Consider the following 71900-nt stretch of genomic DNA (forward strand, 5'->3'; position numbering starts at 1 on the left):
GGTTCAGTTCTACACTCACTGGTTCCCCTCCCCTGAAGGTACTGACTCTGGCTGGGTTCAGTTCTACACTCACTGGTTCCCCTCCCCTGAAGGTACTGACTCTGGCTGGGTTCAGTTCTACACTCTCTGGTTCCCCTTCCCTGAAGGTGCTGACTCTGGCTGGGTTCAGTTCTACACTCTCTGGTTCCCCTCCCCTGAAGGTACTGACTCCGGCTGGATTCAGTTCTGCACTCACTGGTTCCCCTCCCCTGAAGGTACTGACTCTGGCTGGGTTCAGTTCTACACTCACTGGATCCCCTCCCCTGAAGGTACTGACTCTGGCTGGGTTCAGTTCTACACTCACTGGTTCCCCTCCCCTGAAGGTACTGACTCTGTCTGGGTTCAGTTCTACACTCACTGGTTCCCCTCCCCTGAAGGTGCTGACTCTGGCTGGGTTCAGTTCTACACTCACTGGTTCCCCTCCCCTGAAGGTACTGACTCTGGCTGGGTTCAGTTCTACACTCTCTGGTTCCCCTCCCCTGAAGGTACTGACTCTGGCTGGGTTCAGTTCTGCACTCACTGGTTCCCCTCCCCTGAAGGTACTGACTCTGGCTGGGTTCAGTTCTACACTCACTGGTTCTCCTCCCCTGAAGGTACTGACTCTGGCTGGGTGCAGTTCTACACTCACTGGTTCCCCTCCCCTGAAGGTGCTGACTCTGGCTGGGTTCAGTTCTACACTCACTGGTTCCCCTCCCCTGAAGGTCCTGACTCTGGCTGGGTTCAGTTCTACACTCACTGGTTCCCCTCCCCTGAATGTGCTGACTCTGGCTGGGTTCAGTTCTACACTCACTGGTTCCCCTCCCCTGAAGGTACTGACTCTGGCTGGGTTCAGTTCTACACTCACTGGTTCTCCTCCCCTGAAGGTACTGACTCTGGCTGGGTTCAGTTCTACACTCACTGGTTCCCCTCCCCTGAAGGTGCTGACTCTGGCTGGGTTCAGTTCTACACTCACTGGTTCCCCTCCCCTGAAGGTACTGACTCTGGCTGGGTTCAGTTCTACACTCACTGGTTCCCCTCCCCTGAAGGTGCTGACTCTGGCTGGGTTCAGTTCTGCACTCACTGGTTCCCCTCCCCTGAAGGTGCTGACTCTGGCTGGGTTCAGTTCGACACTCACTGGTTCCCCTCCCCTGAAGGTACTGACTCTGGCTGGGTTCAGTTCTACACTCACTGTTTCCCCTCCCCTGAAGGTACTGACTCTGGCTGGGTTCAGTTCTACACTCACAGATTCCCCTCCCCTGAAGGTACTGACACTGGCTTGGTTCAGTTCTACACTCACTGGTTCCCCTCCCCTGAGGTATTGACTCTGGCTGGGTTCAGTTCTACACTCACTGGTTCCCATCCCCTGAAGGTACTGACTCTGGCTGGGTTCAGTTCTATACTCACTGGTTCCCCTCCCCTGAAGGTATTGACTCTGGCTGGGTTCAGTTCTACACTCACTGGTTTCCCTCCCCTGAGGGTACTGACTCTGGCTGGGTTCAGTTCTACACTCACTGGTTCCCCTCCCCTGAAGGTACTGACTCTGTCTGGGTTCAGTTCTACACTCACTGGTTCCCCTCCTCTGAAGGTACTGACTCTGGCTGGGTTCAGTTCTACACTCACTGGTTCCCCACCCCTGAAGGTGCTGACTATGGCTGGGTTCAGTTCTACACTCACTGGTTCCCCTCCCCTGAAGGTACTGACTCTGGCTGAGTTCACTTCTACACTCACTGGTTCTCCTCCCCTGAAGGTACTGACTCTGGCTGGGTTCAGTTCTACACTCACTGGTTCCCCTCCCCTGAAGGTGCTGACTCTGGCTGGGTTCAGTTCTACACTCACTGGTTCCCCTCCCCTGAAGGTACTGACTCTGGCTGGGTTCAGTTCTACACTCACAGATTCCCTTCCCTTGAAGGTACTGACTCTGGCTGGGTTCAGTTCTACACTCACTGGTTCCCCTCCCCTGAAGGTACTGACTCTGGCTGGGTTCAGTTCTACACTCACATGTTCCCCTCCCCTGAAGGTACTGACTCTGTCTGGGTTCAGTTCTACACTCACTGGTTCCCCTCACCTGAAGGTGCTGACTCTGGCAGGGTTCAGTTCTACACTCACTGGTTCCCCTCCCCTGAAGGTACTGACTCTGGCTGGGTTCAGTTCTACACTCACTGGTTCCCCTCCCCTGAAGGTACTGACTCTGGCTGGGTTCAGTTCTACACTCACTGGTTCCCCTTCCCTGAAGGTGCTGACTCTGGCTGGGTTCAGTTCTACACTCTCTGGTTCCCCTCCCCTGAAGGTACTGACTCTGGCTGGATTCAGTTCTGCACTCACTGGTTCCGCTCCCCTGAAGGTACTGACTCTGGCTGGGTTCAGTTCTACACTCACTGGATCCCCTCCCCTGAAGGTACTGACTCTGGCTGGGTTCAGTTCTACACTCACTGGTTCCCCTCCCCTGAAGGTACTGACTCTGTCTGGGTTCAGTTCTACACTCACTGGTTCCCCTCCCCTGAAGGTGCTGACTCTGGCTGGGTTCAGTTCTACACTCACTGGTTCCCCTCCCCTGAAGGTACTGACTCTGGCTGGGTTCAGTTCTACACTCTCTGGTTCCCCTCCCCTGAAGGTACTGACTATGGCTGGGTTCAGTTCTACACTCACTGGTTCCCCTCCCCTGAAGGTACTGACTCTGGCTGGGTTCACTTCTACACTCACTGGTTCTCCTCCCCTGAAGGTACTGACTCTGGCTGGGTTCAGTTCTACACTCACTGGTTCCCCTCCCCTGAAGGTGCTGACTCTGGCTGGGTTCAGTTCTACACTCACTGGTTCCCCTCCCCTGAAGGTACTGACTCTGGCTGGGTTCAGTTCTACACTCACAGATTCCCTTCCCTTGAAGGTACTGACTCTGGCTGGGTTCAGTTCTACACTCACTGGTTCCCCTCCCCTGAAGGTACTGACTCTGGCTGGGTTCAGTTCTACACTCACATGTTCCCCTCCCCTGAAGGTACTGACTCTGTCTGGGTTCAGTTCTACACTCACTGGTTCCCCTCACCTGAAGGTGCTAACTCTGGCAGGGTTCAGTTCTACACTCACTGGTTCCCCTCCCCTGAAGGTACTGACTCTGGCTGGGTTCAGTTCTACACTCACTGGTTCCCCTCCCCTGAAGGTACTGACTCTGGCTGGGTTCAGTTCTACACTCACTGGTTCCCCTTCCCTGAAGGTGCTGACTCTGGCTGGGTTCAGTTCTACACTCTCTGGTTCCCCTCCCCTGAAGGTACTGACTCTGGCTGGATTCAGTTCTGCACTCACTGGTTCCCCTCCCCTGAAGGTACTGACTCTGGCTGGGTTCAGTTCTTCACTCACTGGATCCCCTCCCCTGAAGTACTGACTCTGGCTGGGTTCAGTTCTACACCCACTGGTTCCCCTCCCCTGAAGGTACTGACTCTGTCTGGGTTCAGTTCTACACTCACTGGTTCCCCTCCCCTGAAGGTGCTGACTCTGGCTGGGTTCAGTTCTACACTCACTGGTTCCCCTCCCCTGAAGGTACTGACTCTGGCTGGGTTCAGTTCTACACTCTCTGGTTCCCCTCCCCTGAAGGTACTGACACTGGCTGGGTTCAGTTCTGCACTCACTGGTTCCCCTCCCCTGAAGGTACTGACTCTGGCTGGGTTCAGTTCTACACTCACTGGTTCTCCTCCCCTGAAGGTACTGACTCTGGCTGGGTGCAGTTCTACACTCACTGGTTCCCCTCCCCTGAAGGTGCTGACTCTGGCTGGGTTCAGTTCTACAGTCACCGGTTCCCATCCCCTGAAGGTACTGAATCTGGCTGGGTTCAGTTCTACACTCACTGGTTCGCCTCCCCTGAAGGTACTGACTCTGGCTGGGTTCAGTTCTACACTCACTGGTTCCCCTCCCCTGAAGGTCCTGACTCTGGCTGGGTTCAGTTCTACACTCACTGGTTCCCCTCCCCTGAATGTGCTGACTCTGGCTGGGTTCAGTTCTACACTCACTGGTACCCCTCCCCTGAAGGTACTGAGTCTGGCTGGGTTCAGTTCTACACTCACTGGTTCTCCTCCCCTGAAGGTACTGACTCTGGCTGGGTTCAGTTCTACACTCACTGGTTCCCCTCCTCTGAAGGTGCTGACTCTGGCTGGGTTCAGTTCTACACTCACTGGTTCCCCTCCCCTGAAGGTACTGACTCTGGCTGGGTTCAGTTCTACACTCACTGGTTCCCCGCCCCTGAAGGTGCTGACTCTGGCTGGGTTCAGTTCTGCACTCACTGGTTCCCCTCCCCTGAAGGTACTGACTCTGGCTGGGTTCAGGTCTACACTCACTGGTTCCCCTCCCCTGAAGGTGCAGACTCTGGCTGGGTTCAGTTCTACACTCACTGGTTCCCCTCCCCTGAAGGTACTGACTCTGGCTGGGTTCAGTTCTACACTCACTGGTTCCCCTCCCCTGGAGGTACTGACTCTGGCTGTTCATTTCTACACTCACTGGTTCCCCTCCCCTGAAGGTGCTGACTCTGGCTGGGTTCAGTTCTACACTCACTGGTTCCCCTCCCCTGAAGGTACTGACTCTGGCTGGGTTCAGTTCTACACTCACTGGTTCTCCTCCCCTGACGGTACTGACTCTGGCTGGGTTCAGTTCTACACTCACAGGTTCCCCTCCCCTGAAGGTACTGACTCTGGCTGGGTTCAGTTCTACACTCACTGGTTCCCCTCCCCTGAAGGTACTGACTCTGGCTGGGTTCAGTTCTACACTCACTGGTTCCCCTCCCCTGAAGGTACTGACTCTGGCTGGGTTCAGTTCTACACTCTCTGGTTCCCCTCCCATGAAGGTACTGACTCTGGCTGTGTTCAGTTCTGCACTCACTGGTTCCCCTCCCCTGAAGGTATTGACTCTGGCTGGGTTCAGTTCTACACTCACTGGTTCCCCTCCCCTGAGGGTACTGACTCTGTCTGGGTTCAGTTCTACACTCACTGGTTCCCCTCCTCTGAAGGTACTGACTCTGGCTGGGTTCAGTTCTACACTCACTGGTTCCCCACCCCAGAAGGTGCTGACTATGGCTGGGTTCAGTTCTACACTCACTGGTTCCCCTCCCCTGAAGGTACTGACTCTGGCTGGGTTCATTTCTACACTCACTGGTTCTCCTCCCCTGAAGGTACTGACTCTGGCTGGGTTCAGTTCTACACTCACTGGTTCCCCTCCCCTGAAGGTGCTGACTCTGGCTGGGTTCAGTTCTACACTCACTGGTTCCCCTCCCCTGAAGGTACTGACTCTGGCTGGGTTCAGTTCTACACTCACAGATTCCCTTCCCTTGAAGGTACTGACTCTGGCTGGGTTCAGTTCTACACTCACTGGTTCCCCTCCCCTGAAGGTACTGACTCTGGCTGGGTTCAGTTCTACACTCACAGGTTCCCCTCCCCTGAAGGTACTGACTCTGTCTGGGTTCAGTTCTACACTCACTGGTTCCCCTCCCCTGAAGGTGCTGACTCTGGCAGGGTTCAGTTCTACACTCACTGGTTCCCCTCCCCTGAAGGTACTGACTCTGGCTGGGTTCAGTTCTACACTCACTGGTTCCCCTCCCCTGAAGGTACTGACTCTGGCTGGGTTCAGTTCTACACTCACTGGTTCCCCTTCCCTGAAGGTGCTGACTCTGGCTGGGTTCAGTTCTACACTCTCTGGTTCCCCTCCCCTGAAGGTACTGACTCTGGCTGGATTCAGTTCTGCACTCACTGGTTCCCCTCCCCTGAAGGTACTGACTCTGGCTGGGTTCAGTTCTACACTCACTGGATCCCCTCCCCTGAAGGTACTGACTCTGGCTGGGTTCAGTTCTACACTCACTGGTTCCCCTCCCCTGAAGGTACTGACTCTGTCTGGGTTCAGTTCTACACTCACTGGTTCCCCTCCCCTGAAGGTGCTGACTCTGGCTGGGTTCAGTTCGACACTCACTGGTTCCCCTCCCCTGAAGGTACTGACTCTGGCTGGGTTCAGTTCTACACTCACTGGTTCCCCTCCCCTGAAGGTACTGACTCTGGCTGGGTTCAGTTCTACACTCACTGGTTCCCCTCCCCTGAAGGTACTGACTCTGGCTGGGTTCTGTTCTACACTCACTGGTTCCCCTCCCCTGAAGGTACTGACTCTGGCTGGGTTCAGTTCTACACTCACTGATTCGCCTCCCCTGAAGGTACTGACTCTGGCTGGGTTCAGTTCTACACTCACTGGTTCCCCTCCCCTGAAGGTACTGACTCTGTCTGGGTTCAGTTCTACACTCTCTGGTTCCCCTCCCCTGAAGGTGCTGACTCTGGCTGGGTTCAGTTCTACACTCACTGGTTCCCCTCCCCTGAAGGTACTGACTCTGGCTGGGTTCAGTTCTACACTCTCTGGTTCCCCTCCCATGAAGGTACTGACTCTGGCTGTGTTCAGTTCTGCACTCACTGGTTCCCCTCCCCTGAAGGTACTGACTCTGGCTGGTTTCAGTTCTACACTCACTGGTTCCCCTCCCCTGAGGGTACTGACTCTGTCTGGGTTCAGTTCTACACTCACTGGTTCCCCTCCCCTGAAGGTGCTGACTCTGGCTGGGTTCAGTTCTACACTCACTGGTTCCCCTCCCCTGAAGGTACTGACTCTGGCTGGGTTCAGTTCTACACTCTCTGGTTCCCCTCCCCTGAAGGTACTGACTCTGGCTGGGTTCAGTTCTGCACTCACTGGTTCCCCTCCCCTGAAGGTACTGACTCTGGCTGGGTTCAGTTCTACACTCACTGGTTCTCCTCCCCTGAAGGTACTGACTCTGGCTGGGTGCAGTTCTACACTCACTGGTTCCCCTCCCCTGAAGGTGCTGACTCTGGCTGGGTTCAGTTCTACACTCACTGGTTCCCCTCCCCTGAAGGTCCTGACTCTGGCTGGGTTCAGTTCTACACTCACTGGTTCCCCTCCCCTGAATGTGCTGACTCTGGCTGGGTTCAGTTCTACACTCACTGGTTCCCCTCCCCTGAAGGTACTGACTCTGGCTGGGTTCAGTTCTACACTCACTGGTTCTCCTCCCCTGAAGGTACTGACTCTGGCTGGGTTCAGTTCTACACTCACTGGTTCCCCTCCCCTGAAGGTGCTGACTCTGGCTGGGTTCAGTTCTACACTCACTGGTTCCCCTCCCCTGAAGGTACTGACTCTGGCTGGGTTCAGTTCTACACTCACTGGTTCCCCTCCCCTGAAGGTGCTGACTCTGGCTGGGTTCAGTTCTGCACTCACTGGTTCCCCTCCCCTGAAGGTGCTGACTCTGGCTGGGTTCAGTTCGACACTCACTGGTTCCCCTCCCCTGAAGGTACTGACTCTGGCTGGGTTCAGTTCTACACTCACTGTTTCCCCTCCCCTGAAGGTACTGACTCTGGCTGGGTTCAGTTCTACACTCACAGATTCCCCTCCCCTGAAGGTACTGACACTGGCTTGGTTCAGTTCTACACTCACTGGTTCCCCTCCCCTGAGGTATTGACTCTGGCTGGGTTCAGTTCTACACTCACTGGTTCCCATCCCCTGAAGGTACTGACTCTGGCTGGGTTCAGTTCTATACTCACTGGTTCCCCTCCCCTGAAGGTATTGACTCTGGCTGGGTTCAGTTCTACACTCACTGGTTTCCCTCCCCTGAGGGTACTGACTCTGGCTGGGTTCAGTTCTACACTCACTGGTTCCCCTCCCCTGAAGGTACTGACTCTGTCTGGGTTCAGTTCTACACTCACTGGTTCCCCTCCTCTGAAGGTACTGACTCTGGCTGGGTTCAGTTCTACACTCACTGGTTCCCCACCCCTGAAGGTGCTGACTATGGCTGGGTTCAGTTCTACACTCACTGGTTCCCCTCCCCTGAAGGTACTGACTCTGGCTGGGTTCACTTCTACACTCACTGGTTCTCCTCCCCTGAAGGTACTGACTCTGGCTGGGTTCAGTTCTACACTCACTGGTTCCCCTCCCCTGAAGGTGCTGACTCTGGCTGGGTTCAGTTCTACACTCACTGGTTCCCCTCCCCTGAAGGTACTGACTCTGGCTGGGTTCAGTTCTACACTCACAGATTCCCTTCCCTTGAAGGTACTGACTCTGGCTGGGTTCAGTTCTACACTCACTGGTTCCCCTCCCCTGAAGGTACTGACTCTGGCTGGGTTCAGTTCTACACTCACATGTTCCCCTCCCCTGAAGGTACTGACTCTGTCTGGGTTCAGTTCTACACTCACTGGTTCCCCTCACCTGAAGGTGCTGACTCTGGCAGGGTTCAGTTCTACACTCACTGGTTCCCCTCCCCTGAAGGTACTGACTCTGGCTGGGTTCAGTTCTACACTCACTGGTTCCCCTCCCCTGAAGGTACTGACTCTGGCTGGGTTCAGTTCTACACTCACTGGTTCCCCTTCCCTGAAGGTGCTGACTCTGGCTGGGTTCAGTTCTACACTCTCTGGTTCCCCTCCCCTGAAGGTACTGACTCTGGCTGGATTCAGTTCTGCACTCACTGGTTCCGCTCCCCTGAAGGTACTGACTCTGGCTGGGTTCAGTTCTACACTCACTGGATCCCCTCCCCTGAAGGTACTGACTCTGGCTGGGTTCAGTTCTACACTCACTGGTTCCCCTCCCCTGAAGGTACTGACTCTGTCTGGGTTCAGTTCTACACTCACTGGTTCCCCTCCCCTGAAGGTGCTGACTCTGGCTGGGTTCAGTTCTACACTCACTGGTTCCCCTCCCCTGAAGGTACTGACTCTGGCTGGGTTCAGTTCTACACTCTCTGGTTCCCCTCCCCTGAAGGTACTGACTATGGCTGGGTTCAGTTCTACACTCACTGGTTCCCCTCCCCTGAAGGTACTGACTCTGGCTGGGTTCACTTCTACACTCACTGGTTCTCCTCCCCTGAAGGTACTGACTCTGGCTGGGTTCAGTTCTACACTCACTGGTTCCCCTCCCCTGAAGGTGCTGACTCTGGCTGGGTTCAGTTCTACACTCACTGGTTCCCCTCCCCTGAAGGTACTGACTCTGGCTGGGTTCAGTTCTACACTCACAGATTCCCTTCCCTTGAAGGTACTGACTCTGGCTGGGTTCAGTTCTACACTCACTGGTTCCCCTCCCCTGAAGGTACTGACTCTGGCTGGGTTCAGTTCTACACTCACATGTTCCCCTCCCCTGAAGGTACTGACTCTGTCTGGGTTCAGTTCTACACTCACTGGTTCCCCTCACCTGAAGGTGCTAACTCTGGCAGGGTTCAGTTCTACACTCACTGGTTCCCCTCCCCTGAAGGTACTGACTCTGGCTGGGTTCAGTTCTACACTCACTGGTTCCCCTCCCCTGAAGGTACTGACTCTGGCTGGGTTCAGTTCTACACTCACTGGTTCCCCTTCCCTGAAGGTGCTGACTCTGGCTGGGTTCAGTTCTACACTCTCTGGTTCCCCTCCCCTGAAGGTACTGACTCTGGCTGGATTCAGTTCTGCACTCACTGGTTCCCCTCCCCTGAAGGTACTGACTCTGGCTGGGTTCAGTTCTTCACTCACTGGATCCCCTCCCCTGAAGTACTGACTCTGGCTGGGTTCAGTTCTACACCCACTGGTTCCCCTCCCCTGAAGGTACTGACTCTGTCTGGGTTCAGTTCTACACTCACTGGTTCCCCTCCCCTGAAGGTGCTGACTCTGGCTGGGTTCAGTTCTACACTCACTGGTTCCCCTCCCCTGAAGGTACTGACTCTGGCTGGGTTCAGTTCTACACTCTCTGGTTCCCCTCCCCTGAAGGTACTGACACTGGCTGGGTTCAGTTCTGCACTCACTGGTTCCCCTCCCCTGAAGGTACTGACTCTGGCTGGGTTCAGTTCTACACTCACTGGTTCTCCTCCCCTGAAGGTACTGACTCTGGCTGGGTGCAGTTCTACACTCACTGGTTCCCCTCCCCTGAAGGTGCTGACTCTGGCTGGGTTCAGTTCTACAGTCACCGGTTCCCATCCCCTGAAGGTACTGAATCTGGCTGGGTTCAGTTCTACACTCACTGGTTCGCCTCCCCTGAAGGTACTGACTCTGGCTGGGTTCAGTTCTACACTCACTGGTTCCCCTCCCCTGAAGGTCCTGACTCTGGCTGGGTTCAGTTCTACACTCACTGGTTCCCCTCCCCTGAATGTGCTGACTCTGGCTGGGTTCAGTTCTACACTCACTGGTACCCCTCCCCTGAAGGTACTGAGTCTGGCTGGGTTCAGTTCTACACTCACTGGTTCTCCTCCCCTGAAGGTACTGACTCTGGCTGGGTTCAGTTCTACACTCACTGGTTCCCCTCCTCTGAAGGTGCTGACTCTGGCTGGGTTCAGTTCTACACTCACTGGTTCCCCTCCCCTGAAGGTACTGACTCTGGCTGGGTTCAGTTCTACACTCACTGGTTCCCCGCCCCTGAAGGTGCTGACTCTGGCTGGGTTCAGTTCTGCACTCACTGGTTCCCCTCCCCTGAAGGTACTGACTCTGGCTGGGTTCAGGTCTACACTCACTGGTTCCCCTCCCCTGAAGGTGCAGACTCTGGCTGGGTTCAGTTCTACACTCACTGGTTCCCCTCCCCTGAAGGTACTGACTCTGGCTGGGTTCAGTTCTACACTCACTGGTTCCCCTCCCCTGGAGGTACTGACTCTGGCTGTTCATTTCTACACTCACTGGTTCCCCTCCCCTGAAGGTGCTGACTCTGGCTGGGTTCAGTTCTACACTCACTGGTTCCCCTCCCCTGAAGGTACTGACTCTGGCTGGGTTCAGTTCTACACTCACTGGTTCTCCTCCCCTGACGGTACTGACTCTGGCTGGGTTCAGTTCTACACTCACAGGTTCCCCTCCCCTGAAGGTACTGACTCTGGCTGGGTTCAGTTCTACACTCACTGGTTCCCCTCCCCTGAAGGTACTGACTCTGGCTGGGTTCAGTTCTACACTCACTGGTTCCCCTCCCCTGAAGGTACTGACTCTGGCTGGGTTCAGTTCTACACTCTCTGGTTCCCCTCCCATGAAGGTACTGACTCTGGCTGTGTTCAGTTCTGCACTCACTGGTTCCCCTCCCCTGAAGGTATTGACTCTGGCTGGGTTCAGTTCTACACTCACTGGTTCCCCTCCCCTGAGGGTACTGACTCTGTCTGGGTTCAGTTCTACACTCACTGGTTCCCCTCCTCTGAAGGTACTGACTCTGGCTGGGTTCAGTTCTACACTCACTGGTTCCCCACCCCAGAAGGTGCTGACTATGGCTGGGTTCAGTTCTACACTCACTGGTTCCCCTCCCCTGAAGGTACTGACTCTGGCTGGGTTCATTTCTACACTCACTGGTTCTCCTCCCCTGAAGGTACTGACTCTGGCTGGGTTCAGTTCTACACTCACTGGTTCCCCTCCCCTGAAGGTGCTGACTCTGGCTGGGTTCAGTTCTACACTCACTGGTTCCCCTCCCCTGAAGGTACTGACTCTGGCTGGGTTCAGTTCTACACTCACAGATTCCCTTCCCTTGAAGGTACTGACTCTGGCTGGGTTCAGTTCTACACTCACTGGTTCCCCTCCCCTGAAGGTACTGACTCTGGCTGGGTTCAGTTCTACACTCACAGGTTCCCCTCCCCTGAAGGTACTGACTCTGTCTGGGTTCAGTTCTACACTCACTGGTTCCCCTCCCCTGAAGGTGCTGACTCTGGCAGGGTTCAGTTCTACACTCACTGGTTCCCCTCCCCTGAAGGTACTGACTCTGGCTGGGTTCAGTTCTACACTCACTGGTTCCCCTCCCCTGAAGGTACTGACTCTGGCTGGGTTCAGTTCTACACTCACTGGTTCCCCTTCCCTGAAGGTGCTGACTCTGGCTGGGTTCAGTTCTACACTCTCTGGTTCCCCTCCCCTGAAGGTACTGACTCTGGCTGGATTCAGTTCTGCACTCACTGGTTCCCCTCCCCTGAAGGTACTGACTCTGGCTGGGTTCAGTTCTACACTCACTGGATCCCCTCCCCTGAAGGTACTGACTCTGGCTGGGTTCAGTTCTACACTCACTGGTTCCCCTCCCCTGAAGGTACTGACTCTGTCTGGGTTCAGTTCTACACTCACTGGTTCCCCTCCCCTGAAGGTGCTGACTCTGGCTGGGTTCAGTTCGACACTCACTGGTTCCCCTCCCCTGAAGGTACTGACTCTGGCTGGGTTCAGTTCTACACTCACTGGTTCCCCTCCCCTGAAGGTACTGACTCTGGCTGGGTTCAGTTCTACACTCACTGGTTCCCCTCCCCTGAAGGTACTGACTCTGGCTGGGTTCTGTTCTACACTCACTGGTTCCCCTCCCCTGAAGGTACTGACTCTGGCTGGGTTCAGTTCTACACTCACTGATTCGCCTCCCCTGAAGGTACTGACTCTGGCTGGGTTCAGTTCTACACTCACTGGTTCCCCTCCCCTGAAGGTACTGACTCTGTCTGGGTTCAGTTCTACACTCTCTGGTTCCCCTCCCCTGAAGGTGCTGACTCTGGCTGGGTTCAGTTCTACACTCACTGGTTCCCCTCCCCTGAAGGTACTGACTCTGGCTGGGTTCAGTTCTACACTCTCTGGTTCCCCTCCCATGAAGGTACTGACTCTGGCTGTGTTCAGTTCTGCACTCACTGGTTCCCCTCCCCTGAAGGTACTGACTCTGGCTGGTTTCAGTTCTACACTCACTGGTTCCCCTCCCCTGAGGGTACTGACTCTGTCTGGGTTCAGTTCTACACTCACTGGTTCCCCTCCTCTGAAGATACTGACTCTGGCTGGGTTCAGTTCTACACTCACTGGTTCCCCACCCCTGAAGGTGCTGACTATGGCTGGGTTCAGTTCTACACTCACTGGTTCCCCTCCCCTGAAGGTACTGACTCTGGCTGGGTTCATTTCTACACTCACTGGTTCTCCTCCCCTGAAGGTACTGACTCTGGCTGGGTTCAGTTCTACACTCACTGGTTCCCCTCCCCTGAAGGTGCTGACTCTGGCTGGGTTCAGTTCTACACTCACTGGTTCCCCTCCCCTGAAGGTACTGACTCTGGCTGGGTTCAGTTCTACACTCACAGATTCCCTTCCCTTGAAGGTACTGACTCTGGCTGGGTTCAGTTCTACACTCACTGGTTCCCCTCCCCTGAAGGTACTGACTCTGGCTGGGTTCAGTTCTACACTCACAGGTTCCCCTCCCCTGAAGGTACTGACTCTGTCTGGGTTCAGTTCTACACTCACTGGTTCCCCTCCCCTGAAGGTGCTGACTCTGGCAGGGTTCAGTTCTACACTCACTGGTTCCCCTCCCCTGAAGGTACTGACTCTGGCTGGGTTCAGTTCTACACTCACTGGTTCCCCTCCCCTGAAGGTACTGACTCTGGCTGGGTTCAGTTCTACACTCACTGGTTCCCCTTCCCTGAAGGTGCTGACTCTGGCTGGGTTCAGTTCTACACTCTCTGGTTCCCCTCCCCTGAAGGTACTGACTCTGTCTGGGTTCAGTTCTACACTCTCTGGTTCCCCTCCCCTGAAGGTGCTGACTCTGGCTGGGTTCAGTTCTACACTCACTGGTTCCCCTCCCCTGAAGGTACTGACTCTGGCTGGGTTCAGTTCTACACTCACTGGTTCCCCTCCCCTGAAGGTACTGACTCTGGCTGGGTTCAGTTCTACACTCACTGGTTCCCCTCCCCTGAAGGTGCAGACTCTGGCTGGGTTCAGTTCTACACTCACTGGTTCCCCTCCCCTGAAGGTACTGACTCTGGCTGGGTTCAGTTCTACACTCACTGGTTCCCCTCCCCTGAAGGTACTGACTCTGGCTGTTCATTTCTACACTCACTGGTTCCCCTCCCCTGAAGGTGCTGACTCTGGCTGGGTTCAGTTCTACACTCACTGGTTCCCCTCCCCTGAAGGTACTGACTCTGGCTGGGTTCAGTTCTACACTCACTGGTTCTCCTCCCCTGACGGTACTGACTCTGGCTGGGTTCAGTTCTACACTCACAGGTTCCCCTCCCCTGAAGGTACTGACTCTGGCTGGGTTCAGTTCTACACTCACTGGTTCCCCTCCCCTGAAGGTACTGACTCTGGCTGGGTTCAGTTCTACATCACTGGTTCCCCTCCCCTGAAGGTACTGACTCTGTCTGGGTTCAGTTCTACACTCACTGGTTCCCCTCCCCTGAAGGTGCTGACTCTGGCTGGGTTCAGTTCTACACTCACTGGTTCCCCTCCCCTGAAGGTACTGACTCTGGCTGGCTTCAGTTCTACACTCTCTGGTACCCCTCCCCTGAAAGTACTGACTCTGGCTGGGTTCAGTTCTGCACTCACTGGTTCCCCTCCCCTGAAGGTACTGACTCTGGCTGGGTTCAGTTCTACACTCACTGGTTCCCCTCCCCTGAAGGTACTGACTCTGGCTGGGTTCAGTTCTACACTCACTGGTTCCCCTCCCCTGAAGGTACTGACTCTGTCTGGGTTCAGTTCTACACTCACTGGTTCCCCTCCCCTGAAGGTGCTGACTCTGGCTGGGTTCAGTTCGACACTCACTGGTTCCCCTCCCCTGTAGGTACTGACTCTGGCTGGGTTCAGTTCCACACTCACTGGTTCCCCTCCCCTGAAGGTACTGACTCTGGCTGGGTTCAGTTCTACACTCACTGGTTCCCCTCCCCTGAAGGTACTGACTCTGGCTGGGTTCTGTTCTACACTCACTGGTTCCCCTCCCCTGAAGGTACTGACTCTGTCTGGGTTCAGTTCTACACTCACTGGTTCCCCTCCCCTGAAGGTGCTGACTCTGGCTGGGTTCAGTTCTACACTCACTGGTTCCCCTCCCCTGAAGGTACTGACTCTGGCTGGGTTCAGTTCTACACTCTCTGGTTCCCCTCCCCTGAAGGTACTGACTATGGCTGGGTTCAGTTCTACACTCACTGGTTCCCCTCCCCTGAAGGTACTGACTCTGGCTGGGTTCACTTCTACACTCACTGGTTCTCCTCCCCTGAAGGTACTGACTCTGGCTGGGTTCAGTTCTACACTCACTGGTTCCCCTCCCCTGAAGGTGCTGACTCTGGCTGGGTTCAGTTCTACACTCACTGGTTCCCCTCCCCTGAAGGTACTGACTCTGGCTGGGTTCAGTTCTACACTCACAGAATCCCTTCCCTTGAAGGTACTGACTCTGGCTGGGTTCAGTTCTACACTCACTGGTTCCCCTCCCCTGAAGGTACTGACTCTGGCTGGGTTCAGTTCTACACTCACATGTTCCCCTCCCCTGAAGGTACTGACTCTGTCTGGGTTCAGTTCTACACTCACTGGTTCCCCTCACCTGAAGGTGCTAACTCTGGCAGGGTTCAGTTCTACACTCACTGGTTCCCCTCCCCTGAAGGTACTGACTCTGGCTGGGTTCAGTTCTACACTCACTGGTTCCCCTCCCCTGAAGGTACTGACTCTGGCTGGGTTCAGTTCTACACTCACTGGTTCCCCTTCCCTGAAGGTGCTGACTCTGGCTGGGTTCAGTTCTACACTCTCTGGTTCCCCTCCCCTGAAGGTACTGACTCTGGCTGGATTCAGTTCTGCACTCACTGGTTCCCCTCCCCTGAAGGTACTGACTCTGGCTGGGTTCAGTTCTTCACTCACTGGATCCCCTCCCCTGAAGTACTGACTCTGGCTGGGTTCAGTTCTACACCCACTGGTTCCCCTCCCCTGAAGGTACTGACTCTGTCTGGGTTCAGTTCTACACTCACTGGTTCCCCTCCCCTGAAGGTGCTGACTCTGGCTGGGTTCAGTTCTACACTCACTGGTTCCCCTCCCCTGAAGGTACTGACTCTGGCTGGGTTCAGTTCTACACTCTCTGGTTCCCCTCCCCTGAAGGTACTGACACTGGCTGGGTTCAGTTCTGCACTCACTGGTTCCCCTCCCCTGAAGGTACTGACTCTGGCTGGGTTCAGTTCTACACTCACTGGTTCTCCTCCCCTGAAGGTACTGACTCTGGCTGGGTGCAGTTCTACACTCACTGGTTCCCCTCCCCTGAAGGTGCTGACTCTGGCTGGGTTCAGTTCTACAGTCACCGGTTCCCATCCCCTGAAGGTACTGAATCTGGCTGGGTTCAGTTCTACACTCACTGGTTCGCCTCCCCTGAAGGTACTGACTCTGGCTGGGTTCAGTTCTACACTCACTGGTTCCCCTCCCCTGAAGGTCCTGACTCTGGCTGGGTTCAGTTCTACACTCACTGGTTCCCCTCCCCTGAATGTGCTGACTCTGGCTGGGTTCAGTTCTACACTCACTGGTACCCCTCCCCTGAAGGTACTGAGTCTGGCTGGGTTCAGTTCTACACTCACTGGTTCTCCTCCCCTGAAGGTACTGACTCTGGCTGGGTTCAGTTCTACACTCACTGGTTCCCCTCCTCTGAAGGTGCTGACTCTGGCTGGGTTCAGTTCTACACTCACTGGTTCCCCTCCCCTGAAGGTACTGACTCTGGCTGGGTTCAGTTCTACACTCACTGGTTCCCCGCCCCTGAAGGTGCTGACTCTGGCTGGGTTCAGTTCTGCACTCACTGGTTCCCCTCCCCTGAAGGTACTGACTCTGGCTGGGTTCAGGTCTACACTCACTGGTTCCCCTCCCCTGAAGGTGCAGACTCTGGCTGGGTTCAGTTCTACACTCACTGGTTCCCCTCCCCTGAAGGTACTGACTCTGGCTGGGTTCAGTTCTACACTCACTGGTTCCCCTCCCCTGGAGGTACTGACTCTGGCTGTTCATTTCTACACTCACTGGTTCCCCTCCCCTGAAGGTGCTGACTCTGGCTGGGTTCAGTTCTACACTCACTGGTTCCCCTCCCCTGAAGGTACTGACTCTGGCTGGGTTCAGTTCTACACTCACTGGTTCTCCTCCCCTGACGGTACTGACTCTGGCTGGGTTCAGTTCTACACTCACAGGTTCCCCTCCCCTGAAGGTACTGACTCTGGCTGGGTTCAGTTCTACACTCACTGGTTCCCCTCCCCTGAAGGTACTGACTCTGGCTGGGTTCAGTTCTACACTCACTGGTTCCCCTCCCCTGAAGGTACTGACTCTGGCTGGGTTCAGTTCTACACTCTCTGGTTCCCCTCCCATGAAGGTACTGACTCTGGCTGTGTTCAGTTCTGCACTCACTGGTTCCCCTCCCCTGAAGGTATTGACTCTGGCTGGGTTCAGTTCTACACTCACTGGTTCCCCTCCCCTGAGGGTACTGACTCTGTCTGGGTTCAGTTCTACACTCACTGGTTCCCCTCCTCTGAAGGTACTGACTCTGGCTGGGTTCAGTTCTACACTCACTGGTTCCCCACCCCAGAAGGTGCTGACTATGGCTGGGTTCAGTTCTACACTCACTGGTTCCCCTCCCCTGAAGGTACTGACTCTGGCTGGGTTCATTTCTACACTCACTGGTTCTCCTCCCCTGAAGGTACTGACTCTGGCTGGGTTCAGTTCTACACTCACTGGTTCCCCTCCCCTGAAGGTGCTGACTCTGGCTGGGTTCAGTTCTACACTCACTGGTTCCCCTCCCCTGAAGGTACTGACTCTGGCTGGGTTCAGTTCTACACTCACAGATTCCCTTCCCTTGAAGGTACTGACTCTGGCTGGGTTCAGTTCTACACTCACTGGTTCCCCTCCCCTGAAGGTACTGACTCTGGCTGGGTTCAGTTCTACACTCACAGGTTCCCCTCCCCTGAAGGTACTGACTCTGTCTGGGTTCAGTTCTACACTCACTGGTTCCCCTCCCCTGAAGGTGCTGACTCTGGCAGGGTTCAGTTCTACACTCACTGGTTCCCCTCCCCTGAAGGTACTGACTCTGGCTGGGTTCAGTTCTACACTCACTGGTTCCCCTCCCCTGAAGGTACTGACTCTGGCTGGGTTCAGTTCTACACTCACTGGTTCCCCTTCCCTGAAGGTGCTGACTCTGGCTGGGTTCAGTTCTACACTCTCTGGTTCCCCTCCCCTGAAGGTACTGACTCTGGCTGGATTCAGTTCTGCACTCACTGGTTCCCCTCCCCTGAAGGTACTGACTCTGGCTGGGTTCAGTTCTACACTCACTGGATCCCCTCCCCTGAAGGTACTGACTCTGGCTGGGTTCAGTTCTACACTCACTGGTTCCCCTCCCCTGAAGGTACTGACTCTGTCTGGGTTCAGTTCTACACTCACTGGTTCCCCTCCCCTGAAGGTGCTGACTCTGGCTGGGTTCAGTTCGACACTCACTGGTTCCCCTCCCCTGAAGGTACTGACTCTGGCTGGGTTCAGTTCTACACTCACTGGTTCCCCTCCCCTGAAGGTACTGACTCTGGCTGGGTTCAGTTCTACACTCACTGGTTCCCCTCCCCTGAAGGTACTGACTCTGGCTGGGTTCTGTTCTACACTCACTGGTTCCCCTCCCCTGAAGGTACTGACTCTGGCTGGGTTCAGTTCTACACTCACTGATTCGCCTCCCCTGAAGGTACTGACTCTGGCTGGGTTCAGTTCTACACTCACTGGTTCCCCTCCCCTGAAGGTACTGACTCTGTCTGGGTTCAGTTCTACACTCTCTGGTTCCCCTCCCCTGAAGGTGCTGACTCTGGCTGGGTTCAGTTCTACACTCACTGGTTCCCCTCCCCTGAAGGTACTGACTCTGGCTGGGTTCAGTTCTACACTCTCTGGTTCCCCTCCCATGAAGGTACTGACTCTGGCTGTGTTCAGTTCTGCACTCACTGGTTCCCCTCCCCTGAAGGTACTGACTCTGGCTGGTTTCAGTTCTACACTCACTGGTTCCCCTCCCCTGAGGGTACTGACTCTGTCTGGGTTCAGTTCTACACTCACTGGTTCCCCTCCTCTGAAGATACTGACTCTGGCTGGGTTCAGTTCTACACTCACTGGTTCCCCACCCCTGAAGGTGCTGACTATGGCTGGGTTCAGTTCTACACTCACTGGTTCCCCTCCCCTGAAGGTACTGACTCTGGCTGGGTTCATTTCTACACTCACTGGTTCTCCTCCCCTGAAGGTACTGACTCTGGCTGGGTTCAGTTCTACACTCACTGGTTCCCCTCCCCTGAAGGTGCTGACTCTGGCTGGGTTCAGTTCTACACTCACTGGTTCCCCTCCCCTGAAGGTACTGACTCTGGCTGGGTTCAGTTCTACACTCACAGATTCCCTTCCCTTGAAGGTACTGACTCTGGCTGGGTTCAGTTCTACACTCACTGGTTCCCCTCCCCTGAAGGTACTGACTCTGGCTGGGTTCAGTTCTACACTCACAGGTTCCCCTCCCCTGAAGGTACTGACTCTGTCTGGGTTCAGTTCTACACTCACTGGTTCCCCTCCCCTGAAGGTGCTGACTCTGGCAGGGTTCAGTTCTACACTCACTGGTTCCCCTCCCCTGAAGGTACTGACTCTGGCTGGGTTCAGTTCTACACTCACTGGTTCCCCTCCCCTGAAGGTACTGACTCTGGCTGGGTTCAGTTCTACACTCACTGGTTCCCCTTCCCTGAAGGTGCTGACTCTGGCTGGGTTCAGTTCTACACTCTCTGGTTCCCCTCCCCTGAAGGTACTGACTCTGTCTGGGTTCAGTTCTACACTCTCTGGTTCCCCTCCCCTGAAGGTGCTGACTCTGGCTGGGTTCAGTTCTACACTCACTGGTTCCCCTCCCCTGAAGGTACTGACTCTGGCTGGGTTCAGTTCTACACTCACTGGTTCCCCTCCCCTGAAGGTACTGACTCTGGCTGGGTTCAGTTCTACACTCACTGGTTCCCCTCCCCTGAAGGTGCAGACTCTGGCTGGGTTCAGTTCTACACTCACTGGTTCCCCTCCCCTGAAGGTACTGACTCTGGCTGGGTTCAGTTCTACACTCACTGGTTCCCCTCCCCTGAAGGTACTGACTCTGGCTGTTCATTTCTACACTCACTGGTTCCCCTCCCCTGAAGGTGCTGACTCTGGCTGGGTTCAGTTCTACACTCACTGGTTCCCCTCCCCTGAAGGTACTGACTCTGGCTGGGTTCAGTTCTACACTCACTGGTTCTCCTCCCCTGACGGTACTGACTCTGGCTGGGTTCAGTTCTACACTCACAGGTTCCCCTCCCCTGAAGGTACTGACTCTGGCTGGGTTCAGTTCTACACTCACTGGTTCCCCTCCCCTGAAGGTACTGACTCTGGCTGGGTTCAGTTCTACATCACTGGTTCCCCTCCCCTGAAGGTACTGACTCTGTCTGGGTTCAGTTCTACACTCACTGGTTCCCCTCCCCTGAAGGTGCTGACTCTGGCTGGGTTCAGTTCTACACTCACTGGTTCCCCTCCCCTGAAGGTACTGACTCTGGCTGGCTTCAGTTCTACACTCTCTGGTACCCCTCCCCTGAAAGTACTGACTCTGGCTGGGTTCAGTTCTGCACTCACTGGTTCCCCTCCCCTGAAAGTACTGACTCTGGCTGGGTTCAGTTCTACACTCACTGGTTCCCCTCCCCTGAAGGTACTGACTCTGGCTGGGTTCAGTTCTACACTCACTGGTTCCCCTCCCCTGAAAGTACTGACTCTGTCTGGGTTCAGTTCTACACTCACTGGTTCCCCTCCCCTGAAGGTGCTGACTCTGGCTGGGTTCAGTTCGACACTCACTGGTTCCCCTCCCCTGTAGGTACTGACTCTGGCTGGGTTCAGTTCCACACTCACTGGTTCCCCTCCCCTGAAGGTACTGACTCTGGCTGGGTTCAGTTCTACACTCACTGGTTCCCCTCCCCTGAAGGTACTGACTCTGGCTGGGTTCTGTTCTACACTCACTGGTTCCCCTCCCCTGAAGGTACTGACTCTGGCTGGGTTCAGTTCTACACTCACTGATTCGCCTCCCCTGAAGGTACTGACTCTGGCTGGGTTCAGTTCTACACTCACTGGTTCCCCTCCCCTGAAGGTACTGACTCTGTCTGGGTTCAGTTCTACACTCTCTGGTTCCCCTCCCCTGAAGGTGCTGACTCTGGCTGGGTTCAGTTCTACACTCACTGGTTCCCCTCCCCTGAAGGTACTGACTCTGGCTGGGTTCAGTTCTACACTCTCTGGTTCCCCTCCCATGAAGGTACTGACTCTGGCTGTGTTCAGTTCTGCACTCACTGGTTCCCCTCCCCTGAAGGTACTGACTCTGGCTGGGTTCAGTTCTACACTCACTGGTTCCCCTCCCCTGAGGGTACTGACTCTGTCTGGGTTCAGTTCTACACTCACTGGTTCCCCTCCTCTGAAGATACTGACTCTGGCTGGGTTCAGTTCTACACTCACTGGTTCCCCACCCCTGAAGGTGCTGACTATGGCTGGGTTCAGTTCTACACTCACTGGTTCCCCTCCCCTGAAGGTACTGACTCTGGCTGGGTTCATTTCTACACTCACTGGTTCTCCTCCCCTGAAGGTACTGACTCTGGCTGGGTTCAGTTCTACACTCACTGGTTCCCCTCCCCTGAAGGTGCTGACTCTGGCTGGGTTCAGTTCTACACTCACTGGTTCCCCTCCCCTGAAGGTACTGACTCTGGCTGGGTTCAGTTCTACACTCACAGATTCCCTTCCCTTGAAGGTACTGACTCTGGCTGGGTTCAGTTCTACACTCACTGGTTCCCCTCCCCTGAAGGTACTGACTCTGGCTGGGTTCAGTTCTACACTCACAGGTTCCCCTCCCCTGAAGGTACTGACTCTGTCTGGGTTCAGTTCTACACTCACTGGTTCCCCTCCCCTGAAGGTGCTGACTCTGGCAGGGTTCAGTTCTACACTCACTGGTTCCCCTCCCCTGAAGGTACTGACTCTGGCTGGGTTATGTTCTACACTCACTGGTTCCCCTCCCCTGAAGGTACTGACTCTGGCTGGGTTCAGTTCTACACTCACTGGTTCCCCTTCCCTGAAGGTGCTGACTCTGGCTGGGTTCAGTTCTACACTCTCTGGTTCCCCTCCCCTGAAGGTACTGACTCTGGCTGGATTCAGTTCTGCACTCACTGGTTCCCCTCCCCTGAAGGTACTGACTCTGGCTGGGTTCAGTTCTACACTCACTGGATCCCCTCCCCTGAAGGTACTGACTCTGGCTGGGTTCAGTTCTACACTCACTGGTTCCCCTCCCCTGAAGGTACTGACTCTGTCTGGGTTCAGTTCTACACTCACTGGTTCCCCTCCCCTGAAGGTGCTGACTCTGGCTGGGTTCAGTTCGACAATCACTGGTTCCCCTCCCCTGAAGGTACTGACTCTGGCTGGGTTCAGTTCTACACTCACTGGTTCCCCTCCCCTGAAGGTACTGACTCTGGCTGGGTTCAGTTCTACACTCACTGGTTCCCCTCCCCTGAAGGTACTGACTCTGGCTGGGTTCTGTTCTACACTCACTGGCTCCCCTCCCCTGAAGGTACTGACTCTGGCTGGGTTCAGTTCTACACTCACTGATTCGCCTCCCCTGAAGGTACTGACTCTGGCTGGGTTCAGTTCTACACTCACTGGTTCCCCTCCCCTGAAGGTACTGACTCTGTCTGGGTTCAGTTCTACACTCTCTGGTTCCCCTCCCCTGAAGGTGCTGACTCTGGCTGGGTTCAGTTCTACACTCACTGGTTCCCCTCCCCTGAAGATACTGACTCTGGCTGGGTTCAGTTCTACACTCTCTGGTTCCCCTCCCCTGAAGGTACTGACTCTGGCTGGGTTCAGTTCTAGACTCACTGGTTCCCCTCCCCTTAAGGTACTGACTCTGGCTTGGTTTAGTTCTACACTCACTGGTTCCCCTCCCCTGAAGGTACTGATTCTGGCTGGGTACAGTTCTACACTCACTGGTTCCCCTCCCCTGAAGGTACTGACTCTGGCTGGGTTCAGTTCTACACTCACTGGTTCCCCTCCCCTGAAGGTACTGACTCTGGCTTGGTTCAGTTCTACACTCACTGGTTCCCCTCCACTGAAGGTGCTGACTCTGGCTGGGTTCAGTTCTACACTCACTGGTTCCCCTCCCCTGAAGGTACTGACTCTGGCTGGGTTCAGTTCTACACTCTCTGGTTTCCCTCCCCTGAAGGTACTGACTCTGGCTGGGTTCAGTTCTACACTCACTGGTTCCCCTCCCCTGAAGGTACTGACTCTGGCTGGGTTCAGTTCTACACTCACTGGTTCCCCTCCCCTGAAGTTGCTGACTCTGGCTGAGTTCAGTTCTACACTCACTGGTTCCCCTCCCCTGAAGGTACTGACTCTGGCTGGGTTCAGTTCTACACTCACTGGTTCCCCTCCCCTGAAGGTACTGACTCTGGCTGGGTTCAGTTCTACACTCACTGGTTCCCCTCCCCTGAAGGTACTGACTCTGGCTGGGTTCAGTTCTACACTCACTGGTTCCCCTCCCCTGAAGGTACTGACTCTGGCTGGGTTCAGTTCTACACTCTCTGGTTCCCCTCCCCTGAAGGTGCTGACTCTGGCTGGGTTCAGTTCTACACTCACTGGTTCCCCTCCCCTGAAGGTACTGACTCTGGCTGGGTTCAGTTCTACACTCACTGGTTCTCCTCCCCTGACGGTACTGACTCTGGCTGGGTTCAGTTCTGCACTCTCAGGTTCCCCTCCCCTGAAGGTACTGACTCAGGCTGGGTTCAGTTCTACACTCACTGGTTCCCCTCCCCTGAAGGTACTGACTCTGGCTGGGTTCAGTTCTACACTCACTGGTTCCCCTCCCCTGAAGGTACTGACTCTGGCTGGGTTCAGTTCTACACTTACTGGTTCCCCTCCCCTGAAGGTACTGACTCTGTCTCGGTTCAGTTCTACACTCACTGGTTCCCCTCCCCTGAAGGTACTGACTCTGGCTGGGTTCAGTTCTACACTCACTGGTTCCCCTCCCCTGAAGGTCTGTCTCACCCTACTTGTCGGTTTGTCTCTGTCTCTCATTGTGTCTGTCGACTTCTCATGGTGTCCAGTTCTGTGCACAGCTCGATTCCTGCTCTGACAGAACTGGTACCTGCTAGTTCATCGTTAATATAGTGGTGAGTATCCCCACCTTTCAGGCGGGAGACCGGGGTTCAATTCCCCGACTGGCAGCCAGGTGTTTCAAAATGTAGAATTTTTCTTCTGTTTCTTGGTAGAGATTCATATTAAAAAGTTCCAGAGCAATATCGAACTGGAAAAATACACGTCGAGGAGATTGTCTCTTCCAGATTTTTAGTAAACGGAGACTTTTACAGGATTCTTTGGCCGTCTGCTGCACAGAGATGGATGACTGAGTTTTTTCTGAGTAACGTTTAAGAAGGCAGTGTCGCATTCGAAGTGGCCGAGTGGTTAAGACGATGGATTAAAAATTCATTGGGTTTCCCCTGCGTAGTTTTGAAGCCTGTCCACTACGATTCTCGGCATTTTTCATTCCATTTCACAATTTAACCAGATCTTTGTAAAACTGATCCTGAAACAGATGGTATAACGTCCCACACCTTTCAACACTGACATTTTTTTCTCATTTTTATTAATCTGCAATATTTACGATACATACGGATAGGAAAACACAAAAATCAGTCAAAGTTGCGACAGCGTGTCAGCCTGTCTATCCCTTTATATGTTGAAGGCATCTGTGCATGTCCGTTGGTGCGTGTAAATGTTTGGTTATGTATGTGGGTGTTTCTCTGTGTCTGTCGATCTGTATATATCTCTCTGTGTATGTGCAACTGTCTGTGGAAATCATCACCATGAATTTGGTATGTCCTGGAATTATAAAAAAGAATTGGGGAAAATAATACGGTTGTGGACGTTTGTATCGACTTTGGTTCAGTGGCAGCATTCTCGACTGAATCAGGAGTTTGTGTGTTCAAGTCGCACTCCTGAGACTTGAGCATATAATGTTGGCTAACACTCAAGTGCAGCGCTTGGGGAATTTTGCATTGTTGATGCTTTTGACTTTCGGATGAAATGTTAAATTGAAGCTGAGTCTGCACTATCAGGTGGATGTGAAAGGTCCCAGAGCCTTACTCGAAAAAGAATAGGAGAGTTTTCCCCGTGTCAATATTACTAAAAATGTTCGTAAATGCTCACTGAAAGCCGACATATATGTGTTTCTGTGGGGGTGGGGTTGAAGCCCAGTTTCTCACAGAGACAGAATCCATATTCTGACAGGAACAGAATGGCCGAGTGGTTTGGGCGTTGGCCTTAAAATTCAATGGGATGTTTCCCGCGTGTTCTCGCCCCTGACTCCTGGTACTTCTTTAATTTAACACAGATTTCCTCCCATTCTCATCAGTGATACCCGATTTTCATCTGTTGAATGTGCAACTCTGTGACACTCTGAGCCGATAATGAAATGAAATTGTGAAATGTATCGGTGTCGCTCGGTCTCTGCTTCTCTCTTTCTTTCGAGAGATATGTTTGTGTTTGTGTGTTTGCCACTCTCAGTCTGACTCACTCTGTCTGTTCCAAAGAGAGGTGTGTTTGTGTTTGTGTGTTTTTCACTCTCAGTCTGACTCACTCTGTCTGTTCCTGTGTCTCTGTCTCTTTCTCACGGTGTCCAGTTCTGTTCCAATGGGATTCTCTTAGACTCTTTGTCAGACTGGCTCTCTCTTTGCCATCATTTCTGTCTGTCCATGTCTTTGCCTGCCTCTGATAGTTCCTATCTCTAACCTGCTGAATATTTCCATCATTTGTGTTTCTATTTTTGACATTCTCTATCTGTCGCTCTCTCTCCTTGTCACTGTCTTTATTACTCTCTTTCTCTCACTCTTTCCCTCTCTCTTTATAGATCACACACACACATCTCTGTATATGTGTGTGTTTGAGTCTTTTTCTCACTCAGTCTGCCTCTCCTTCTCAGTCTCACATTTTCTGTCTCTCATTGTCTCTATCTCGCTGTCTGTCTCTCCCTGTTTGTCAGTTTGTCTCTCTCTTTCAATGTGTCTGTCGTCTTCTCATAGTGTCCAGTTCCATTCACAGCTCGCTTCCTGCTCTGATAGAACTCATGCTCGTTCGTATAGTGGTGAGTATCCCCGCCTGTTCCGCCGGAGACCGTGGTTCTACTTCCCGACGATGTGGCAGCATTTACAAAATGCAGAATTTTACTTGTTTCTTGGTGTTGATTCATATTAAAAAGTTCCATAGCAATATCGAACAGTACAAATACAGGAAGAGGAGATTGCCTCTTCCAGATTTTTAGCAAACGGAGACGTTTTCCGATTCTGTGGCCTTCTGCTGCACAGAGATGGATGACTGAGTTTTATCTGAGTAACATTTAATGATGAAGCGAGCTAGTAGTCGGGGTTGCTCTGCGCAGTTTTGAATCCTGCTGACTATGTTTCTCAGCATATTTCATTCTGTTTCACAATTTAACCGCGTTACTGCAAAACTGATTCTGAGATAGGTGGAGGAACGTCCCACATCTTTCGATGCAGCCGCTGTTTTCTTTCTTTCATTAATCTGCAGTATTCACGATACATACGGATAGAAAAACGCAAAACCAGCCAAAGTAGCCTCAGTGACCCTGCCTGTCTATCCATCTATTTGTCTAAGGCAACCTGTGTATATCTTGATCTGGGTGTCATGGTACATCAGTCATTGAAAGTTGGCATGTAGGTGCAGCAGGCGGTGAAGAAAACAAATGGCATGTTCGCCTTCATAGCTAGGGGATTTGAGTATGGGAGCAGGAAGATATTACTGCAGTTATACAGGGCCTTGGTGAGGTCACACCTGGAATATTGTGTTCAGGTTTGGTCCCCGAATCTGAGGAAGGACGTCCTTGCTATTGAGGGAGTACAGCGAAGGTTCACCAGCATGATTCCCGGGATGGCAGGATTGACAAATGAGGAGAGACTGGATCAACTGGGCTGGTATCCACTGGAGTTTAGAAGAATGAGAGGGGATCTCACAGAAACATATAAAATTCTGACGAGATTGGAGGCTGGAAGAATGTTCTCATTGCTGGGGAGTTTGAGACCAAGAATTACAGTCTAAAAATAAGGGGTAAGCCATTTATGACCGAGATGAGGAGAAACTTCTTCACTCAGAGAGTGGTTAACCTGTGAAATTTTTTACCGCAGAAAGTCGTTGAGGCCAGTTCATTAGATATATTCAAATGGGAGTTAGATATGGCCCTTATGGATAAAGAGATCAAGGGGTATGGAGAGAAAGCAGGAAAGGGGTACTGAGGTTGAATGAAGAGCCATGATCTTATTGAATGGTGGTGCAGGCTCGAAGGGCCGAATGGCATATTCCTGCAACTAATTTCTATGTTGATGCGTGTATATTTTTGGTTATTGTGTGTGCGCGTGTCTGTGTATTTCTATCTGTATGTATGTCTCTGTGTATATGCAACTGTCTGTGGAAATCATCACCATGAATTTGCTATGTCCTGGAACTTTTCAAAACACTTGGGGAAAATAATACGGTTGTGATCTTTGGTATCGGTTTTGGTTCAGTGGCTCCGTTCTCGACTGAATCAGGAGGTTGTGTGTGTAAGTCTCACTCCTGAGACTTGAACACATCATCTTGGATGACACTCAAATGCAGTATTTGGGGAATTTTGCATTGTTGAAGCTGTTGACCATCGGCTGAAATTTTAAATTGAAACTCCATCTGCAACCTCGGGTGGATGTGAAAGTTCCCAGAGCCTTAGTCGAAAAAGAATAGGAGAGTTGCGCCCGTGTCAATATTACGAAAAATGTTCGTAAATATACCCTGAAATCCAATTGTCTGTGTGTCACTGTGGGAGTGGAGCTGAAGCCCAGATTCTCACAGAGGCAGAGTCCAACCACTGACAGGATCAGGACCAGGATGGCCGAGTTGTAAAGGCGTTAGATTTAAGATCTAATGCGTTCTATACTCGCGTGGGTTCAAACCCCACTCCTGATGATTCCTTAATTAAATAGAGATTTTTCCCATCCTGCCGAGTGATACCCGATTTTCATCTGCTGAATCTCCAATTTTCTGCAACGATGTGACATTCTGAGCCGACAATGAAATGAAATTGTGAAATGTATCTGTGTTGCTCGGTCTCTGCCGCTCTCTCTCTTTAGAGAGCTGTGAATGTGTTTGAGTGTAGCCTCTCTCTGACACACTCTCTCTGTCACTGTTTCTCTGTTTGTCTCTGTCTCTCAATCTGTCTCTTTCTCACGGTGTCTAGTTCTGTTGCAATGGGATTCTCTCAGACTCTCAGTCTGACTGCCTATCTCTGCCCCATTATCTCTGTCTGTCCATGTCTTTGCCTGTCTCTGTTAATCCCTGTCTCTAACCAGATAAGTATTTCCATTATGTTCTGTTTTTGTCTCTATGTCTCTCTCTCTATCTGTCTTTCTCTCTATCTGTCGCCCTCTTTGACTCTCTCTTTGTCCCTGTCCTTTTCTCTGTCATTCCATCACTACTTACATCCCTCTCTTTCTGGAACACGCAAATACATGTATTTGAGTCTTTTTCTCATTCAGTCTGATCCTCCCTTTCAGTCTCAAACTGTATGTCTCTCTTTGTCTCTATCTCGCTGTCTGTCCGTCCCCGTTTCCCTGTTTGTCTCTGGTTCTCAATGTGTCTGTCACTTTCTCACGGTGTCCAGTTCTGTTCGAATAGGATTCTCTCATTCTCTCTGTCTGACTGTCTCACTCTTTCCCATCATGTCTTTCTGTCTATGTTTCTGCCTATCTGTCTCTCTTTGACTGTCGCTGGTAGTTTCTGTCTCTAACCTGCTGAGTATTTCCATCATTTTCTGTTTATATCTTTGTCTCTCTCTCGATCTGTCGCTCTCTCTCTATCCGTCTCTCTCCTTTTCACTGTCTTTATCACTGTCTTTCTTTCACTGTTTCCCTCTCTCTCTTTATTGATCACACACACACATCTCTGTATATGTAGGTGTTTGAGTCTTTTTCTCAGAGTCTGCCTGACTTTTCAGTCTCACCCTTTCTGTCTCTCCCTGATTGTCGGTTTGTCTCTGTCTCTCAATGTGTCTGTCGACTTCTGTTCGCAGCTCGATTACTGCTCTGACACAGCCCGTACCTTCGTCCGGAAAGTCGTGATTTTGCTCCCCTGTTAAGCAGGAGAACCGGGTTCAATTCCCCGATGAAAAAGCAGTTTTTTCAAAATGTCTAATTTTACTTCTGTTTCTTGGTATAGATTTATATTAAAAAGTTCCAGAACAATATAGAACATTAAAATACAGCAAGAGGAGATTGCCTCTCCCAGATTTTTTGCAAACAGACTTTTTCAGGATTCTGTGGCTGTCTGCTGCACAGAGATGGATGACTGAGTTTTTTCTGAGCAACATTTAAAGTGCCTGAGACGCAGTAGTTGTGGCCGAGTGGTTAATGCGATGGACTTTAAATCCTTTGGGTTTTCTGCGCTCAGGTTCGAATCCTGCCGACTGCAATTTTCATTCGATTTTACAATTTAACCAGGTTTTTGCAAAACTAATCCTGAGATAGGTGGAATAACGTCCCACATCTTTCAACACTGACATCTATTTCTCATTTTTATAATCTGCAATATTCACGATACATACGGATCGAAAAACGCAAACATCAGCCAAAGTAGCGACAGTGATTCAGCCTGTCTATCCCTCGAGATGTCTAAGGCATCTGTGCATGTCCGTTGGTGCATGTATATTTTTGGTTATTTATGTCTGTGTGTGTCTCTGTGCCTGTCTTTCTGTATATGTGTATCTGTGTATGTGCAACTGTCTGTGGAAATCATCACCATGAATTTGGTATGTCCTGGAACTTGTTAAAAAGACTTGGGGAAAATAATACAGTTATGAACTTTGGTATCGGCTTTGGTTCAGTGGCAGTATCCTCGACTGAAAAACGCAAAAGCCAGACAAAGTAGCGACAGTGACCCTGCCTGTCTATCCATCTATTTGTCTAAGGCAATCTGTATATATCTTGATCTGGGTGTCATTGTACATCAGTAATTGAAAGTTGGTGTGCAAGTGCAGCAGGCGGTGAAGAAGGCAAATGCCATGTTCGCCTTCATAGCTAGGGGATTTGAGTATAGGAGCAGGGAGGTTTTACTACAGTTGTACAGGGCCTTGGTGAGGCCACTCCTGGAATATTGTGTTCAGTTTTGGTCTCCAAATCTGAGGAAGGACGTCCTTTCTATTGAGGGAGTACAGCGAAGGTTCACCAGCATGATTCCCGGGATGGCAGGACTGACATATGAGCAGAGACTGGATCAACTGGGCTGGTATCCACTGGAGTTTAGAAGAATGAGAGGGGATCTCATAGAAACAAATAAAATTCTGACGAAATTTGACAAGTGAGAGGCAGGACGAATGTTTCCGTTACTGGGGAGTTCGAGAACTAGGGGTCACAGTCTGAGAATAAGAGGTAAGCCATTTAGGACCGAGATGAGGAGAATCGTCTTCACTCAGAGAGTCGTTAACCTGTGGAATTCTCTACAGCAGAAAGTTGTTGAGGCCAGTTAGTTAGATATGTTCGAGAGGGAGTTAGATATGGTCCTTACGGCTCAAGGGTTCAAGGGGTATGGAGAGAAAGCAGGACACGGGTACTGAGGTTTAATGATCAGCCATGATCTTAAAGAATGGTGGTGCAGGCTCGAAGGGCCGAATGGCCTGCTACTGCAACTAATTTCTATGTTTCTATGTTTTTTTGTTGATGCATGTATATTTTTGGCTATTATGTGTGCGCGTGTCTGTTTATGCCTATCTATATGTATGTCTCTGTATATGTGCAACTGTCTGTAGAAATCATCACCATGAATTTGGTATGTCCTGGAAATTTTTTAAAAACTTGGGGAAAATAATACGGTTGTGATCTTTGGTATCGGCCTTGGTTCATTGGCTCCATTCTTGACTGAATCGGGATGTTGTGTGTGTAAGTCCCACTCCTCAGACTTGAGCAGATAATCTTGGATGACACTCAAATGCAGTACTTGGGGAATTTTGTATTGTTGAAGCTGTTGACCATCGGCTTAAATGTTAAATTGAAGCTCCGTCTGCAATCTCGGGTGGATGTGAAAGTTCCCAGAGCATTACACGAAAAAGAATAGGAGAGTTGCCCCCGTGTCAATATTACTAAAAATTTTCGTAAATGTTCACTGAAACCCGATGTGTATGTGTGTGTGTTGCTGTGGGGGTGGAGCTGAAGCCCAGATTCTCACAGAGACAGAATCCAAACGCTACAAAGACCAGGATGGGCGACTGGTTAAGGCGTAGGCTTTAAAATTCAATGCGTTTTTCCCACGTGGATTCGAACCCCAATCCAAGAATCTCTTTAATTTAACAGAGATTTTTCCCATCCTGCCCAGTGATACCGGATTTTCATCGGTTGAATCTGTAACTCTGTGACACTCTGAGCCGATTGTGAAATGTATCTGTGCATCTCAGTCTCTGCCTTTCTCTCTTTAGAGAGCTGTGTATGTGTTTGAGCCTTTGTCTCCCTCAGTCTGCCTCTCTCTGACTCACTCTGTCTGTGCCTAGTTCTCTGTTTGTCTCTGTCTCTCAATCTGTCTCTTTCTCACGGTGTTCAGTTCTGTTCCAATGGGATTCTCTCAGACTCTCTGTCTGACTGTCTCTCTCATTCCCATCATCTCTGTCTGTCTATGTCTCGACCTGTCTGTCTCTATTTGCCAGTCTCTGTTAGTTCCTGTCTCTAACCTGCTGAGTATTTCCATCATTTTCTGTTTATATCTCTGTATATATCTCTATCTGTCGCTCACTCTGCATCTGTCTCTCTCCTTGTTACTGTCTTTATCACTGTCTTTCTCTCAGTGTTTCCCTCTCTCTCTTTATATCTGTATGTGTGTGTGTGTGTGTCTTTTTCTCACTCAGTCTGCCTCTCCTTCTCAGTCTCACACTTTCTGTCTCACGTTGTCTCGATCTCGCTGTCTGTCTCTCCCTGTTTGTCGGTTTGTCTCTGTCTCTCAATGTGCCTGCCTGCTTCTCATGGTGTCCATTTCTGTTCTCAGCTCGATTCCTGCACTGACAGAATCCACACCCGTCAGCTCCTCATTCGTGTCTTAGTTAATATCCCTCTCTGTCACGCGCGAGGTAGGCGTTCAATTCCCCGACCAGGTTGAAGCATTTTTAAAATGTTGAATATTACTTCTATATGTCCTGAAACTTTATAAAAAGACTTGGGGAAAATAATACCGATGTGAACTTTGGTATCGGCTTTGGTTCAGTGGCAGCATCCTCGACTGAATAAGGAGGTTGTGCATATAATCCTGAGATTGAGCATATAATCTTGGCTGACACTCAAATGCAGTATTTGGGGAATTTTGTATTGTTGAAGCTGTTGACCATCGGCTGAAATGTTAAATTGAAGCTCCGTCTGCAATCTCGGGTGTATGTGAAAGTTCCCAGAGCATTACACGAAAAAGAATAGGAGAGTTGCGCCCGTGTCAATATTACTAAAATTTTTCGTAAATGCTCACTGAAACCCGATGTGTATGTGTGTGTGTTGTTGTGGGGGTGGAGCTGAAGGCCACATTCTCACAGAGACAGAATCCAAACGCTACAAAGACCAGGATGGGCGAGTGGTTAAGGCGTTGGCCTTAAAATTCAATGGGTTTATCCCACGTGGATTCGAACCCCAATTCTAGAATCTCTTTAATTTAACAGAGATTTTTCCTATCCTGCCCAGTGATACCGGATTTTCATCTGTTGAATCTGTAACTCTGTGACACTCTGAGCCGATCATGAAATGAAATTGTGAAATGTAGCTGTGTATGTCAGTCTCTGCCTTTCTCTCTTTAGAGAGCTGCGTATGTGTTTGTGTGCTTGAGCCTTTGTCTCCCTCAGTCTGCCTCTCTCTGACTCACTCTGTCTGTGCCTGGTTCTCTGTTTGACTCTGTCTCTCAATCTGTCTCTTTCTCACGGTGTCCAGTTCTGTTCCATTGCGATTCTCTCAGACTCTCTGTCTGACTGTCTCTCTCTTTCCCATCATCCCTGTCCGTGACTTTGCCTGTCTCATTTTGTCCCTGTCTCTAATCTGATGAGTATTTCCATCATTTTCTGTTTTTGAAACATAGAAACATAGAAAATAACTGCAGGAGTAGGTCATTAGACCCTTCGAGCCTGCACCGCCATTGAATATGATCATGGCTGATCATTCCTTCAGTTACCCTTTCCTGTTTTTCTCTCCAGACCACTTCATCCACTTAACCGTAAGGACCATATCTAACTCCCTCTTGAATATATGCAATGAACTGGCTTCAACAACTCTCTGTGGCAGGGAATTTCACAGGTCAACAACTCTCTGAGTGAAGAAGTTTCTACTCATCTCACTGCTAAATGGCCTACCCCTTATCCTAAGACGATGTCACCTGGTTCTGGCTTCCCCAACATCGAGAACATTCTTCCCGAATCTAACCTGTGCAGTCCCGTCAGAATCTTCTATGATTCTATGAGATCCCCTCTCATCATTCTAAACGCCAGTGATTAAAGGCCGAGTTGATCCAATCTCTCCTCATATGACAGTCCTGCCATCCCTGGAATCAGTCTGGTGAACATTCGCTACACTCCCTCAACAGCAAGAACGTCCTTCCTCAGACTAGGAGAGCAAAACTGAACACAATATTCCAGGTGTGTCCTCACTAAGGCCTTGTACAACTGCAGTAAGATCTCCTGGCTCCTATATTCAAATCCCCTAGCTATGAAGGCCAACATACCATTTGCCTTCTTTACTGCCTGCTGTACCTGCATGCCCACTTTCAGTGACTGATGAACCATAACACCAAGGTCTCATTGCACCTCAAGTTTTTCTAGTCTTCCGCCATTCAGATAATATTCTGCCTTCGTGTTTTTGCCCCCAAAATGGATAACCTCACATTTATCCACATTATACTGCATCTGCCATGTATTTGCCCACTCACCTAATCTGTCCAATTCACCCTGCAGCCTCTTAGCGTCCTCCTCACAGCTCGTACCGCCACCCAGTTTAGTGTCATCCGCAAACTTGGAGATATTACACTCTATTCCTTCAACTAAATTGTTCATGTATATTGTAAAGAGCTTGAGTCCCAGCTCTGAGCCCTGCGGCACCCCACTAGTCACTTACTGCCAGTCTGAAAAGGACCCGTTTATCCCGATTCTCTGCTTCCTGTCTTCCAACCAGTTCTCTGTCAAATCAGTCCATTAATCCCAATACCATGCACTTTGATTTTGTGCACCAATCTCTTGTGCGGGACCTTGTCAAAAGCCTACTGAAAGTCCAAATACACCACATCCACTGGTTCTCCCTTGTCCACTCTACTCGTTACATCCTCAAAAAATTCCAGATTATTCGTCAAGCGTGATTTCACTTTCATAAATCCATGCTGACTCGGTCCGATCCTGTCACTGCTTTCCAAATGGGCTGCTATTTCATCCTTAATGATTGATTCCAACATTTTCCCCACTACTGATGTCAGGCTAACCGGTCTAGAATTACCCGCTTTCTCTCTCCCTCCTTTTTAAAAAAGTGCCATCACATTAGCTACACTCCAGTCCATAGGAACTGATCCAGAGTCGATAGATTGTTGGAAAATGATCAACAATGCATCCACTATTTCTAGGGCCACTTCCTTAAGTACTCTGGGATGCAGACTATCAGGACCCGGGGATTTATCGGCCTTTAATCCCATCAATTTCCCCAACACAATTTCCCGCCAATAAGGATATCTTTCAGTTCCTCATTCTCACGAGACCCACAGTCCCCTAGTACATTTGGAAATTTCCAGTTGGATTCTCTCAGTCTCTCTGTCTGACTGTCTCTCTCATTCCCGTCATCTCTGTCTGTCTATGTCTCTACCTGTCTGTCTCTATTTGCCTGTCTCTGTTAGTACCTGTCTCTAACCTGCTGAGTATTTCCATCATTTTCTGTTTATATCTCTGTATATCTCTCTATCTGTCGCTCACTCTTCATCTGTCTCTCTCCTTGTTACTGTCTTTATCACTGTCTTTCTCTCACTGTTTTCCTCTCTCTCTTTATATCTGTATGTGTGTGTGTTTGTGTCTTTTTCTCACTCAGTCTGCCTCTCCTTCTCAGTCTCACACTTTCTGTCTCACGTTGTCTCGATCTCGCTGTCTGTCTCTCCCTGTTTGTCGGTTTATCTCTGTCTCTCAATGTGCCTGCCTGCTTCTCATGGTGTCCATTTCTGTTCTCAGCTCGATTCCTGCACTGACAGAATCCACACCCGTCAGCTCCTCATTCGTGTCTTAGTTAATATCCCTCTCTGTCACGCGCGAGGTCGGCGTTCAATTCCCCAACCAGGTTGAAGCATTTTTAAAATGTTGAATATTACTTCTGTATGTCCTGATACTTTATAAAAAGACTTGGGGAAAATAATACTGATGTGAACTTTGGTATCGGCTTTGGATCAATGGCAGCATTCTCGACTGAATAAGGAGGTTGTGTGTGTAAGTCCCACTACTGCGCCTTGAGCATATAATCTTGGCTGACACTCAAATGCAATATTTGGGGAATTTTGTATTGTTGAAGCTGTTGACTTTCGGATGAAATGTTAAATTGAAGCTCCGTCTGCACCCTCGGGTGGATGTGAAAGTTCCCAGTGCATTACTCGAAAAAGAACAGGAGAGTTGCCCCTGTGTCAATATTACTATAAATATTCGAAAATGCTCATTGAAAACCTGTGTCTGTGAGAGTGGAGCTGCAGCTAGATTCTCACAGAGACAAAATCCGAATATTGACAAAACCAGGATGGCCGATTTGTGAAGGCATTGGACTGAAATTCCGATTGGGTTTATACCTGCGTGGGTTCGTAACCCCACTCCTGGTACATCTTTAAATTCACACCGATTTCCTCCCATCCTGCTCAGTTATACACGAATCTATTCTGTTGAATCTGCATTTGTTGATAACTTTGTAACATTCAAAGAAATGGGATTGTGCAATGTATCTGTGCCTCTCACTCTCTGTCTTTAGAGTGCTCTTCATGTGTTTGAGTCTGACTCCCTGTGTCTGAGGAATTAGAAGCTGAATTTAGGGAGCTGGGAGCTAAATTTCCAAATCGGACCTCAAAGGTAGCAATCTCAGGGATAGCTACCACTTTTCAGAGTAGGAAGCGCAGGATAGTTCAGATAATGTGTGTTGCAGAAGGGAGGGATTCAATTTCTTTGGACATTGGAACCGTTCTGGGGGAGCTGGGACCTGTGCAAACCTCAGCAGAACCAATGTCCACGAGGGAGAGTTTGCTCGTGTTGTTGGGGAGGGGTTAAACTGATATGGCAGCGGGATGGGAACCTTTGGGGTAAAAAAGTAAGGGTGGAGGGCATAGAAACCCAAGGCAAAAATCAAAAAGGGCCACATTGCAGCCAAATTATAAAGGGACAAGGTGTGTTAAGATAACAAGCCTGAAGGCACTGTGCCTCAATGCGAGGAGTATTCGTAATAAGGTGGACAAATTAACTGCACAGGCAGCAATTAATGAATACGATGTAATTGGCATCACGGAGAAATGGCTCCAGGGTGACGAAGGCTGGGAACGCAACATCCAGGGTTATTCACCAGTCAGGAAGGATAGACACAAAGGAAAAGGAGGTGGGGTGGCATTGCTGGTTGAAGAGGAAATTAACACAATAGTCAGGAAGGACATTCACGTGGATTCTACGTGGGTGGATCTGTGGAATATCAAAGGGTCAAAAACGCTAGTGGGAGTTGTGTACCACCAAAAAATCGTAGTGACAAGAAAGTAGGGATGTGTGCAATAAAGGTACATCAGTTATCATGGGCGACTTTAATCTACATATAGATTGGGCTAACCAAACTGGTAGCAATACGGTGGAGGAGGATTTGCTGGAGTGTATTAGGGATGGTTTTCTCGACCAATATGTCGAGGGACCATCTTGAGGGCTGGCCATCCTAGACTGCTTGATGTGTAATGAGAAAGGACTAATTAGCAATCTTGTTGTGCGAGGCCCCTTGGGGAAGAGTAACCACAATAAGGTAGAATTCTTTGTTAAGGTGGAGAGTGAAACGGTTAATTCTGAGACTGGGGTCCTGAACTTAAGGAAAGGTAACTTCGATGGTATGAGACATGAATTGGCTAGAATAGACTGGGAAATGATACATAAAGGGTTGACGGCAGATAGGCAATGGAAAACATATAAAGATCACATGGATGAACTTCAACAATTGTACATCCCTGTCTGGAGTAAAAATAAAACGGGGAAGGTGGCTCAACCGTGGCTAACAAGGAAAATTAAGGATAGCGTTAAATCCAAGGAAGAGGCATATAAATTGGTCAGAAAAAGCATCAACCCGAGGACGGGGAGAAATTTAGAATTCAGCAGAGGAGGACAAAGGGTTTAATTAGGAGGGGGAAAATAGAGTATGAGAGGAAGGTTGCTGGAAACATAAACACTTCTTTAAATATGTGAAGATAAAAAGAGTAGTGAAGGCAAACGTAGGTCCCTTGCAGTCAGATTCAGCTGAATAGGGAACAAAGAAATGGTAGACTAGTTGAACAAATACTTTGGTTCTGCCTTCACGAAGCAAGGTGCGCATAATCTTCTGGACATAGTACATGACCGAGGGGCTAGTGAGAAGGAGGAACTGAAGAAAATCCTTATTTGTGGGAAATTGTGTTAGGGAAATTGATGGGACTAAAGGCCGATAAATCCCCGGGGCCTGATGGTCTGCATCCCAGAATACTTAAGAAGCGGCCCTAGAAATAGTGGATGCATTGGTGATCATTTTCCAACAGTCCATCGATTCCAGATCAGTTTGTATGGACTGGAGGGTAGCGAATGTAACACCAGATTTTGAAAAAGGAGGGAGAGAGAAAACGGGTAATTATCGACCAGTTAGCCTGACATCAGTGGTGGGGGAAATGTTGTAATCAATTTTTAAAGATGAAATAGCAGCCCATTTGGAAATCAGTGACAGGATTGGTCCAAGTCAGCATGGATTTATGAAAGGAAAGTCAAGCTTGACATATCTTCTAGCATTTTGTGAGGATGTAACTGGTAGAGTCGACAAGGGTGAACCAGTGGATATGGTGTAGTGGGACTTTCAAAATACTTTTGACAAGTTCCCACACAAGAGGTTGGTGTGCAAAATTAAAGCACATGGTATTGGGGGTAATGTATTGACGTGGATAGAGAACTGGCTGGCAGACAGGAAGCAGAGAGTCGGAATAAACGGGTTCTTTTCATAATGGCAGGCAGTGACTAGTTGGGTGCTGCAGGGCTCAGTGCTGGGACGCCAGCAATTTACAATATACATCAATGATTTAGATGAAGGAATTTTGTATAATATCTCCAAGTTTGCAGATAACATTATGCTGGATGGCGGTGTGAAATGTGAGGAGGATGCTAAGAGGCTGCAGGGTGATTTGGACAGGTTAGGTGAGTGGGCAATTGCATGGCAGATGTAGTGTAATGTGGATAAATGTGAGGTTATGCACTTTGGTGGCAGAAACAGGGAGGCAGAATATTATTTGAATGGCGGTAGATGAGGAAAAGAGGAGGTGCAACGAGATCCGGGTGTCATGGTACATCAGTCATTGATGGTTGGCATGCAGGTGCAGCAGACAGAAAGAAGGTAAATAGCATGTTGGCCCCATATCTTGGGGATTTGAATATAGCAGCTGTACTGGGCCATGGTGAGGCCTCACCTGGAATATTGTGTTCAGTTTTGTTCTAATCTGAGGAAGGACGTTCATGCTATTGAGGGAGTGCAGCAAAGGTTCACCAGACTGATTTCCGGTATGGCAGGACTGACATATGAGGAGAGATAGGATCGACTGGGCCGGTATTCACTGGAGCTTAGAAGAATGAGAGGGGACCTCAGAAACATTCTGATGGGACTGGGCAGGTTAGATGCACGAAGAATGTTCCCGATGTTGGGGAAGTCCAGAACCAGTGGTCACAGTCTGAGGACAAGGGATAATCCATTTAGGACCGAGATGAGGAGAAACTTCTTCACTCAGAGAGTTGTTAACCTGTGGAATTCTCTTCCGCAGAACGTTGTTGAAGCCAGTTCATCAGATATATTCAAGAGGGACTTGGATATGGCCCTTAAGGTAATGGGATGAACGGGTGTGGAGCGAAAGCAGGAAAGGGGTACTGAGGTGAATGATCAGCCATGATCTTATTGAATGTTGGTGCAGGCTCGAAGGGGCGAATGGTCTATTCCTGCAACCTTTTTCTATGTTTCTACGTTTCTATGTTTCAGGGTACATGCATCTAATGGCACAGTGTGTTGTGCCATTTCTTTCAACTGGGTGCTATTTATTGAATCTGTAACTCGCCCGGTTTGTATCTGATCCATATTGTGTCTCACCTGACCAATCATCCATCTCCCATAGGCATGACATGTGTCTCTTTTCCTGTCCTCAGCATTGTTCTCTCAATACCTGCTTATTTAGCTCGTTAATTGTTCGTGCATGGCCTTCCAATACGGATACACCCTGTAGCATTTTTTTGGATGTTTTGTATCCTAACTGTGAAGACTGTATCCCAATCCTGGTCTGTTTCCTGATTAGTAACTCCGTTGTTCCCCTCAAACTATCTACACCTGCCTGGATCGCCTGTATATCTGGTGTATCTACTCGAGATGTCCCTGTACAGCTAATATGTCATTTGCTAAAGATCTCCTCTGTCTTGCTTCTTTGTGTCTCAGCTGCTTGTGTTACTCCCTTGCTCCTGATGTGTCACTAGCTATTCTCAGGATTGTGTCTAGCAATCATGTTTACAATGCTTTAGTCTTGTGGCTAATGTTTTCTGGCTGTTCAATTTATGCTCACAGGTCACATTTCATGCTGGACATTGTCAAAAAACAACATTACTTCTGTTCCAGGTTTAACTACCACGCAGTTTCCCAAGGTTAATTCCCCTGGTTTACAATATTCAGGTAACATTTTTTACACACTTATCTTATGGCTTCAAGACAAACGCTCCTGACACTTAGATGCCGCCCCCTAGAGGCTGATTTACGTAGCCTCTGGTGTGGTAAAATGCTTCTGGGCCCCCTCGGGGCGGCCTTGCAGCTTGTCCTTGTCTAATCGAAAGCACGGTGATGATCACGTTTATATTCTGTTGATAAAACACATCCTGGATATTCCAGGTTTTAGTTAGAGTATTACCATTTCCATTTCAACCGGATTTTCCTTTCACTATTCTATTGGTTCTGCAATTGCTGTGGTTAGGCACAAATTTCCTGCAATAGCTAAAGAACCCCAATATCTTACACAGCCCTCAGGCTGGTTTTAGTCGGGGCATAATCCTAATGTCCTCCTTCCTGTCATTGGACATAGTCCGAGTTCCTTGCGATATTTTTTGTCCCAGGTGCTGTACGACAGCTTGTCCGATTTGTGCCTTTTTGGGATTTACTTTAAATCGTGCTTTCCGTTATCTCAAATGTCTTTTCCATAACTAGAACAAAGTCTAACACGTAGGCTTTGATAATTGCCTTCCGTTATCTCAAATGTTCCAGTTGCAAAGCCTTTATGTCTCACTTTCTGTGGTTCTTCAACCACCGTATCTGAAGTCACAAGTTCAACTTATATTGTCCTTTGTTCTAAACTGCTAAAGCCTGCCGTTTTAACATTTTAATTTTTTCAAAGTTCCTTTTAACTTTCACAGATAGCTCCCCACTTGCCCAGGAGTTTGACCTGATCCCTGAAGGTATTTCTACATTGTTTCGAAACATTATAGTTTTATTTCTTTTTTTTTAAGAGATCAGATTTAACTTTTTATGTTGTGTATTTTCTTAAACAGTGGTACTTGAAATCTTCACAACAAAATTAACTCTTCACTGCTTCCATCGTAATTTCTGCTCCCCTTTTGTAGTATTTGTATTTATTGTTGGATTATGAAATGTCAAGTATGGTAAAACTGTTTTTTAATCGGACTTCTCATTTATGCTTATAGTGAGTCACAGATCACAGAATGCAAAGTACTTGTTTTATAATTATGTGCCTATCTTCTGTTTTAGAAGCTGAACGTCAAAAACTCTAATCTTTTGCGCTGTAACTTCAATTTTGTGATACAGTATCTCATAAATTACCTCTTTTTAAGCTTCAGCTTCTGACGCAGAATGTTTACTTTTATTAAAAGGCTTCCAAACACAATATTTTCCAATACAACCAAAATGTTTGTCAAGGAGAATCACCTGAAATATCTCAAAGTCCCAATTCAAATATTGTATTGCCAATCTTTTATTTAAAAATCTTTTTACTGAGCTAGAAGCTTTCGCATCAAGATTTTACACAAAGGAATATGGGGGCGTATTTCCCCAGCCCACAGCCTTGAGACACCCACGCAGGCTTCTTTTTTTTTAAGGCATTACAATTTCCCTTCTCCGTTCTTTATTTCATTCCTCGACTTAATGTATTTTCATTCAACAAAATGTAATCAATGCATACGTGTTTTCTTTTGACAAGTGAGCGTGTCGAAAAAAAACAATTTAAACCAACGGGACCTAGCTTTTTTTATCTTTTGCTCAACAAACCTATCCTTTGTTCATTTCCTAACTCCATAACATATCATCCGAATAAATCCACACCTGGATTTCTAAATCAAAATGTAATTCAATTCTAGGTTCATACTTTCTTAAAACTTCCCTCATACTGTAAAGGGTTAAAAAAAACGTTCACTCTGTTTGAAAAAGTAGGTGGGGCCAAAACAACAGACAGCTCCACCACTTTCTGAAGCAGGCTTTCAGACACTTGAAAAATTCATTAATTCCCACCTCAAATATTCCGCAGTCAACAATCACAGAAGCACTTTCATTCAAAGACAGACATTCACAAAAGTCCATCTTCATTCAACAAAGCTTATTGTTTGGCCGGCTCTAATTTTGGATCCATATTTCACTTAAGATAGTCACTAACGGTTTTTATTATGGTCTTCCGAAAAATATCTGCTTAGCAATACTTCTGGCCCCCAATAAATCCTTTATTTTCTTCGGCTCCTAATCATAACCCTGTTAGTGGGGGATACAAATTTGGGCCAAATTCCTCTGTCCATTCCCTTCTGTCAACTATATCTATTTTTATACTTACAGCCTCTTGTCTTTTGTCACTTTCTCTGTCCATCTCAACTTTGGGTATATTTCTATTCATCTTTCCGGCTGTTAAACTGCTCTTTTTCCCTTCATCATATCCTGCCTTAACCATCTTCTTAACCTTTTCAGATTTATCTCTCAGAAACTCTTCTGATAGTTTATACCTCACCCCTCCAAGGGCCTTGGCAGATTCCCTTGCCATTTCTTACACTTGGGCTTTTTCCCCAGTTCCCATTTTACCCATCTTTACTTAAGTGGAACTATTTACACCGCGGCGTTTAGCCCAATATCCCATATACGTACTTATTCTCCCGACACATGTATTTACTTAGAGTGTCCTGACGCACCCCTCAACTGGATTTACTGGCTGCACAGACTCTGCTTCAGATTCGTTGCATCTCTGGTTACTTTGCAAGGAGAATTTCTCAAGGTAATTCTCTACTCATTCGTTGTTAGTTTGGTCAGCTTTTTGTGTCTAATCTGCCCGTCCAGTAGATCCTGCTGACTGCGCCAAGTTGTTAGGGTTAACTTCAAACCACCACTCGGAGTCCGTTAGGCTTAAAGTAAATGCAGTTTTTATTAATAAAAGATACAAGCCAACAGGGGAGCTACCCTTGAAGTAATGCTCAAAGAAACTGCCAGAGATATCTAATTTTATACAGTTTCAGATTATAGTCTTACGTAATTACACAAGTTACAATTAATATGTGCTGATTGATTAATAGATGATTATCTGGTAGGTTGCTTCCTCCAATCTGGCCTCTATATGTTTAATTAGTAATTCAGGATACATGTTCTTATGATTCTTTTTATTTCACTTGTATCTTGTTATAGAATTGAAATTCTATGTTATCTGTGTCTGTGCCCAGCTCCCAAGGCATTTGATCTATAAATTGGAACATCTGCCCCTCTGTGGAAGGCATCCCACACATGCTTCCCACAGACTGAAAAACAGGCTGTGGGATCCATTTTAAAAATCTGTTAACTCCATTTTAAAACATCCCAATTATTATTATTAATTGTAATTACGTTTTGTGATCTGCCCTTTCAGTCGATTATGGGGTATCTTATCGAAGGCCTTTGGAAATCCAGATAAATTATATCTACTACAGTATGTTAGTTTACGCTATCTGTTACCTGTTCGAAAAATTCAAAGAATTTGGTCAATTCAAGACTTTCCCTTTTATAATCCATGCTGACTATTCATTTTTGGTTTCTAGTTGTTCTTCCCCTTTTTCTTTTAGTAGGGAATCCATTATTTTTCCTCCCAACGACGTTAAGTTGACTGGACTATAGTTCCTCAGACACGTTCTACCTCCCTTCTTAAAAATAGTTATTACATTAGGTGTCTGCCAATCCTCCGGCACTGCACCTTATTCTAACGAAGTATTAAATATGTTTATTAATGCCTCTGCTATCTCTTCTCTAGGTGTGATTCGTCCGAAGCTGGCATTTTATCCATTTTCGGTTTGATTAATTTATATAATATTTTCCTCTTGTTATTTTAAATGCAGTTATTTCATTTCTAATATCATCCGTTGTCATGTACACCTGTGTTGTCTCGCTGATAAATACTGACGCAAAGTAATTGTTTAATATTTCTACCTATCTCTGCCTGTAGACAACCTTCTGAGCCACGTACTTTGGTATGTATTGTGGATGTCCTCCACGCAATCTTTATCCTTATCGTTAAAGGTTTCGAGTATATCCTACCTGTTGGACAGGAGCAGTGTCTCATTCTCAGCCTCTCCTCAGTTCTCACTGCACGGCACCCAATCAGCCACGGACTTTCCTGACCTGCGCTTTTCTGTGGGATGTGACTGTTTTCTGGATTAAATCACTTATCCTGTGTGTTTCAGAGTGTGTCGAACTCGAACTCCAGCCCAATTACGCTGAGCCAGAGCGAATAAAGCATAGACATTTCCTGCAGATGTGGGAATGCGGGACAGTTTTGATGTCCACTAACTCACACACATTACAGTCTCGACTCATTGCCTACCCTGCCATCTTTAGTTATTTTTTATAAATGTATTTGCTTATTTACACACTGAATTAATTTAATTACTTAGTTTTTATTCAAATGGTTATTTATAATTATGTTAATTAATTAGTAATTATAGTTAAATTATTAATTTAATAAAGTATTGTTATTGCTCCCAGGTCTTAGTGTAGACCAAGCTTCGAGAGAAAAGGGAATACTCACCAAACATTCATCTACCTGCTGTATTTTGGAGACCAAAGCAGCACCTACTTCAACCACTGTTCCCATTCAAACTCTCACCAAATTTCGTTTAATATCACTGTGCAGAACACACTGTGAATCACAAGTCAGTGTTTAGTTTTATACCTTTGGAGCCACACACAAGTTACAAGTGCTGTCTCAGCTCCGTGCCCATTGCTCGCAGTAATGTGCACATATTTAAGACTGACACTTACAGCTGACTGATAGTTAACTACTACTAACAGGCAGTTTCTGCTAACTTCTGTTTTTAAAGATCTAAGTTCAATTCAAAACGTTCAACTAAATTTACCTTCTTACAGCTAATACTCAGCCAGACTCACCTCGGACTTACCACTGAATCTCACTTTCTCTACGTTCCCAAGTTTACCACTCACTTTGTGCACTCTGTTTAAGATCAGGATGTGGTGATCGCGTAAACTCTGGCATGCTCTGCTGGGCCGAAAGAGTCGGGGTGGGGAAGATCGCTCTGTAAGTTTGCAGTCCACAGGCAGACGGGCTGCTAACTCCCAGCACCCCCAGGGAAACCTCAGGGGAACCGCCTCAGACAAGTTTGCAGTCGCGAGCACAGAATGGCCTATGTCTGTGCTGCAGACATTAAGTAACTCTTTGTAAGGTGATGGGTGAAGGAGATGGGATGTCTGAAATGCGACTCTGGGTCAACCACAGACCAGGGCGTGGTCAACAGGGCAGGTCTGTGATGTCACAATGCTCAGGCACAGTGTCATGCGAGTTTCCCAGCTTTATTACATCACACATACTGCAATACCTATTAACAAAGCTCGTTACCACCCTCCCTGAATGCTGCATATTATGGGCTATGTTTAGCACGGAGATTATTGAGAGAGTGAGGAGGAGCTGAGTTTAATGTGTGTCGAGTGTGTGCGGGGAACACTTCATCCTGCAGATCACCGCATTGTTCAGGCAAACTTACAAAGGAACGTTATAGTGGTGAATGTCACTGGGATATACTCCGTCTGCAGGAGACCATTTAATCCCAAAGGTAGATTATCTGAAACAAGGACACGTCGCTATCACCAGGCGCTGGGGCTGCTCAGGTTAAACCCCACTGAGAGAAAAACACAAGGAGCCTGCAAATGGATGAAAGCACTGACCTTTGAGCCTTTGAAACCTTCCCTCTCTGGCTGTTGTTTGGTCTCAGGCCATTTCCCCCAGCTTTTCCTGGTAGTGCTGGGGACTGAGCGTCCCGCCCGTGGACTGAAAAGTTCCCCGCGCCGCTCCCTTTGGGTAAACACATCCGACACGAGCCTGGCGGTCGGGAGCTTTATAAACCCATCCCAGGCCGCAACAGACGTCCTAGCGGGGATAAAACGTGCAGGAGTCCAGCGGGACTGATCTCCGTGGACTTCCCCACCTCTATCATTTTTGTTCGTCGCTGAATCCGCGCGGTGAAAGATGAAAACAGGCCTCACTGTGTGTGTATAACAGAGATGAGCGGATTGGGCAGAACACCCGCCCAAAACATTGTGTGATTCTTATTATTTAATACATTTAACAATTAGAGTAAAGGGATATTTCACCACATTCTTCAACTCCTCTCTGAATTTCGTCTGGGTCACGGCATAAATACATGTGTTGGTGCAGCAACTCAGGAGCTGAAGCATAAATCCCATTTCCTCTACATATTTAGGTAGAGATACACGAATAATATTTAACGAATACAATCGTTCAACCACAGAATATAACAGAAACACTGCCCATAAGAGGATAAAATTGCCGGATATAACAAACAGTAAAATGATGGATTTCCTTCGCTTCTCCATCTCTGGATCACTGGGACTCTCCCCACTGCTGTGGGCCCTGAGTCTTCTGCGGGCTCTGCTCGACACTAAAACGTGTCTGACAGTTAAAGTATTGAGCAGAAGGATCAGAACAAATGGAATAAACGGTGTTATAATATAATGAAGGAATTCAATTACTGCCCATGATACTGACTCAGAGACTTCCCATCGAACAAAACAAAACCAGGGACTATTCGAAATCTGATACATACCTCCATACATAAAGTACCAGAAAGTGTTCTTTACACAGAACAGCGCACTCACTGTTCCCACAAATACAGTCGCCGTTTTCTCGGTGCAATATTTGGTTTTGAGCTTCTGACAACAAATGGCTATACATCGATCAAAGGTAAAAGCAACTGTGAACCAGACGGAACAGTCCGTGACTGCGTAAAGCAGGATAGCATGGATATTACACACTTTAACCTTCCACATGAACTCAAACGCGGTTGAATAACGAATAGGAATCTGCCTGGATATCAGGTCGAGGATAACGACCAGTAGATCCGCCGCTGCCATTGCCACCAGGTAACGGCTGACACACTTGGAGAGACCGCACCTTCCTCGAGACAGGATCATTATTGTCACTAAGTTCACTGCAAGAAAGAGCAAAACAGGGAATTTATATTTCAGATTGAGAGCATTAACAGCTGTCTCAAATAATTATGTGTGAAATGAGTCATGATTAAGTGAACCATCCAATGGGACATGTGGTGTTTGGGTCAGGACTGAATACACCAGTGGATGGGACGTGTGATGTTTGGCACAGGTATTGAAAGAACCAATATATGGGACGTCTGGGTGTCGGGACAAGGACTGAATGTACCAATGGATGGGACGTGTGGGTGTTGGCCCTGGACTGAATGTACCAGTGCATGGGGTATTTGGGTGTTGTGACAGGGAGTGAGTGAAGCGCTGGATGTGATGTGTGGGTGCCGGGTCATGACTGAAAGAATTAATGTATTGGACTTTTTCCAGGTGGGTAAAACTCCGAATGAGACTCTGATATAACGCCATATCCAAGTCAGAGGAAGCAATAATTCAGCACAAGAAGCCGCGAGTTTGTGAATAACCTGTGTCCATTGAGGGGAATAGAATCATTGTCCAGGGATGGGAATGTAGTATGGGGACAGCGAGGGTGATGAAATCTGTGTCCAGGGAGGAGAATGGAATTGGGGGCCAAGGGACGGAATGGAGTCTGTGGCCAAGGAAGGAATGGAGTCTGTGACAGGGAGGGGAATGGAGCATGTGGCTCATGAGAGGAATCGATTCTTTTTCCAGGAAGGGGAATCGAATCTGTGTACAGGGAGGGGAATGGAGTCTGTGGCCAAGGTGGGGAATGAAATCTGTGGCCAGAGAGGGGAATGGAGTCTTTGGCGAGGTTACTGTGGTTTTGTCGTAGGCTGAAGAAGCGGAATTGAACCTTTCCAACCATTGTTTTGAAAGTACACTTTGTAACTGGCTTAAGCTGACTTTCCAAGAATATTGCAAATAATCTTTAAAGAAGGGACTGTCACTTTACAATAGACTAATGATAACCCATGTTGTAAGATGTCACAGAAGATTTTCGAACGTGTCTGTTTACAGCTGGAACTGTGTCAACCAACTTCCTTTCACCTGGTGTGAGAAAGTTACAGACTTCCAGTTGACAGAGAGAGTTTGAGACTGGAAATATCAAAATATTTCACAATATAGTGCTCCATTTTGAATAGTTGCTACCGTGCGGCCCACACCGAGCTCTCCTGAACTGTGGCTGAACAAGGGAAATAAATCAATTCAAACACAACTGAATAAACATTTTACTGGAATCCGTATTGCAGTTTGAACCCTGTCCTGACCATCTGGAATTAGTGACTGTGAGGCAGAGCGGGAGGCAGTGGAAATTACGACAACTGTCTATAGCTGAATCATTAGTGAATAATGTCTCATATCTCAATGTATTTGTGAAGGATCTATCAACGCTGATTTCCACTGGTCAGTGTCATTAACAATAACCAGCGGTCCTTAAAACACTTGTTGCCACTGAACACATATTTATTATTCAACACTGGGCATCAGTGCGAAAAGCTGACTGCAAGCTGTTCAATAATATTTTCGTTCTCTAACATATCTGTGTCAATAAAGTCAAATTTCTGTCAAATCCTGTGAACCACTATCAATGGAAGCAAGTTGTGGAAACAACATACTATTTATTGAACTGGGAGCAGCGAATTAACAAATGATCAAACATTACATGACATAAACTTATTTGCATTGCTAGACAAAGAACAAGAGGTTTAAATTGAATACAATTAATAACTAGAACTAAAGGACAAGGACAGCAAATACAGAGAAACATGGGTTATATAATTCATTGCAGATGAAGGACTCACCAGGAACACCAACAGCAGCGAGGAGCGGGTAATAAATACGTTCCACATTGAAAAGTGCCCACAGGATCCAAAGCTGAGTTGGAATCTCCCAGAACATGACTTGAATTTCTGTGAGCTCCAAAGAGCGCTGTTCGTTTTAGACAACAACTTCAGTCAAACATTGCTGTACAGACTGAAAAAGAATTCCTATTTATAGCCTGAGGGAACTCTCCAGTGAGACAATTAAACTGCACACTGAAGGATATTAATCACAGTCACTGAATAAACAAGTTGTCCGAACCTTTTCTTTGCATCACTTTCAATTGCATAATATTTTAAAAGCAACGTGGCTTTCAGATCAAATAACTTTATCCAAAACCAAGCACTATTGGTAAAAGCAGAAATAGTTAATTCCACAGAATCACAGCATGCATGTGAAGGGAGCAACTTTCATTTAGGCTGTTTCTATTATTACTGAGATGTAAAATAACTGTAATTTCAGATTTTCAATTCACTTCTCGGGGTAACACAAGTGAAATAAAACAAATGGAAGGATAGAGGCAGGCTAAGTAAATGTCAGTAACCTACACGGGGACTGACAGTACAGCGCAAATTAAGGATACATGGGCACTGATAATACAGTGGTTAGTAAGGGTACATGGGGCAGATAATATATTGGTCAGTAAGGTACATGAGGACTGATAATACAATTGTCAGTAAGGGTACATGGGGACTGATAATACAGTGGTCAGTAAGGCTACATAAGAACTGATAATACAATCGTCAGTAAGGGTACATGGTGACTGTTAATATAATTGTGAGTAAGGATACATGGGTACAGATAATACAGAGGTCAGTAAGGATACATGGGGACTGATAATACAGTGGTCAGTAAGGGGACATGGGGCAGATAATATATTGGTCAGTAAGGATACGTGTGTGCTATTTTTACAATGGTCAGTCCGGATTCATGGCGACCGATGCCATACAGTCACACGCCATCAAATTGTTTATTTTCCTCAGAGCAGGGAATGTAGAGACTGGAGGTGAGGAATGGAGATGAAAGGAGCAGAGAGGTGAGGATGGGAGAAGAGAGAGGACAGGAGGAGGGAGGGGAGTAGACGAGAGGAGATGAGTGTGGAGGAGAGGAGAGATGGGGAATTGGAGAGCAGAGGTGAGGAGAGGAGATCTGTTGAGTGGAGAAGACAGCAGAACAGAGTAGAGGATAGGAGATGATTGGAGAGGGTGGGAGAAGGAAAGAGTGAAGATGAGCAGGAAGGGGAGGAGAGGTTAGTGGAGGATAGGATAGATGAGAGGGGAAGTAGAGAGGAGAGCAGAGGAGAGCAGAGCAGAGATGAGTAGAGGAAAGCAGAGGAGAGTTGATAAGATGAAAGGAGAGGAGAAGAGAGGAGAAAAGAGGGGAGAAGAGAAGATAGGAGAGGGGAAGAGAGGAGAGGAGGGGAAAGGAGATGATAGTGTAGAGGAGATGGAAGGAGAGAAGAGTGGAATAGAGGTGAGGAAAAGGTATGGGAGAGGAGAGGGATGAGAGGAGTGGAGAGGCGAGGGGAGTGGAGATGAGAGTGTAGGGGAGAGGGGTGGAGAGGAGAGTGGTGTAGAGGTGGGGAGAAGGTAGGGGACAGAAGAGAGATGAGAGGAGCGGGGAGACGAGAAAGGAGCGTAGCAGAGAAGGGAGGAATGGAGAGAAGTGGAGAGGTGAGAGGATGAGAGATAAGGAGAGTAGAGCAGAGGAGAGGGGAAGGGCGGCGGGAGAGCAGAGGAGAGACCATCAGAGGAGAGGAGAGGAAGAGAGTGGGGAGAGCAGGGGCGAGAAGTGATGAGAAGGGAGGGGAGGAGAGGGGTGAAGAGAGGGGAAGTGGAGATGAGAGTGGAGGAGAGAAGAGCTATGGAGATTCGAGCAATGGAGAGGAGAATAGAAGAGATGAGAGGATAGCAGAGAAAAGATGAAAGCAGAGTGGAGAGAGGAGGTAGTAGATTAGAGGAGAGGAGAGGACAAGCGAGGGGACAAGGGAGGAGATTAGAAGAGAGTGCAGGAGAGGATAGACGAGTGGGTAACGGAGAGGGGAGTAGAGGTGAGTGGAGAAGAGGGGGGTAAGTTAGGGGAGAGAAGAGGAGAGAGAAGACAGTGCATGAGAGGAGGAGGTGAAAAGAGGGTAGAGGAAAGGAGAGCAGAGGGGAGGAGAGGGTCGGAGGGGGAGGAGAGGAGTGGAGAAGAGAGGACTGGAGAGGGTACAGGAGAGCAGAGGAAAGGAGAGGAGCGGGGAGGAGAGGAGAGGGGAGAACATCAGACGACACAAGTGAGGAGAGAAGTTAAAATGAAAGGAGAGAAGAGGTGAGGAGGAGAGGAGAGGGGTGAGGAGAGGAGGGGAGAATTTAGGGGAGAGGAGTCGAGATAATTGGAGTGGAGACGAGTGGAGAGGAGAGAGGAGAGTGGAGAGAGAAGCGACCTGAAAACAGGAGAGAGGAGAGGATAGGTGAGGATAGGGGTGGATCGGGGAAGACAGGAGATGAGTGGAGATGAGACAGCAGAGGAGATGAGAGGAGAATGGAGGAGAGGGAAAGGGAGGAGAATAGTGTAGGGGAGAGGGGAGAATGGAGAATGGAGTAGAGGCGTGGAAAAGGTAGGCAAGAGGGGAGGAAATGAGGCACAAGAGAGTTGAGGAGAACAGCTGAAAGGGGAGGAGAGTTGAGGAGAGGGGAGAGGAGAGAGGAGAGGAGACAAGAGAGAACGGGAAGACAGGTGAGAAGAGAAGTGGAGAGGATAGAGGAGCAGATGGGAGAAGGGATGAGCCGAGTGGAGAGGATGGGGGAGGAGAGGGGAGAGGAGAGATGATGAAAGGATAAGGAGGTGAGCAGAGGGGAGAGGAGAGGAGTGGGAAGGAGAGGAGAGGTGAGAGGAGGAGAGTAGTGGAGAGGCGAGGAAAAGAGAGACGAGGGGAGAGAGGAGGGTAGAGATGAGCAGGGAGGGGACGAGTGTGTAGGGGAGGAGAGGGGAGAAGAAAGCAGAGCAGGGGAGAGTAGTGGAACGGAGAGTGGATGTGATGAGAGGAGAGGAGAGGAGAGGAAAGTGGAGTGAAGAGGGGAGGGGATTAGAGGAGAGGACTGGGGAGAGGAGAGGGTAGAGGCGAGGGTGGGAGAGGAGAATAGAGTAGAGGAGGGTAGAAAGTAGGGGAGAGGAGAGGAGATGAGCATTGGAGAGACGTGAGGAGAGAGGAGAGGAGAGGAGGGGTGAGGAGGGAAGGTGTTGTGGTAAAAAGGAGGCTTCTCTCCTTCAAGGTGGACTAACTGATGTAGTTAATCGATACCTGCCCTTCCGTTGGGATAAAACTAGGCTTTTCTCCCTCGGGGTGGACTAACTGATATAGTTAATCGACACCTCGTCCAGCTTCCCACTGTATGACGAACACGGAAGTAAACAAACGAAACCTCAGGTTTATCGTTTTTTTTATGAGCAATGCACGGGAAGGTTCAGTATTGGAACCTCCGAAATAGAAGAGTTTTGAAGCATAATTTATATAGGTGTTGGAGAGGAGCTATCCTCCTCCAAAATCATCGATAGGTCTATTGCTATCAGCGAAGTTACAGTGATTTGTCGACTCTAATCAGACGGGCTCCGAGTGGTACATGAAACTGCCCATCTCTCATCATTGTTTTATTCCATTTTGCCCTCTAACCCAGTCTATCCGACGCCTGGTGTGGTTGTCCTGGCTGCTTTATCTCTTGATCAGCGACATTTAAACAAAACTGCTGACTTTGGCTGTTTAAGTGTTACTCAGGTTAAGCTATGATATAATGCGTATAAGTGTGTTATACCTATATAAGCACGTGTTACATACATCGACAATTGATAAGTTCACTACCTTCGGTATAATTCTGACCCCCTATCTAGAACCTTACTATTTATCCCTTACAATTACCCGCTAATGGCCCTTCACTATATGCCCAAGATAGGCCATTTCGCAATTAATTTCACATGGGTGAGATTCCAGGGTTGTCCTTTCACTTGGGTAGTGCTACTTCCCGAGCTCCTGGAGCTATCTGTTGGCTTTCCCATCAAGGTTATACTATGTATGTCCTTTCTGCCGGACTGTCTGATTTCCCTTTCTTCAATGTTTTAACTATAGTACGGGCTAGGGCTTGCCTCTTACGTCAGTTACAGCTTTTTAAAGGATAATACTAGCAAGGTGAGCACCCTTGCACTACAACCAGTACATTGAGTCTAGCTTAGTTCATGTAGAAGTCCTTTGGAGCCAACATTTTCTCGGTGTTCGAATTATGCCGTGCCTGGAGTATCTGCTGTTTCATCTATCTTCCCTCCACTTGGGGTCTTCACTGTTCTGCCGAATTTCTGCCCCTCCTGGAGTATCCTCTATGTTGTCGAATGGTGTCCAATTCAGTCGAGTTTGTTTCTCTTTCAATTCGAGTATCGGTTTTCCTTGTGGCCTGCTGGTCTTCGCATAATCTCCTCAGGCAATGTCCATCATTGTCCCATCGATCATTCCTCCTTTAGCTCAGGGGTTATAATAAACCCATTTATATCTGTCTCATCAAGTGGAGTAAAGCAGAAGTCAATATCCATAATGGTGCATGAGGTGTTCCTTTCTTCATTTCAGTTGCCGTGGTGGTCACACATCATTCTCCATATCCTCGTGAAACAGCGATAATTTTGTAGTCCTGTGTTAGTGGGGGTGATGCTCAAGGTGCACCCGTCCACTTGGTTATATCCACAATCATCTTCGATCATTTGTAGTGGATCTCGACATAAAGCAACTTGGTTATTTTTATAACAATCTACATATGCTGAGATTCTTAGTACTGTTCTCCTCAGTTATATTTCTGGTTTGTCATCATACCACACGCGAGTTTGATTCCTTATTTCTCCTGCATTGTTTGGTATAGAGGATCTCCTGTTGTCACATCATACTGTGGTAGAGATAATAAAAAATCTATTTAAATGTCCGGTAACACAGCTGGCCTTTGAAACCCAAGCATGACTGTTTCTCTGCACCTCGCAGGCATGAGTCATGTTCATGTCTAAGGTCCAGTTGGTAAATATATCGAGTGTTATCCAATCCGGCACCTTTCTATTCTGAAGCTACTCTATGTTATGTTGTATTCCATTGAGCAACCATGCTCCATATCCTGCACGTAATAGTTCTGTCTGTATGGTTTTACTTAAGTTGCGTTATGCTTTATTCATTTATAGTTCTGGTGTGGTCTCGCAATGTGTGGGCCACTGTAATAATTCGCTTTATGCGCCATTACCCAGCTGTGCCTGTATCTTTTCATTATCCTTATCCCTTTCCAGCAATCTCTGTCAGGTTCATGCGAAGGCGTTAACTCAATCATCTATCGTGTGTCGGTCTTTCGTTTCGCAACTCCCGCCACATACACGTATCCCGCCGTGCATTCTGCAGTGTATCCTGCCACGTATCCTGCCGTGTATCCTGCCTCGTACCATTTCTAGTATCCCTCTTTTTCCCCTGTCCCGTTTTTTTTACCTGACCCTCTTTACACATTAAACTTCATGGTTTTGGATTCAGCGCCTTTAAGTGCTCGAAGGATCATGTTTCTATACAGGCTTATACTGTTTAACCCGCAGATGTTGGGGTAGCTTTATTGTTTAAATTTAGGAATACAGTAATTATTCGCTGACGTACCCTGAAGTGTATCTTATCCTTGGTCTGCCTTATCAATTTCTCTTTTGCCCCAGTCTTCACAGTTGGACAGGTTTGTGGCGCTGGGGGTGTGATGGTCGAGGCCCTGGTAGTGCTCACTGTTGCTAAACTAATGGATGGGGCCGTGTTGGTGGGTCTATCTCTGGAGATATCCCTCCACCACCATTCACAGATGTTGAGTGAAATCTGCACCCCCTTCCCCTGGTGCAGTATGTTTGTCCCTCCTGATTCTAAAACACACCGCGGTCTTATTCCCACTAATTATGGTTCTATATTATTGGCTCATCCCCAATGTTGTTTCGTTTCCTTGTAACGTTGTTTTATGCCCGTTATTTAACTCTACTGTTGCGCCGTCCGACACCATCAGTGTTTTTGATGTTTTATTATACTAATGTCGCCCAAGTCCCTGTAATACAGGCCTTGCCATCCCTCAGTCTGTTGTCACTGATATGAGGCTGCATTACTCCACGTTATTTCCACGAGCTCTCGAGTCCTGCAAAAAACAATATTTTCCGGTCGTCACTGGTTAGTTAGTGACCATGCTTTTTTAACTGGGTCCAGTGTTTCCACTTGCCGATACTCCTTATAAGTACCATAACTTACCATGATTACCTGATAGAGACCGATCCATTTGGATGCGATCCCGAACCTCTCTGGGGTAATCTCTTGACTGCCTATTTGGGGTGTTTGGAACTTCTGTTTCTTAGTGTCGTTCTCTAAATCCTTGATTTGCTGATCTCTAACCTTTGACTCTATATCATGTAATTGCTTACAGAGTTCCATTACAGATTTCCATATTATTTTAGTTAAAAGTGTATCATTCCTATCGTTTGACTAGGGGTTGCCTTGAGCTTTATTTATACTCGGGGTATCCTGTCAACCCATCCCTTTCCAGTCTCGTTGATGTGGGATTGTTTTTGCCTAATCCCTAAGCGCACGCCTGTTTCATTATCTTCCCTGTGAAGTGTGAACTTTGATCTGAGTTCAGCTGCAGTGCCGTTATTTTGTTTGCTAGGATCCTGGCTATGGTTTCTACTGAACAATTCCTCGTGGCGAAAGCTTCTACCCACTTCATAAACGTGTCTATTATAACTAAGCAGTATGTTTTCCCCTTGTTGCTGGATAATGGTCCAGTAAAATCTACCTGCAAATTTTCCCAGAATCCCTTCGGTCGGGGCTGATGTCCCATTCTGACCTTTACTTTCCCCCCTGGGTTGCATTTTGCGCATATCAGTCACCTTCTGCAGAGGTCCTCTATATCTCTAGATATTCCCTTCCACCACCAGCATCTGGACATCAAGTTATCATGTTTGTTCTACCTGTATGGACATACCCGTGGGATAAATTTAATAGGCTCCCCTGGATGCATTCCGGGGCCACCACATTCCCATCTTTTCTCCATATCCCGTCGGTCCCTTGTTTGGCCATCTCTGCTTCCACCCCTCCTGTTCCTGCGGAGTGGCCTCTCCCTGTACCTCAAGCATATTTACTTCCTCAGGCCCAATTGTACATGCTCTGCCTTGGGCTTCCCCGGCCAGTGTACCTGCCACTCGCTTTGCTGCTTCATCTGTCCATGCATTACCCTGTTCATACTGATCATTATTTTTTACGTGTGCTTTGATCTTTATTATCGCACACTCCTGGGGTAGGAAGGAGGCTTCCACTAGATGTTTCCCAATCTCCTCATGTTTAATCGGTCCTCCTCCTGAGGTCGTGTATCACCGTCTGCTCCAGGCTATCATATAATCATGCTCTACTCCGAAAGCATATCGACTGTCTGTATAGATATTTACTCATTTTCCCCTCGCAAGCCTCAGAGCCTCATCATAGTTTCATCATAATCATCTCCTGTCTTAAATACTCACTTAATTATCTTTTGATGTGCCTTTCCTAGTCCATCCTTAAACATTTTCAAGAATGCTGCATCATTTCTGTTGCGGTCATCAGCCCCAGAGTGGTTTTTGTATTCAATCCACTTTCGTTCCCCGTACTCCCCAACCCTTTTCCCTGCCTTTTGAGTCACAATATTCTACTCCAGTCTTTTGTCAGAGTTCTGTATCTCTACTATTTTGCTTTAGCGCGTGGTAACTTCTTCAATAGAATTTGTCTCCTGTGGGCTGAGGGGCACCTCCTGTATGGCAATGTGGGCTGCTCTACATCCGCTGGAGCGAATGGTGGTCGTGCGTATCAGTGCCACTGATAAATAGCCATTATCAGGTGCCGGGGCCACCTCTACTCCAAACTCATTATCCCTGTCTGATTGACTGTTAGGTTGGGGTTGTGGACTGCACTTACCCACCTTGGGGTACATTATCTCTATTACCGTAGGTCATGGTGCTATGGCTGTGCTCTGCACTTTCTATCTGGTCCTGTCTTTTTCTCTGCCAGCTTATTTATCTTAGCTTCTAACTCTTGAATGTGATGTGTTTAAGTATCTATCTGTCCTCTGTAGCAGGTGCGTATTATTACATAGGCTTTCTTCGTTTTGTTTTCATTCTGAATATCCCAACATTTCTTCTGTCTGTCAGGTGAGTCTTTTTTCTTTTATTAAGAAATCCAAACTAATAATGTCCAGTATAAAATATCTTTCAATGGAAAGGGTTAACTCCACTACAGGTTTGTAAGAAGGTCTGGCGTTATTACGTGACTTCGAGTAACCATCTGAAAATATTACCACAACTCTTTGTGCTTTCAAAACTTGATAAGAAATTAGGAATCCGTTAAAATAGCAGAAATTATTGGTAAAGTTGTCAAAATAAAAATTTCTCAGCGGGAAAGGCAGCATTTTAGATTAAACTCCAATTTCTCTGCACACCCAATTCAAATACGTGCCAACGAGTTTTTCATTGATTTAAAGCGAGACCACACATTTTAATAGCTATTTTGTTTACAGAAATCCAGTTTCCACGCAAGCTATATACAATCCAGCATTTTGGTTTTTTATGGTCCCGTTCACTGAGCAAATCTTGTGTTTTATTTTCTCTCGGCACAAAATCTAAACTTCGGTGCCGGTCCATCTTTTTAAGAATCCTGTAATTCCCAGTTTTTCTTTCTGTGCTGAGTTCACATAGCTTAGATCTTTTCCCCCTTTTGAATCTGAACTTAATCATTTTTTGATGACCTTACTCCAGTCCATAGTTCAACATCTTTGTTTCTCTTCCTCGGCACAAAGCGTTGTCGGGTTTAACTCATAACTTTTTATATTTCAACCAATATCCTTTTCACAGCCAATTTAAATCTCGTTTCTTCAAATTAGGTTTTGTATTTTGATGATCTTCCTCCAGTCCATTTTGCTCAACATCTTTGTTTCTCTGCAGCTTTCAAGGTCAAATTTCTATCTTTTGATAAAAACAAACTGTCCTTTGTAAATTCAATTTGATATCCAACATTTTTCTTTTCTTTTATTAATTTTCCATTTATCTCAGCTCGCATTTTATCCCACTGGCCAGTTTTCCTAGGATCCTGGGGTCCCACCAGACAGTTTAGGTTGTATTCCTTCTTGTTTGCACTGCACACGATCAATACCAGCTTCACTGTGTGATTACCACGTCATGCTTCAGGACATACGCCTTATATTTCCTCTAACGATCACTGGGGTCCACTCCCCCTGCGGTTGCATTCCTTCTTTCTCAGGCATACACCTATCCCACCCTTGGTTTTCAACCATCTGTGGTTCGTTATAAGTTGTCCTACAGCTGAACCCTTCAAATTCTTTATACAAATTAGCTCCTTCCCCGTCAATGCTACAGCTGCATGTGGTAAAAAAACATGGTCACTACCATTTAGCTGTCACGTGATCCAGGTCGGAAGGTCTGCATCCGGTTCATGACGCCAAATGTTGGGGTTAAAAAGGAGACTTCTCCTCTTCGACGTGGACGAACTGATATAGTTCATCGACACCTCACCTTTCTCCCACTGTATAACGACCACGGAAGTGAACACACGAAATCCCAGGATCAACTCGCTTTTATTACCAGCAATTGCAAGGGAAGGTTCAGTCGTGGAACCTCCGAAATACAAGAGTTTTCAAGCATAACTTATACAGGTTTTGGAGAGGAGCTATCCTCCTGCAAAATCATCGATAGGTCTATTGATATCAGCGGAGTTACATTGATTTGTCGACTCTTATCCGACGGTCTCTGAGTGGTAAATGCAATAGTCCATCTCTCCTCATTGTTTTGTTCCATTTTACCCTCTACCCCAGTCTATCCGACGGTCAGAGTGGCTGTACTTGCTTATTTATCTCTTCCTCAGGGACGTAAAAAAACTGCTGACCGGCTGTTTAAGTATTACAGAGGTTACGGATTCAGTTCAATGCGTTATACATTTGCGCTGTACCTACATAAGCACGTGTTACCGACGTAGCAATTATAAGTTCAAGAACTTCATCATAATTCTGAGCTCCTATTTCCAACCTTATAATTTATCCCTTGAAGGGGTCGATTCAAAGCCTCCATCATTGTTCCCCATGAGTCCTCTAATTGTTTGGTGAGACGTTTATTCTCTCTGCTTAGATCTTCTTTTTAAATCTCAAGATTTCCTAATTGTTTACATTGCAGCCCCTACGTGAATTGCATTGATACGCTGCTGTAGCATTGCTGCAGTAGCTGAGGCAAATTGACTCTGCAAATTCACAATTTTCTGTTTAATGTCTGAATCTATTTTCTGCAATTATTCATTCTTAGCAGAATTTTTTTTTCCAGTTCTGATATTTTATCCTCTAATTCTTTCTTGACCTTTGATTGACGTCCTGCGAAGTACGAAGCTGCACAGGTGACTAGACTCATCGCCTTACCCAGCTTCCATTTCTTAGCTTTAATCTGTTCATCAATGAAAGTGACCGTATCCTTAAGGGATACATTCGGATTCTTCCCTAGGCAATCTACCAACAGTGTCTGCACTTGCGTTTCGTCACATCTTTTTCCTAACTTTTTCTGATACTCTTCCAAGAGACACTCCTCCGGCATCTGAAAATTAATAATTTTTAAGTAAGCTTCCTTAATGAAGATAACAGTCACGAGCAGTTGAAGTAAATCAACCTTACACAAGATTTGATCTGCCTTGCATCTGCTGGTGACACACAAGAACTTGTTTTCAAATGGACAGAAAAAATTCTAAGAGTTCCCAATTAACTTGATTATTGAGTATATTGCATTTTGTTCAATATCTCTTTGTTTTGTACCTTCGTGGTCGCCAGATGTAGTTTTTAACCAATGAGCAGCTTTTTGCCGCTTTGCTAACTATAGCAATTCAGCTATTTCCAGGGTATATACTTAATTCAAACTGGGAGACTCTTGTTCAGATCATACCAAATACTTTTAATACAGGTATAGTGAGTAAAAACAGTGTTTTATCAAGTAAATTACATTCTGTTACAAAAAGTAATACTTAACAAATTATAGTCACAGTCTAATTCTCGATATCGTCCTCTCGAGCTGACCGTGGAGCCGACTCCTTATCTCCTGTTCGCTTGATTCGCACTGCCTTCTGAGTAGAAGAGCTGTTACTTTATACCATTTTTCTCCCATTCAAAAGCTGTGAAAATTTACAGCTGTTGTAGCCTTACAGTAGATCATATTATCTACTGCCTTTGACTTTCTATGTTATCTCTATCTCCCTCCCTCTCTGTGGCAGGAAACACTTCTCTGAGAACAATTATACAGACCATGGTCACTCAGAATTCATTACTGAGCTTGGCTTTACAAAAATATGACAAGAACTGGTACGCAATGTATACCTTTATGTTATTGATTAATAATTTTGGCCTTGATCTTTCTATTTCTAAATGAAGCTTTATCAGCAGTTACAAAAATGGATAAAATAGTAATGACTCAATTTTAAAATTATGCTTTGTTCATGTTTGTAAATGTATATGTGTGGTTATGTCGAAATGTTTGTTTATGTTGATGTGTAAGTGTGTGTGAGTTTTCGTGTAACATTGTGTTCACATGTAAGTGTGTGTGTGTGTGTGTTTTGTGTTAGTTTGTGTTTGGATTTATAGGCATGTCCATGTTTGTGTAAGTGTGTTGAGGTATGTGTTTTCCTGTAAGTGTATGGTTATGTCTCAATGTTGTTCATGTTTGGTGAGTGTTTGTGTGTGTATGTTTCGTGTAAGTGTGTGTTTTGCTGTGTGTGTATAAGTGCAATAGTGTGTTTGCATGTAAGCGTGTGTGTTTTTTGTGTAAATCTGTATTTGATTTGATGCATTTGTTTACGAGTGTGTGTGTGTTTTGTGCAAGTCTGTGTGTGGATTGATGTGTGTGCAAGTGTGTTTTTGCAAGTGTGTGTGTGGGTAGATGTGTGTGTTTATGTGTGTGTAAGTGTGTATAAATGTGTTTTGTGTAAGTGTGTTTGTGTGGATTGATGTGTGTGTTTATGTGTGTGTAAGTGTGTGTGTGCTTTGTGTAAATGTGTGTGTAGATTGATGTATGTGTTGATATGTGTGTAAATGTGTGCAAGTGTGTTTTGTGTAAGTGTGTGTCTGGATTGATATGTGTGTCTATGCTTGTGTAAGTGAGTATAAGTTTCTGTTGTGTTAGTGTACGTTTCGAATGACGTGTATTATTGTTTTGTTCAAAGTTTCAGAGAGTACCAACAACTGGATTTGACAATGATGGTTTTCATTATATTCTAGTTATGTATAATATTATATTTCAGGTTGTTAGTATGTCTTTATATGTAAGTCTTTGTGTGTTCATGTGTAATTGTGCACTTACACAAAAACACAAACTTATACAAAATCATCAAAACACTTACATGTGAACACACACAAACTCACTTTCACATGTATTCTCCTCCGCTCTGTGTAAATGTGTTCTGTGTGAGGAGCAATGTGACATCAGCCGAACGAATGCAACAATTCAACCGATGGCCTTCAGCAACGTCAGGGACACAACTGTGAGAAACCCGCAGAGGATTCAGTCACCAGTTTAGACATGGCCCATTAGAATTCAACATGTTAGTTTACAATTAACAGGGACTGTTGCACCCCCAAGCCTATTTAAAAATATTATGTGGAATAAATAGTTATTTCAGAATATAATACTCATATGGCAAGTTTAAAATTTTTAGATCATGGGTTAGAATGTACGATGGAAAATTAGTGCATTTAAAAGAGAGTGGTTCACTTCCCATCTCCCTGCGGGAGGGGCAGTGGGGGTTACATGAATTACACGTTTCCCTTTCTCCTCTCGCTGGTGCGTGTGAGAGGTACAGTGAGTTAAAATTACCCTTTACTCCCTCTCAGCTGAAGTTACCTTCAGGAATCCTGTAATGAGAGAACTCCACCCAGTTTCTAACTCATTCTGTATGTGAGCTGAGAGCGCTGGCTGTACAAGCCTTGGGAACGAGATCCGAAACACCCTACTTCAGATAAAAAGCCCTCACATTGGCCAAAATAGGAAACATAATTAATTGAGTGGCTGTGTGTTTAACTCACGATGGAAGAAAAGCCATTTATTGTTTTTTATTTAAGAACTGAAATGCAATCGAGACATTCTCATTGACAAGAATGACTAAGAAAGCAATAAAGGAAGGAAAGACAGATTACAAAGGTAAACTTGCGCAAAACATGAAAACGGATAGTAAAAGCTTTTACCGATATGTAAAACGGAAAAGAGTGACTAAAGTAAATGTTGGTCCCTTAGAAGATGAGAAGGGGGATTTAATAATGGGAAATGTGGAAATTGCTGAGAGCTTAAACAATTATTTTGCTTCGGTCTTCACAGTGGAAGACACAAAAACCATGCCAGAAATTGCTGGTCAAAGGAATGTGGGAAGGGAGGACCTTGAGACAATCACTATCACTAGGTGGGTAGTGCTGGACAGGCTAATGGGACTCAAGGTAGAAAAGTCCCCCGGTCCTCATGAAATGCATCGCAGGGATAAAGAGATGGCGGAAGTTATAGCAGATGCATTCGTTAAAATCCACCAAAACTCTCTGGACTCTGGGGAGGTACCAGCGGATTGGAAAGCAGATAATGTAACACCTCTGTTTAAAAAAGAGGGCAGACAAAAGGCAGGTAACGATAGGCCGGTTAGTTTAACCTCTGTAGTGGGGAAAATGCTTGAAACTATCATTAAGGAATAAAGAGCGGGATATCTAGATTGGAATAGTGCAATCAAGCAGACGCAGCATGGATTCATGAAGGGGAAATCATGTTTAACTAATTTACTGGAATTCTTTGAGGATATAACGAGCATGGTGGATACAGGTGTACCGATGGATGTGCTGTATTTAGATTTTCAAAAGGCATTCGATTAGGTGCCACACAAAAGGTTACTGCAGAAGATAAAGGCACGTGGAGTCAGAGGAAAAGTATTAGCATGGATAGAGAATTGGCTGGCTAACAGAAAGCAGAGAGTCGCGATAAATGGGTCCTTTTTTGGTTGGAAATCGGTGGTTAGTGGTGTGCCACAGGGATCGGGGCTGGAACTACAACTGTTTACAATATATATAGATGACCTGGAAGAGGGGACAGAGTATAGTGTAACAAAATTTGCAGATGACACAAAGATTAGTGGGAAAACGGGTTGTGCAGAGGACACAGAGAGGCTGCAAAGAAATTTAGATAGGTTAGAGAATGGGCTAAGATTTGGCAGATGGAATACAATGTCGGAAAGTGTGAAGTCATCCAGCTTGAGGGAAAAAAAACAGCAAAAGTGAATATTATTTGAATGGGGAGAAATTATAACATGCTGCGATGCAGAGGGACCTGGGGGTCCTTGTGCATGAACTCTTTTAGGAGCAAACAAAAAACATTAAGCCGTGCCCCCCGATCTGGGGGAAACACCAACAGTTGCAAGGTTTATTTTTGGCACAAAAACATATTTTTTCTCCAAGTGCCCCCTATAAAACGGGAGGGGGACAAATAAAAGCACCGGCAATTAAAACAAATTAACTTAAAAACATGAAATCTAGTTAAAATTTGGTTGCCGGGCGTGATAATGCACTCCAGTCCCTCCGGTGCCCACCTCTTGCGGAAGGCCACGAGCGTACCGGTGGACACCGCGTGCTCCATCTCCAGGGACACCCTGGACCGGATGTATGCGCGGAAGAGAGGCAGGCAGTCTGGCTGAGCGATCTCCTCGACCGCCTGCTGCCTGGACCGGCTGAGCGCCCCCTTGGCCGTGCCCAGGAGCAGTCCTACGAGGAGGCCCTCGGACCTACCCGCTCCCCTCCGCACAGGGTGCCAGAAGATCAGGAGTGTGGGACTGAAGTGCAGCCAGAATTTCAGGAGCAGCCCCTTTAAATAACAAAACAGGGGCTGCAACCTCGTGCACTCAATAAAAACATGGAACACGGACTCTTCCAGACCGCAGAAATTGCAGGCGGCCTGGGAGCCCGTGAACCGGCTTAAAAATTTATTGCACGGCACTGCTCCGTGCATCACCCTCCAGGCCAAGTCCCCGATAAATAGTGGGAGGACCCCTGCGTAGAGTGCCCTCCATCGGGGACCCCCGCCTCCTCCGGACGGCAAGATGGTACGCCATGGCGTGTCCAGACGGCAGGCAAGGATGGCAAAGTTGAGAGTGTGCAGGAGCAGCCCGTACAGGAAACCCCGCCGCGCGGAACTGAAAGGCACGGAGGGGATTTCCCCGAGGCGGCTCAAGTTGTGAGGCGCCGGCCCCCGAGGGAGATTCCGGGGTTTAGCGCCGATGAGGAATTCCGTCCGGACGGGGGTCAGTTCGGATGGGATCTCCCCACGTGCTTGAGCCTCCTCGATGCACATAACGGAGTCAGGGCCCAGAGCTGTTTTTAGCGACTCGATGGCATCAGCCGCGCGGCGGACGTTGGCAGAATTTAGGCGCCGCGCCAGCGTGTCTGGCGCCATCCAACCCGCTCCTCCGCCATCGAGCAGATCCCTGACCCTGGTCACCTCACCAGCCAAAGCCCTCTCATCCGACTGCCACCTAAAACCTCGGTCCTGGAGGTACGAATTCCCGAGCAGCGGCTCCTGCAGGACGGCCGCCACTCCAGCCGGTGGAGAGCTCCGCTTGGTGGAGACTTTGTTCCAGACCCTGGTGAGTTCCTTGTAAAAGACAGGCAGCTCCCGGAGGGCAGTCCTGACGCCCCCCACACTCACAAACAGGAGCTGCGTGTCGGAGTTGGGGCCGTGCTGCTGGCGGAAGAAATACGTCGCCAGAGCACACCACCTAGGAGTGGGCTCGACGTAAACGTATCTCTGCAGGGTCTGAAGACGGAAAGTCGCGAGCTGGGCGCTGACGCACACCAACGACTGACCGCCCTCCCCAAGCGGGAGACTCAGGACCGCGGCAGAGACCCAGTGCTTCCTGTTGTTCCAGAAGAAGTCCACCAGCTTCTTCTGTATCTTGGTGACAAACGCAGGGGGAGGGGTCAAAGTGACCAGCCGGTACCACAACATGGCGGCCACCAGCTGGTTTATGACTAGCGCTAGACCCCTGTAGGACAGCACTCGGAGCAGTCCAGTCCAGCGCCCTAGGCGAGCGGCGACCTTGGCCTCCAGCTCCTGCCAGTTCGCCGGCCAGGCTTCCTCGTCGGGGCTAAGGTAGACTCCCAGATAGAGGAGATGGGTCGTGCTCCAGGCAAAAGGCCTGAGCTCCTCCGGCAGGGAGTCCACCCGCCACTGACCCACCAGGAGTCCGGAACATTTCTCCCAGTTGATCCTGGCGGAGGACGCGGCCGAGTAAATCTCCTGGCACTCACACATCCTCCGCAGGTCAGCGGGATCCTCTACCGCGAGGAGCACGTCATCGGCGTAATCCGGGAGGACGACTTCCACGCCCGGCCCTTGCAGAGCCAGTCCCGTCAACCTCGTCCGCAAGAGGCGCAGGAACGGCTCCACGCAAACGGCGTATAACTGGCCGGACATGGGGCATCCCTGGCGCACCCCTCTCCTAAAGCGAAGGGGCGCCGTCAAGGACCCGTTAACCTTAATCAGACACTCTGCGGCGGCGTACAAAATCGGATCCGGGCGACGAAATGCGTCCTGAACCCGAAAGCGCGCAGAGTTCCGAGCAGATAGTCGTGATCCACCCTGTCGAACGCCTTCTCTTGGTCGAGGGATAGGAAGGCGACCGGCAAACCAGCCTCCTGGGAATAATGGATGAGGTCCCGGACCAGATGGATGTTATCGTGGATTGTCCGGCCCGGGACCGTGTAGGACTGGTCGGGGTGGATCATGTGGTCCAGCACGGCACCAAGGCGAGCAGACATCGCCCTGGCGAAGATTTTGTAGTCCGTGCTGAGGAGGGAGACTGGGCGCCAGTTATTAAGGAGGCGGAGATCGCCCTTCTTATGCAGCAGGACGATGACTGCCCTGCGCCAACAGAATGGCATCTCCCCGGTCACCAGACTTTCCCACAGGACCCGCGCGTAGTCGCCCCCCAGGACTTCCCAGAACGCCCTGTGGAACTCCACGGTCAGCCCGTCCAGCCCCGGGGCTTTTCCCCTCGAGAGCTGGTCGAGGGCGCCGGTCAGCTCCGCCGGGCTTCGCGGAGCTTCCAGATTTTCGGCGCACTCCGGGCTGACCTTCGGCAGGTCCTCCCACAAAACTCTATGAACTTCCTCGCTGTACGGCTCCAGAGAGAACAGAGCCCTGTAATATTCACGGGCCCTGTTGTTGACGCCCTCCGGATCCGAGACGAGAGAGCCGTCGTCGGCCAGCAGCGTCAAGAGCTGCTTACGGACACTCTGCCTTTTTTCCAGCGAGTAGAAGAAAGGCGGAGCCGCGGTCCAGATCCCGCAGGAAATGGATCCGTGACCTCACGAACGCGCCTCGGGAACCTACGAGCTGCAGGTCCTTCAGCGTGGCCTTCTTCGCTTCGTACACCGTCCGCAGGGCCGGGTCCCCGACGACTTGATCCAGGTCGAGCACCTCCTTTTCTAGGCACCCGATCCTGGCCGCCCGCCTCTTGGTCGACCCCCTCACGTACTCTTGATAGAAGACGCAGACGTGAGCCTTGCCCACGTCCCACCATAGCCTCAAGGAGGGGAAGCCCCCCTGCTTCCTTCTCCAGTCGGCCCAGAAATGACGGAACGAGTCCTGGAACCGCACGTCCTCCAGCAGCTGGTTGTTAAAATGCCAGTACGTGGACCCCGTCCTCGCGCGGAGCGAAGCGAGCTCTGCCCGCACCAGGTGGTGGTCCGAACAGGGCACCTGCCGCATGGAGGCCGCCGGGACGCAGGAAACGTACGCGCGAGACACGTAAGGGCGGTCGACTGTAGACCATCCTGCTCCAGGCCTCACCCAAGTAAAGGCGCTGGAGTCGGGATGGAGATTTCGCCAGACGTCCACCAAGTCGAAGGACCCGACCAGGTCCCACAACTTCTCCCTCGCCGTCATGCTCTGCGGGGCACCGGAGCGGTCCCTCGCCTCGAGGGTGCAGTTAAAATTCCCCCCGAGGACAATGCAGTCGCCGACGTCGACGGAGCCAAGAGAAGCGGACACCTCTTCGAAGAAGCGTGTTTGCTGCGGCCGGGCTGAGGGGCGTACACGTTCACGAGATGGAGCGGCACGTCCCCCAGGCGAACCGTTACGTGCAGCAAGCGGCCTGGCACGGGCTCCTCGACCCCCAAGATCTCCGGCTGAAAATGCGGGGCCAGCAAGATGGCCACCCCACTAGAAGTGGCATTGAGGTGGCTCCTGCGGACCTCTCCTTGCCATTCCAGGAGCCACGTGGCTTCGTCTCCCGGAACGGTGTGGGTTTCTTGCAGGAAGCACGCCGCATATTTCCCCTCCCGCAGGAGCGAAAAAGTGTTAAATCTACATCGTGCCTCTCTGCTGCCATTGATGTTGAGGCTGGCTATGGTTATCTTCATGACAAGAGCATAGTGCAACCTCTACCTAACCTATTGTGTGGGGGGAGTGGAGTCGTTTGTTGACCTCCACTCCTTCAGCAGCCCAGCGAGGAACCTTTTGAGCCGGCGCAGCTCAAGGCCTTGCGCCTTTGATAAGGGCCCGCCCGCGGCCATGTTTTTAGCGGCGGTGCGGACAACGCGATGAGCAGCCCCGGCTCGGACCATCTTTCCCGGGCCAGATGGGTTCGGTTGCGGCGAACCTGGCTCTGGACCAAAAAGTCCCGGAGTTCCTCTACGGGAATGACGGGGGTATCAGCGGCGGTCACGAGGAGATCCACCGCCTCACTGGCGATGGACTCGAGATCTTCTCCCGCGTCCTCCACCGAGTCCCCGTTCCCCTCCGGGAGGTCGCCGCCAGCAGCCGGCCCGTCGACCGCACGAGGTACGGCAAACGGCCCGGCCGCTCCATCTGGCCCCGGCTCTGCCCCGATCCCACCCCCAGGATCGACGGCAGAGGAGTCCCCACTGGGCTCTTTTAAAATTGGTACTGGGTCGGGAAGCGACAGCGGAAGGGGTTCCTCCTCCGCCCCAGGAACCGGGGAACACGGAGAGACCTGGTCAAAGTAATGTTCCAGGTCCACCAAGTACCCCAGCTCCAAAGTAGGTGGCGAAGGTTGTTGTTCTTACCCCTCCCCGCCGCCACCCCCCGGCCCAGCGTGTACAGAATCGTTAAAATTAATCCATTTTCAGTTTCTTCCGGGCCGAGCGACTCTAGGGGGCAGATAATTAATAGCTGGGCGGGCTCAGGTTCGGCCTGTTCGGCCCCGCCTGCCTCTGTCCCGGGGACGCTCGACCCGGCGGCTACGCATTCCACCGCTGGCCCCACGCCCCCCACGACAGGCAGATCATTCACGCCATCCCCGGGAGGCAGAGGCCGGGCAGCCTCGACTGCCTCACCCTCCCCGGGGACAGATTCCTCCCGCCTACAGCGCAATTTGGGGGCTCTGGTGGGGGACGCGGGACATGCGGCGGGCACCGACTCCTCTGCGGAGGGATGTTGTTCCCCCTCCGCCTCATTGGAGCGGCGCCTCCTTTTGTTCCTGGGAGGGCGTGGAGGCAGGGAGACCCCCATGTCTGCCGAGGCCTCCCGCTCCACCCCCCCCTTTTTCTTATCTTGCCCACGCCCGAGCGCCTTTGTGATACTGGTCAAGGGCTCGGGCATGGGCTCAGGGCACCCCGCGCTCGCCGGTGACGGGGTTGGCCCGAGCGCGGTAAACAGATTGTCTGGCGCACTGAGGGGTCCCGCCTCTAGATGTTTCGTCTTCTTCCGTGCCTTCTTTCCGGTCGGACGCTCTCCCTCCCCCCCGCCGGAGGCCGTGAAAACAAAGGCCTCCGACGATTCCCGCGCACCTACGGCTCGCGGCACGTGGACGCTACTAGGGGGAGGGGTGGCGGCGGCGCCAGCCTTGGCCACCCTCGGTAGTTTGGCGGCTTTGGAGGCGGGGCAGTTCTTGCGAACGTGCCCCACCTCCCTACAGGCATGGCACCGCACGCCGTCCGACGTCCAGAAGTCGCGGTAGGCAGTCCCCTCGTGCACCACATTAAAACTTCCCTCCGTCGTCTCCTCCCGCGCCAGCCGGACAAAGAGCTGATGGCGGAAGGAGAACACGTGGCGCAGGTTGTTCTCCCTGAGGCCGAGCGGTATGGGGTTAATCCCCGACCTTACCTCCCCCAGTTGGTGTAGGTGAGGGAGGAGGAGCTCAGCGGCAACAAAGGGCGGGACGTTTGAAATGATGACCCTCTGCGCGGTGGCCTCGAGAGGGTCCACCGGCAGGAACGTCCCGCCCACCGTGAGCCCCTTTTCAAGGGCCAGGGACACCGCCCGCTCCGACCCCAGCAAGAACACGGCCTTCCCAGACATCTTGGAGGCTGCAACAATGGCCGAGTGGCCGACTACCCCAGCCATCGCCCGCACGCACTGCTCGATGCTCATTGTGGGGTGAGTGTAGCTCTTGACCCCGTGTTTCTTGGCTATAAGTCTGAATGGTGGCAGGGCAGCAGGAGGCACAGGAGGTGCCGTGGAAGCGGTTGCCACCTGCGCATATGTCCTCGCTGGCCCTGCCACCGGCGTGGATGGGGTCGCCATTACAGGGTCCCTTTAAGGCCTACACCCACCCCAAAGTCACAGGCCTTAATGGTCTTAAATGGCCTCCTTTAATTATTTGAACAGAGGGAGCTCTGAAAGAGGCACACCTCTCCCCTAGTTGGCAATTGGGGAGGGGCCTTGCTCCCTCTGCTCAGTTGTCTTAATTGTTCTTGTTTTTGTTCACTTGTGAGGAAAGGGCTCTCACAGAGAGAGGGGAGAGACAGAGAAAGAGTGAAAGAGCCAGGCGGGGTGGGAAAGAGGGAAGCTGCGAGGGCTGGTCTCCCCTCACAGCGATGGGTGGGTGCACTCCCCAGATGTCAAACAAAACAGTCTTTGGTGTGGTCTTCGGGTGGGTGGAGAAGATGTCTTCACCTGCGGCAGCTGGAGCCACACAGGTACACACTCCCAACGATGTTATTTAGGGTGATTGAGTTTCTTCAGCCAGGTAGCTCCAGCTATCCCAGGCTAGGCAATGGGGGAGGGGTGATTCAGTGGTGTGTGGGCCTAGCTGTAGGCAAGACCCCCACACACACTTCAACACACATACACACACACACACCCCGCGATGTTCCGGCCCTCGATTGGTCTTCTTTCCTCCACCCCACCGATTCAACAAAGTCTTTTTGGGGAATGCACCAAAACACACCCACCTCTGGTTGAAGAAGTCTTTCCCTCCTTCCACACTGGTAAGTTGTTGTTCTTTTTTTTTCCCCTCTCTCGAACTCTTCGTAGGAATAATAATGGTGTTGCAGTCTTCTGCTCTCCTCCTCTCACTCTGGATAAATGGTAATGAAGCTCCTTCCTTCCTCCTCCTATTCCTGGTCTGTTCTCAGGGCTCAGTCAAGGCCTCCCAGACAGGAGCAAAGTAGGGAGTTCCTTCTCTCTCAGCAGCACAGCTCCAAGTGAAGAGGCCACGCCTCCAAAGCTCCACCATTGGTGCTTGTGCATCAAACTCTTTTAGGAGTAAACAAAATAATTAAACCGTGCCCCCGATCTGTGGGAAACACCAACATTTACAAGTCCCTTTTTTAATTTTTTTTTTTTTTTTGGGGCACAGAATCAATTTTTTTCCAAGTGCCCCCTATAAAAGAGAAGGGGGACACTAAAAGCACCGGCAATTAAAACAAATTAACTTAAAAATATAAAATCAAGTTAAAATTTGGTTGCCGGGCGTGATGATGCACTCCAGTCCCTCCGGTGCCCACCTCTCGCGGAAGGCCGCGAGCGTACCGGTGGACACCGCGTGCTCCATCTCCAAGGACACCCTGGACCGGATGTATGCGCAGAAGAGAGGCAGGAAGTCTGGCTGAACGAACCCCTCGACCGCCTGCTGCCTGGACCGGCTGATGGCCCCCTTGGCCGTGCCCAGGAGCAGTCCTACGAGAAGGCCCTCGGACCTACCCGCTCCCCTCCGCACAGGGTGCCAGAAGATCAGGAGTGTGGGACTGAAATGCAGCCAGAATTTCAGGAGCAGCCCCTTTAAATAACAGAACAGGGGCTGCAACCACGTGCACTCAATAAAAACATGGAACACGGACTCTTCCAGACCGCAGAAATTACAGGCGGCCTGGGAGCCCGTGAACCGGCTTAAAAATTTATTGCACGGCACTGCTCCGTGCACCACCCTCCAGGCCAAGTCCCGGACAAATAGTGGGAGGACCACTGCGTAGAGTGCACTCCATCGAGGACCCCCGCCTCCTCTGTACGGCAAGATGGTACGCCATGGCGTGTAAGGACGGCAGGCGAGGATGACAAAGTTGAGAGTGTGCAGGAGCAGCCCGTACAGGAAACCCCTCCGCGTGGAACTGAAAGGCACGGAGGGGATTTCCCCGAGGTGGCTCAAGTTGTGAGGCGCCGGCCCCCGAGGGAGGTTCCGGGGTTTGGCGCCAATGATGAATTCCGTCCGGACGGGGGTCAGTTCAGACGGGATTTCCCCGCGTGCTTGAGCCTCCTCGATGCACCTAACGGAGTCAGGGCCCAGAGCTGTTTTTAGCGACTCGATGGCATCGGCCGCGTGGCGGGCGTTGGCAGAATTTAGGCGCCGCGCCAGCGTGTCTGCCGCCATCCAGCCCGCTCCTCCGCCATCGAGCAGGTCCTTGACCCTGGTCACCTCACCAGCCACAGCCCTCTCGTCCGACCGCCACCTAAAACCTCGGCCGTGGAGGTACGGATTCCCGAGCAGCGGCTCCTGCAGGACGGCCGCCACTCCAGCCGGCGGAGAGCTGCGCTTGGTGGAGACTTTGTTCCAGACCCTGATGAGTTCCTTGTAAAAGACAGGCAGCTCCCGGAGGGCGGTCCTGACGCCCCCCACACTCACAAACAGGAGCTGCGTGTCGTAGTTGTGTCCGTGCTGCTCGCGGAAGAAATACATCGCTAGAGCACGCCACCTAGGAGGGGGCTCGACGTAAAGATATCTCTGCAGGGTCTGAAGATGGAAAGTCGCGAGCTGGGTGCTGACGCACACCAACGACTGACCACCCTCCCCAAGCGGGAGACTCAAGACTGCGGCAGAGACCCAGTGCTTCCTGTTGTTCCAGAAGAAGTCCACCAGCTTCTTCTGTATCTTGGCGACAAACGCAGGGGGAGGGGTCAAAGTGACCAGCCGGTACCACAACATGGCGGCCACAAGCTGGTTTATGACTAGCGCTCGACCGCTGTAGGACAGCACTCGGAGCAGTCCTGTCCAGCGCCCTAGGCGAGCGGTGACCTTGGCCTCCAGCTCCTGCCAGTTCGCCGGCCAGGCTCCCTCGTCGGGGCTAAGGTAGACTCCCTGATAGAGGAGATGGGTCGTGCTCCAGGCAAAAGGCCTGAGCTCCTCCGGCAGGGAGTCCACCCGCTACTGACCCACCAGGAGTCCGGAACATTTCTCCCAGTTGATCCTGGTGGAGGATGCGGCTGAGTAAATCTCCTGGCACTCACGCATCCTCCGCAGGTCAGCGGGATCCTCTACCGCGAGGAGCACGTCATCGGCGTAAGCCAAGAGGACGACCTCCAAGCCCGGCCCTTGCAGAGCCAGTCCCGTCAACCTCGTCCGCAGGAGGCGCAGGAAAGGCTCCACGCAAACGGCGTATAACTGGCCGGACAT

At 49.2% G+C, this 71900-nt stretch overlaps 1 non-coding gene across 1 annotated transcript; it reads left to right on the forward strand.

The window, feature by feature from the left end:
• The first annotated feature begins 27617 nt into the window (after positions 1–27617).
• trnal-uaa (transfer RNA leucine (anticodon UAA)) lies at positions 27618–27701 on the forward strand. The gene has a single exon. It is a non-coding gene; the product is annotated as a tRNA-Leu (tRNA).
• Positions 27702–71900: the final 44199 nt, after the last annotated feature.

Source organism: Pristiophorus japonicus, chromosome 23, assembly GCF_044704955.1.
Source record: "Pristiophorus japonicus isolate sPriJap1 chromosome 23, sPriJap1.hap1, whole genome shotgun sequence".
Classification (NCBI taxonomy): Eukaryota; Metazoa; Chordata; class Chondrichthyes; family Pristiophoridae; genus Pristiophorus; species Pristiophorus japonicus.